Genomic DNA, 72,089 nt, shown 5'->3' on the forward strand with positions numbered 1-72,089 from the left:
ACGCATTAAGTGACTTATTATTAGGTATTTCAAGATTGGTGGTGCGTGACTTGTGTAATTCACGTCTTGTTTTGAGGCTTTTGTTCACTAGTTTTTAGGGTTTGCATGAATGTGTATTAGACATTGCAACACTAAATTTTTGTTAAATTTCAACGGTCGGCCAAATGTGAATTAGGAATTGCGTAAATGGTTTTTTTGCATTGTGGGGCAATTTTTGATAAATTGACTGATTGTGACACTTATTTTGTTAAATTTCAGTGGCCTGCCAAATGTGAATCTTATCATTACATATGGTGGTGATTGGGTCGATGACACTTACAAGAGTGGTGAGACACGAGTGAGGGGTGTTGGGAGAGATTTGTCACTTTCGAGCCTGGTGAAGTTGGTTGAAGAGGTTATTTGGGTCAACTCATGTATTAATGAAATCGAGTTGCATGCATCGGTTAGTCATGCCGTAGGGGTTTCGCGCGCAGTTATTAAGGATGATGAAGATGTAGCAAGTATTCTGCGAGATGAGAGGGTAGTTGTTGTGTTTGTGACAGTTAAGGCATGAAATGTAAACGATATTCCACAGGAACATGGTATCCAACATAGTAATCACCTAGAACAGAATGTTAATTATTCTTACATATCACACCATGCATTTCCTAACAAACAACCATGGCAATCACGTTTAACGTATCCTCATGAGTTTGAGTAGCCTGGCACATACATGAGGTGTCTGCAAATGATGTTTGTACAATTTTAATCGGAATGTGAATCGAACAAAATACTTGGTACATTGCAACCAACACAACTGTCACTCGAAAATGCAGTGGGTCCATTGTCATTCGCAAACGACACTATGATGGTTGTGAATGATGACGATGCATCTAATCAGATTGAAGATGATGTTAAAGAGAGCGACACGGCGGATTGGAACGATGAGTTGCATGATGACTGTGAAGATGATTACATTGGCGGACATGATAACTATTCAGAGGATGACAGGGGTGAGTACACCGACATTTCGGATTGTAATCATGCAGATGGCAGTGCAGGTCATGCCACAATGGTTGTGTAAGAAGAGGTTGAGTTCGATGACCATGCCATAACTGTTGAATTAGAAGATGTTGAGGGTGCCAACCCTATTTACCAGAACACCATCGCACTTGAGAACGACATTCGTTCGCCTGATGATAGTGATCAAGAGAGGGTAAATACAGGGTATCTCATCAATGGATTATTCTCGGGGTAGATATGATATCCTTCTAAACAGTTACGAGTGAGGAATCTAGATCAATAGACAACCACTTATATCATGGAAAAGTGTTTCAATCGAAGGTCGAATTGAAACGAGCTTTGAGCATGTTGGCAATAAAAGAGCATTTTTAGGTTAGAGTTAAAAAGTCATGTTATGCTCATTTTGAGGTTGGTTGTAAAGAGAAGGCATGCAAGTTTGCTTTGCGTGCAACGAAGTTGCTTGAGGGAAAATATTGGCAACTTTAGATGTTCCAGAAGGTACACATGTGTACTGTTGATGGTTTGCAATGTGGGTACCAAACTGCGAGCGTGAAGTTAATTGGCGAGCTTATCTCCACCAAGGTGCAAGGAAATTATGTAACCCCATTGAGACCAAAGGAAATAATGGAAAAGATGAATCGCAAGTGGGGATTGCAATGCCTATATGGTAAGGCCTGGTAAGCGAAGGAGTATACGGAGAGTCTTGTGTTCGATCCCTCGGAAGAGTCATTCCAACTCCTACCCTCGTATTTTTATATGTTGGAACATGAAAATGCCGATACTGTCACGTGTGTCACTACGGATAGGGAACAACGATTCAAATATTATTTCTAGGTGTTCGGGTCATGTATTCAGGGGCTTAGTGCTATAATATGGCATGTAGCTGCTATCGATGCCACACATATGAAAGGCAGATTCAAGGGTATTTTGTTTGTGGCGATATGCGAAGATGCGAATAAGCAGATATATCCAGTTGCATTTGGTATTAGCTACGTGGAAGACGAAGAGTCTTGGTCGTGGTTTCTTAACCAATTGCATCGCACGATTGGTTGTCCTGAAAATGCAATGTTCATTTCTGATCAGCATCTTGGCATTAAGAATGTAGTTGAGAAAATGTACAAGGACGCTTATCATGGTCTATGTAATTACCACTTGTGAAAAATGTTAAAAACAGGTTCAAGTGCGAAGATGTTGCCGTGATTTTCACTTTGGTCGCCAACTGCTATAGGCTCACCGATTTTAACAGACATATGAATCAGCTGAAATAGCTTTGTAAACCTACTTATGACAGCCTTATGAGATTAGGCCTTGAGAAATAGGCACGTGCACGATCACCAGTAAGGCGATACAAGCTAATGACATCCAAAATTGCAGAGTGTATTAACTCTTGCCTAAGGCATGCAAGAAAAATGCCAATAACGGTGTTGATTGAGTGCATTAAAGGCATGTTTCAACGTTGGTTCCATGACCAGCACAATGAGGCATTGAATTTGACCATGCCCCACACCCTTTGGGTTATCGATTTGTTGAACAGATGGTTCAATGAAGCATGTCACTTTTCCATACAACTAATCGATCAAGTGGAGTTTCAAGTTATAGGCGAAACTAAGGACACAGTGGTCAACCTCTCCATGAAGATGTGTTCATGCTGTGAGTTCCAAACCAATCTACTCCCTTGCACGCATGCCATGGCGGCAATAAGGTATGAACAATCATGTTTTGTTATTTTGTGCATGATGAATTGAATTTTTACATTGTTCGCCAACTGTGATTTCATTACCTTGGAAGTAAGTGCAAATGTGCAGCCATTGAATTCTGCTTGGACTATTAAAAGACTCGGTCATGGGTGGAGGGATATGCGGTTTCCATTCGCTTGATTGGGCATCCTAGTGAGTGGGACATCCCCCATGACATTAAACAAATTATCGTTTTGCCACTACTTGGCGAGGTCAAGTGGGAAAACCTAAGAGGAAAAGGATTTCCTTAGTTGGGAAGGCAATGGACGATGTAGATGTTCACAATGCAAGAGCTATGATCATAATAGACAAAATTGTCGTATTTCGTTTGCAGCTCCATCGACAAATGGGGAAACCTCATCTACTCAGCCGACGGCTCGACGACGACGATGACCCAAGGCATGTGCAATTTGCAAACAACTCGGGCACACATGAAATCGTTGTCCAATGTGGACTACAAACTCTGATAACGTTATAGGTGTCGTACCTGAAGAAAATGGCCTTTTAGACGTCAGTTGATAAGGATTGTTTCGAACTGACCATTGATATTTGCATTGAATAATACTATTTGAACTTGACTTTGACAGAGTCTGGAGATGACACTCTGACTTCTGATAACAGCTAGCAATAAGACATATGCCTCGTAAGACGATATTGTCGGATCATCAAATTCATTGTACTCTTTTATAATTTGTTTTTCTTTGTAAATAATTAAATTAAAGCATAAAATATTTAATAATATTTGCCTGATTGATTTTCGCCTCCTACTTTATATTTTTGCCTAGAAAATTATGTATAATAATAACATTATTTAGATAGCTAGAGTAAAAGGGTTTAGGGTTTTTAGTGAAGAAGGTGAAGAAAGGGTTTAGGGAAGATGGATAATTGTGTCTTCCCTGTTGAATTTAAAACAATAGTTTAGGGTGGATAATTGTTTTTTGCCTTATGTAAGATGGTTAATGCCTATCTTAACCATGTTAACACCAATTTAAGCATAAAATTAACTATGTTTAGATTGACTCACTTAAACTAACTAATTTAATAATTAAATAAAATCTACTAATTTCTATGCAGTATTTACAAGAATAAATGTAAATTATTATCAAAATTAAGTCAAAATAACTATATATTAGAGAGTTATCAATACCCTGTCAACAAGTCACGCAATGATTACACCCCATTCATGCAAGCAATCCCCTAATAATGACTCAAAACTAGTCAAAAATTGAATTTAGGCACACAATGCCCATGGACTAGGCACGCAATGCCTTATAAAAATGTTAGACAATACCTTATCAACTAGTATGATGTAAATGATTTAATCAACAAAATTGGATTTGAAGAAGGCAATCATGTGACACACAATTAGTGAGTAACACAATCCCATTTCAGAACTGATGTGATTACATATGAACCAATCCCGCGATTCCATAATAACTAGTCACGGCACTCCATATTTACTACTCACGCGACTCAAGATCAAATAGTCACGCGACTCCATATTTACTACCTCAGTTGACTTATTTACGTGTGGAAAACAATCGATATATATCGTTAACTATCAACAGATAATTCAGTTCTAATTGAAATACTTTAAGATTACATCGATATATTACGTAATCTATCGACAGATGTTAATGGTTTTGAGTTTCAGTCTTAACTCTTTCACCATGTCAATATATCGATAGATGTTGTAATTCTTTTGATGTCTGACTACATCTATCCATAGATGATGAACACTTATTGATAGATTACAACTTCAAATGGATCGGGCTACGCATTGTTGATTATTTTTCAAATGCAGGGGCTTGAAACACTGCCAAAATTTGTACAATACATTTCAGGGGCCTGAACAGAAGTAAATTTCAATCGAGGAAAAAAATCAGTTGATAACATCATAAATCAGTGTCCAACTAAACCATCACATAAAGGGCATTTGATTGGAAGTGAAACTAATCATGCTGTTTCAAGCCTCATTGCATCTTCGCAAGCACTTCAGGGTCGTTTTCCACTAGTGTCATTTACTGGTGAATTAGGGAGTATTAATCACCAAACTTCAGATTCAAGGGGATCCCAAGAAAATGATCCTAGCTTGGGTTCAAACACTTCAAAGACCCTTAAATCCCCCTGGATGCCTTTCCTTTTGTTGTTTGCTGCTATTTGAACTAAAATTCGTCGTGTAGATACAGACCAAGTTACTAATCATTATGAACTATTCAGTGCAATCAAGATAAGTTGTGATGCCTTTGTGAAGAAGTTGAGGTTTTTAGTTGGAGATGATTTGTTGAGGTCAACAATAACATCTTTGCAGTGCAAGATACCATCTATGCAGGAGTTGCAAGTGGCAAAGCAAAACATGAAGGGTCTTGGCAACCTCTGAATTATCATCTTATATGTTTAGGTGTCTATTGCGTTTGTGTCCTTGTGGAGTCCTTCAGTGTGGGGTTATCTGAGGACTGTCGGTTAAAATGCGTCAACATGAAGGTACTATAAGGCTTAGATTTTTGTTATCATTGTGTAATTGTTAGGTAATTTTCTTAAGTATCAAGGAGGATTTCGCTCTGAACTTGTTTTTATGGTACTTGCTTTTATGGTACTTGTTCTTAATGTGGACCGTTGTAATAAAAAAAAACATAAAAGGCATAAGATAAACAAAAGACAATCAATCAAGTGAAACAAACTCACATAAAAGCATGGCAAGCAGCAATAGTTCAATGTACCCGATACATCAAAAATACAAATATTTGTAAATACAACCAAAATCTGATGCACAGGTAGCCATGGAATGGAACAGTCTAAAAACGCAGTATAACAGATGTATGCAGAGAGAATTCAGATGGTGTAGGAAATTGAGAGCAAAATTGACCCTCGAATTCTTTTTGGCTCTACAACATCTCACGATTTTGTGCCTTCAAAAATTCTATACAAGCAGTCAACCTAGAGTCCATTGTTTCCATAAATGAGAGGAGTCTAGTGAAAGCTTGCTCAACATCGAATGTGGTGGAAAAAGGTGCACTAGATTGAGCAGTAGACGGGGCCCCATAGGATAAGCACTCGGCTCTCCCTCATTCCCCTCCTCATCAAATTCCAGGTTATCGGCTAATCCCTTCCTAACCCAACTATTGTTTCTAAACTCAAAACCTAGCTTTTTAATAATATGTTCATCGATAGGATTGAACAAAAGCATGTTTTTGGGTGAATCACAATAGGTGTCAACTTTGAAGTAGTCTATGATCTCACTGATCAGCATGTCGTAAAACAGAGTTTTAATGCCACCTTGAATGGTCCGAAGCATGTCATCTCTAATGAATTTAGCAAGGTCGATACGGTGGTTTAATTTGATGTTAAATAAGAACCAAAGGTCCTTTGTGGTGACAGTTGAATAGTTCGAGCCGTGAGAATGGATAGTGTGAGTGATGATGAGGTGCAAGACTCGATCAAAGAAATATAGCCTTGTGCAACTAGCACTGCCTCTTTCATTTAGTGGAAGGTAGATAAATGCCGACCGAAGGTTCCATTATCAAAGACACACCGAAGATCTTTTTGGAGGGAAGTAAGGTGAAGGACTCGTTCTATCAGCTCACGAGTAACAAGGATCTGTTGTCCCATGACGTGGGTGACAAACATATCGTCATGGTTCATTACCTGACTTATTTTGGACTCCGCATATTTTTGTGTTGCATTGAAGTAAAAAATCTAGACCAAATTCTCATAGTATTTCCTATTCAATTGTAAATAATGTGTCTGCCTAAAATTTTCAAAGTTCGCAAGGTATGGGAAATCTATAGACTTTAAATAATCAAAGTCAATTATACGTATAGGCATTACCTTGCGTTTGGTGAAATTGGCATTGAATCTCTTAGCGTGCAATGGATGAGTGAAACTTTGCAAAAAAGAACTCACTACTAAGGCAAAGGATGTTTCCGCACCAGCAGAGCCGCTTGAACCACTGTTCTGAGTCACCTTTATGCGTTTAGTTCTGTGACTCATTTTTCAAAATTAGGAAATGAGAAATCTGGAGGCTTCTGGTGTTTTGAGCAAAATGATTCGATAGAGATGTCAAAGAGTATCACATTAATGATTTAATCGACAGAATCAGAAAATGAGTTTGGTTAATTTGTGAGTTCGTGGGTGAAACTTTACAAGGAAACCCTTTAAATAGTTTAGGATTTGATAAATTTACAATTAACTTCAGAGGTTTTGAGGGTGAGTAGGTTTTGGAGGCAGCGGCATGGGTAATCTATGAGTGAAATATCTATTGATAGATTTTACATATATCGATAGATACCGTATCATCTTTCAAGCATACGAAATATCTATCAATAGATTTTAAATATATCGATAGATGTCGTTTCATCTTCCAAGCATACGAAATATCTATTGATAGATTTTAAATATATCGATAAGATGCTGTTTCATCTTTCAAGCATACGAAATATCTATCGATAGATTTTAAATATATCGATAGATGTCGTTTCATCTTCCAAGCATACGAAATATCTATTGATAGATTTTAAATATATCGATAGATGCCGTTTCATCTTCCAAGCATGCGAAATATCTATCGATAGATGTTAAATATATTGATAGATGCCCTTTCACCTTCCAAGCATATGAAATATCTATCGATAGATTTTAAATATATCGATAGATGCCCTTTCATCTTCAAGCATACGCCTACAACTATCAATAGATTTTAAATATATTGATAGATGTCGTTTCATCTTTTAGCAAATGCTTACAACTACTGATAGATTTTGTTCCAGATTGTATGCTACAGGCTATAATGTGGAGGTCAAAGAACAATGTTTCGCATCCAACTCATGCAAAACTATCAAAAGTTAGTTTAAGGGTGAAGAGAAGGTCCTACAACATGATTGTTGCATAATATTTTTATATGAGAATATTACTCAGGTCATATTTTTGTTCCAGTATTTTTAATTTCATTCAGTTTACGCAATAATAAGTATTTAAGAATTGCATAAACATTTCAAGAGTTTTAAAAATATTTTTAAATTATAATGTTTTTATTCCAATGTGATCATTTATTATTTTGGAGTATTAATATTGAAAAGTAAGATTTTATATTAAAAATTATAAGTTTATTCAACTTATATGGTTTCTTAAATGTAAGGGTAATTTTGTTAATTTACAAATGATGTTACAAAGTCATATTCCCAAACACTACAATGTAATCTTCTAAGCAATTACATTGACATTCCCTGTAATCATCACTTCCCCTGGTTATACTAAACGTTGCAAAGTGATATTCCCAGAAATCACATTCCTTGCAATAAACCAAACCCTAACCCATAATTAAACGAAAATCTCTTAAACCTATGTCTAGTTGTAAGTTCAACCACTAAAGCTAAACCGTCCTGCACTGTCTTAAGCAATGGTCACATCTTCGAGTAGACCCAATGTCTATGACTATGGTGACCAAATTATGAGTGATGATGAATACTTAAGGCTACGATCAAGGAAGAAATGAAAACTAGCTCTTCAACTACCTGTCGCATCAATTGGTTTTTTAATTGAACTAGGTAATGATCTGTCCTCGTCCTCAGGATTTAGGGACAACTCACATGCTGCGAGGTATAGGGTAATAGAGAATGCCATCATATCGTGTGGGAAAATGGTAGATTGGGAAAGCTTTAAGGAAAACATACACCTTGAGGGTGACTTAAATTTGTTTTTTGACATGGGTAAACTTAAAGGTCTAGGTACTTTTCCATATATTGATTACAGCCTGACTCTTGTTAGGGAATTTTACTCCAGCATTCACCAGAGTGAAAATGAATTTGAAAATCATAGTGATTTTAACCCATTTGTTTTGAACGTGTTTTTGGGAGGAATAGAGTTTACAGTGACTGCCTTTGATATTGGGAAGCTCCTAAAGATGAAGTACACACAAGGATAATACATATTTCCCAAATTTTATAAGCCCTACCCGATGTGGGCCCACTTAACAGGTAAAAAAGAACCATACAACACAAATTCATGTTTTACTCGTCATGTGAATTATACACCCTGGAGGCTAATACATAATTTTCTCTCGTCCACATTACATGGAAGGATCAATCATTTAAGACGTGTTAGCACTGAGGATCTATGGATGATGAAATCAATTGGGACCCGGTTTGGCCTGAATATTACAGAATATATGATCTTCAGAATAAGAAGAAATCCCATACGAGAAGAGACGATCCTTCCATACGAAAACATCATATCTGCTCTAGTTAAAAAGAAAGGTATATGGAGCAATAGGTATCTAGCTGATTGGCCCAGTGGCAGGTCTCGTAATCTCTCAATTGGATGGCTTGCAAAAAGGGGAAATGACTTGAGTGTTGATGAACCATTCAACTCTGTCGAAGGCAGCCCAGTTCATCCTGCCCATGATACTCCATCCAGTGGTCCATCTCAAGTTATTCTAGATCCTGTTTCCAATGACGTGATGTATAATATGCTTGTGAGGATTGATGAGAAACTCAGTAACCAAACTGCTACAATGCAGTCATTGGAATTGAGGATACAAAATGCTGAGAATCTTCTAATGCAAAGAACAGATACAGTTGTTCAGGTAGTAGAAGTTTGGTCGAAAGAAATAGTCATGAGATGAGTTTCTCTCGCATGAACCTCAGAGAAAAAGGAAGTCAGTTATCATTGGTTCTGGCTTAGTCAAGCGGAGCAGATGAAGATTCATATTTTGAGAGTTGTGGGTTAACTGGATTAGGGATGCTGTAATTTGTTTACTAAACAATTTGTGGTATATTGTTTATTTTTATATTCGCTCAACATGTGCTTTAACTTTTAGGTGTTTAGGGTAACTTTTGGTCGAGGGTTTAGGGTATTTAATAGGATATTTTGTTATGATGGTGCTTGGGGTTGGGTTATGGTTTTATATTATCCACCATAATTGGCTTACCCCATTCTTCAAAGAACATGACACATAATAAATGAGTCATGCAATCCCATATCAACTAGTCACGCGATTCCATATCAACTAGTCATTCGATTCCATAACAAGTGGTAACACTAATCCATAGATACTACTCACGCGACTCAATATAAACTAGTAACGCAATTCCGCAAAAACCAGTCACGCGATGCCATGGTTTTTACTCACACGATCTTATAATAAATACTCACGCCATTCCATAATAAATGGTAATGCCACTCCATAGATACTACTCATGCGACTCAATATCAACTAGTAACGCGATTCCATAATAACTAGTCACATGATTCCATAATAACTACTAACACCACTCCATATTTACTACTCATGCAAGTCAATATCAAATAATCACGTGATTCTAAATCTTAACGGTTCACATGATTCCATATTTAATAGTCATGCGATTTCAAATAGATTAGTCACACGATTCCATATTAACAACTGACGTGATTAAAAATTAAGTAGTCGCGTGATTCCATATCAAATACTCGCGCGAATCAATATCAACTGGTGATGCGATTCCATCTCCACCATTCACGCAATTCAATATCAACTGGTTACAACCCTATGTCACACAATGTAATTCAATATGTCATATAGGCTATAAAGTAAGGGGGTTATGGCGTATGCAAACTCATGAACGCTGGCATGTAAATTGCGCAAAATACTAACAGAATTTAAAATATGAATAAGAAAGAAACAATGTTATTCTTATTGGACCCGTATGCTTATCACATCAATGAATACCGAACTGTTCTTATTGCCCTTTTTTTTTTTGTTAAATGATACAAAAATGAAAAAAATGTAAATGATACAACAAAAAATAATATGGACATGATACAAAACAATGTTATTTACATATTGAAAAAGAATAAACAAATTAAAAAATTTCACTACTGATGCTATTTGCAAAAATTTCAAGGATAAACTTTTTTCGAAGTCTGCCTATGGCGTTTACCTTGAGTGTATGATCCTTCGAAAAGATCAACCACTGCAACGAGGTGATAACCCAATCCCCGCAACTATGCAAATCTTTCTGTATTAGGGTCTTTGCATTTAACTTATACCTCATCTGCGTCAAACGTCGCTTCTGATGACGTAAGCTGGCAAAGTACCAGGTTTGGTGGGATATAATGGGAAACAATGTTGTTAATGGACTGATCTGCTGATCACGTAAGTCGGACTTAATTGCTTTTGCCTGACTGTACGATGAGTCCACTAACATCATACTCCAACTCAACAAGTTGATGTGCATTACCACCTAGTGGCTGTCGAAATAACACGGTATGAGAATTAAGTCAACTTCATGCCATGGCCAACCCCACGAAGGACTCCCACCCCTTACATACTTAAGCACATGGTCTAGCATTATCATCTGACTCGCCTTGAATGTCTTATTGGTTGGGGGAGGATTCATTTTTTGGGTCAGCCCCAACAAAATTGGCTGTCAATTATGTTACGCACAATAATTAGATGCAATTAACTAATACACACCCCATACATTTGAATAATTACAACTCATTAACATATAATATACTTACATAGAAGCTGGTGTCAACGATGCATATTCTCTGCTTGTAGAGTTGTCGATGGTGCTCGTGTGCCTGTTTACACAACACACTGATGCATGCGTCAATGTGTTGGCTGTCCAACAACTTAGTTGGCATCTCCAATCGTCGAAAAAAATCAGGGCCTTCTTATCCTTCAATGCCCAGAATGTTAACCCTGCATATTTATAATACCCACGTCAAAAGGTATATGGAATAAATACCATAGAACCGTTAACCCTAATATCGTGTACTATTATCATTTTACCTGGCTTGCTCATTTTTCATGAAGGAGTCATATCTGTCTTTCAAATCATTTTAAGCTTTGTGCTGGACTAATAGCGGGTTAACGTATGGGCTTCGAAGGTATTTGCTGGCTAATCTCACATATGCATCTTCGATCTGAGGTTGAGGTGGAGTCTTAGGAGAAGGTGTGATCTCACCATGCGGGGGGGCCTTTAGTGGAGTTGGGACATGAGCAAGACGTGGGGAAGTTGTTGTTCGACTACTCTCAGGATGAAGTGCCTCTTCGACCTCAGATGAAGGAGGAACCTCATAAGAAGGTGTGCGATGAGAATGTTGGGCTGCCTCTAGTGGAGATAGGATAAGAACAGGATGATGTTCGATCGGGCCAGCAAGAGGTGACCTTCGAGCAAATACAATTGACTAATTTATGCCACCTGCATCGTCAAGATCAACCCCAATACCACTGCCCTATTTGTCATGCGCACCATCCTTTTCACCTATTGATTGACCTTAAACGGTTGAAAAAATCAAACACATTAGAACAGCGTATACATCGTACATGTTATAACTCAAGCAATGAAAAACATAAAAGCTCATACCTCGTAATGGTCAATTAGCCGACCGATAATCTGATCCTTTAGCCCTTGCAGTAAGTGCTGGATATGTTGATGCAGTGACTACATCTGCATCTGCATCGCTCGCTGGATCTCCAACTGCATTACATGCATCTGCATTTGCATATCCGTCTGCAATGACTGTAGGTATTTCTTTTCCACTGTGTCCACATCTGTTGCAACTCTTGCTTAATGCTTGTAGTCATTTGCAGACACAGCGACGAGTTGTGTGCTTAAGGATGAGGAGGAGCAGCATGAGGAGTCACATTAGTAGTAGTAAGAGGAGCAGCATGAGAAACAGCATGAAGAGCCGCATGAGGAGAATCAGGCTCTTCAGCGACATCAAACTGGGAATAAACCTCCTCGTTCGTGGTGTGTCTCTACTTAATGGCTCGTCTTACCTTACTTTTCCTTTTACTGTCCATTATTTTCCTCTTTTGTTAGGGATCGAATTCTGACCGACCCTCCAACTTCCATAATGGAACGTATTAATGCCTTTCAAAGATATTGACGTCAATGTCAGCCCAATATGCGGTCAACATTTCTTCCGCAGTTGGCTCCAACATCCTCATTTGGCACAACTGCACCAAAACATACATTACCATTAGGTATAACCCTTGCTACCCTATGACAATAAAAATAAAATTTAATAAAATAAAAACTTATAGTTTCTTTACTTATCTTGCCCTTTTTCTCCAAACTTGCAATATTAGTGTGGAAGCCTGTAGGCTTCTCGTCACGATGCCATTTCAGCATTCTTGGCTAAAGCTGTCCGAAGTGGCACTGCCTTCCAAACAAGCTTCTGATTTCAAGAATTGTTTCCAACACCCAAAACTGCACATCAATTGTGAAACATTTTTTACTCACCTCATAAATTCTTATGCAAAAAGAATAATGATAATGATAAACATTAGGGTATGGCAGACTACCTGAAATGCCCATATAAATTCGTAGAGGTGGTAGCGTTTCTTCTCTAGTACGCCCACAATAGAAGGTTCGAAACCCTTCATCAAGTAATCAACGGTCAAACTCTAAACATAAGTGCCCCATGGGAATGCATTCCACTCGTCGATGTTCTCGACCAATAACAACAACCATGGAACCACTGATCGTCTGTAGTCTTGATCGAATAAAACATTGGTCTTGATCAAGACGAGGGCCATCTTGGTCGCGTCTCCCTCTTGCTGAAACTGCCTTCCCTTGAATGTGTCTAACAAGTGTTATATATTCACCTCGTTCCTCACTCCCCAATATCGTAGGTGCATTCCTCCAGGGAGGGCCTCGTAGGGATTGACAATAAGGCTCGGTAGGGCACCAAACTTCAGTTTTGTCATAAAATAAAACTCCCTCTTCAAAAATCGAGCCTTTGTTTTCCCTATTACTAACCATAACTCACTCTCGATGGCGTCTGGTTCGTTGATTCTGCGCAGCATTAGGTTGTGCATGAGACTAGCGTAGAATAAACACTTCTCTAAATCGACATCCATCATATGCCAAAAGCATGTTCTCTTAAAATTTTCCAACTCGTTTACTTTACATAGCATCTCACATATCATGTGCAGATACGACCACTTATAGTGGATGTTAATGCCAGCGTTGAACCTGATAATTCTGTTTTATAGAATTATTTTAATCCAATTTTGTTATGAAATATTAGCTAAGTCCTCAGTTTTCAATTCTAATTTAATTATTTTTAGTTGTTTTTATAATTAGGTTACTTTTCAGTTAGTTATTTTAATTTTATGTTATTCCTTTTAATTTAGTTATTATTTATTAGTTTTTATATTTCTTTTGCAAGATTAAAAGTGATTGGGCTTAATTTTGGAAAGTAAGGTGTTGAAAGATCTAGAATCTACTTATATATGCTTTAGTATTTTAGCCATATCTCAAGCTACAGAACTTTAAATGATGCAATTCTTCAACCATTAGAAAGATAAGAGACAGAGCTACAACTTTCATGCAAATCACTTTGCCCAATTCTGCTTCGAAGATAGAGAAAATCAAATTAGAAAATAGCTAAACTTACTGTGCCGGGAATGAAAATTTGTAAAGATTGATAATTGATTTTTGGGCCTCTCATTGCACTTTTAAGCCCAATTAAACCCTAGGTCAACTTAAGGAACTTTAGGTTAAGCTTATTAGTATAAATAGGATATGTTTAACAACATTAGACACAACTTTTAAGAGATTCAAGAAGCTAGAAGTTGAGGCTGAAACTTAGAGATCAAGACAACAATTATTGTTTTGCGTTCTTCCTTGGCTTTTAAACTTCTTGTTACTTTCAATGGTTAAATTTATTATTTGTTTTTGCAACTATGAGTGGCTAATCTTCTTTTTCTAGGATTGCAATTGATCTCACATGTAATCTAAATTTTTAATCTCTTGCTTACTTATCTTTAATGAGATTTGAATTGTTTATTCCAATTTGTTCTTAATGTTTTTAATTGTCTGATCACCAATTAAATTGATTTAGGAACCTAAACAAACTTAGGCAAGGGAGTTTATAGTAGACTAAAATTGGGATAGCATATGATCATATTAATTGATTTGCATATAGGATATGGATATACCTATAGGCCATCTGTAGCCAGATTAGAGCTTGAACTTAATGAGTCTGTTTTAATTTCAAATCACATAGGATATAGTGTTTTAGTTAAAATAGATATTTTTATAAGATGAGTCGGGAGACCCTTATAAATAATTTATGACTCTAGGTTAGCAATTCAACCCATTGAAATAAGTTAAGGAAGAGAGGTAAGATTTAGGTGAAATGTGAGGGATATTGTAATCCTAGACTTGTTTGATTTGATTTTTACCCAATTATATTTTTGCTTTGATTTTTCTTTTTAGTATAAATTTTGGCTAATTAGTTTCAATTAATTAATTTAGTTATTCTAATTTATTGTTTGGATAAGATTAAATTGTTCTAATTTTCGTACTTAGTAAAGTTTTAGATCAATTCCCTGTGGGATCGATACTCTACTTGCTAATATATTATCTATTCAATACGTATACTTGCGTAGTAGGATTTTAATTAACAGAACCCCCACTCATGCCTCGGCGCATAAAGCAAAGACTCCACATTATCTTACTCTGTTCCTCTGCTAGCCATCTGTAACATAAAACAGATAACATTCCCATTTTAGTCATATTAATACCATCATTGTAGATTAAAAAAAAAACAAGAGGAATTTCTAAGAAATAGCCTTCCTCAGAAGCTCACTCAAAAAATAACCCTCACAATAATTTAAACTATTTTTAGACAACCCTGAAACAGAATAATTAATGCAAGTGTCCAGTATGGATTATTAAGTAAATCAACATATACACATTAAAGCATTACAGTTGACCCAAAATAATACAAAATGAACCCAATGTCGGTCATGCAATGCCATACAGATAAATTTCATGCAGTTATGAGACTCGTGCAATTTCATACAAATAGAGTCAAGCAATGCCTTATCAAATAGTCACGCAATTACTAACATTAAATCACACAATGATCTATAAACAAGTTACGTAATGCTAAGAATAACTAATCGAATCATGCACACACTAACTGATGCCATGCCTGCACAATATTCACACAATAACCTATAAACCAGTCACGCAAAGACCTATCAATTAGTCACGTAAAGATCTATCAATCAGTCACACAAAGTTTAACCTTTATGCAATCACGCAAACCCTAAGTGACCCCATGCAAAAATTCAGTCACGCATAAGGTGCCAACCACGTAAGCAAGCCCTCAGTCACACAATATCTAAACCCTCAACCCAATTCCTATCAAAGGTTCATAACGCATACATATCAACCACTCACGCATACCCGCTGACCTTTTCACCCCAACAACACCAACAATACCACCTTCATGTTTATATTCAATAATTTCAAACAACAAGAATATCAATATGAACAAGCAATAAGTATAGTTTTACGCTCAAAAACCTAAACCCTAAAAATGAAAAATAACCATTTCTCCACATGGTTTAAAATAAAAAAAAATTATACCTTTCTCCGCGTAATGTCAACTTCCTTTCACTGCTTAATATGTGAACTACCTTTATGCGAATAATAACCACTCCAAAATGCTCCTACCACTGCGAAAATGCTCGAAAGTTGAACTGACGAGGAATGCTTTTGACAAAATTGCTTCTGAGGATATGTACGATCTGTCGATGGGAATTGACGAGTTGTGGACCATATTAACATACTTGACCCGTTAATAGGTTTCGAGTTGAGGCGCGAAGCCTAATGAATGGGTCGGTTTCATTAAGGACAATTTTATCCAAATTTTATTTCTCTTGGCTAAAAACAGTTAAAATTATGGGAAGGCCTATTCTCAGAAACGCCTTATGCATGGAGCCCATTTAAGAAAAGTACTCAAGTATTTGTGGATCTCAATTAACCCCGGGAAAATCAGCCTTTAATAAACAATCTTTTATCTCGTCAAAATGCCTTATCTCAATGGTAAGGAGAAGGCCTTAGAATGTTGAGGTCCTTAGTTCAAGCCTATCCATGCCAAGATTTAGTTCAATTTTAGATAGAATATTTTTAAAAAATTAAATTATTTAAAAATTTAAATAAGTTTTTACATTTTTATTGCATTCAATCAAACTTTTGTACTTTTATTTTGAGCTAGATAAATTTTTATATTCTTATTTTGAGTCAAATAGGCCTTTATAACTAATAGTTGAATTGACCAAAATATCACTTGTCATTATATGCTAAGTGGCATTGACGTGACACTAATGTGGTATATTGACATATCATAATGAATAATGATGTGACATGTTAATGAGACATAATGATATAATTATATTATATTTTTCACTTTCTACATCAACATCACATGGACATCAAATGACAGTAAATATTTTGATTAATTACAATTAGTCAATCATTAGTCATAAGGACTTATGTAATCCAAAACAAAGTATAAGGACTTAATTAAATGCAATAAGAGAATAAAAAATTATTTGAATTTTCTTAAATTGTTTAAAGACTTTTTTGAGCATTATGTAAAAAATCTATGAACAAGAATCTTAGAGATAATATGTTATATGAAAGAACCTAAAAAAGTATGAAAGAGGGCATGAGGTGGGTACGATGGACACCCATTTTTATAAGAGAAAGAGATTCTCTTGGTGAAGTGCACTAATAGATCCTAGTTGACTATATAGTGGAGGTGCATGTGAGAGAGATTTTTATTAAATGGCGTTTGGTACCTTAAAGTGTAATGTGATTGTAGGAAATGTAAATGTTATTGTTGAGGAATGTGATTATTGGAAAGATAATATTACAACATTTGGTATATATCAAAAAGTGCGAACTAAATTACTAGAAAAACAATATTATAGCGTTTGGTTTACAAGCATTTTACTAAAAATATGATGTTAATGTTTACAATTATCCTTACATATGAAAATGCAAATTTAATATACTTTTATATTTTTTTACTATAAATTTTTATATGATATCATCTTTTCAATAAATCTAGCTATTCTTCCTAAAAACATGTCAATTTCTCCTTGATGCGCGAATATTGATGGTTTCTTATTAATTACCCAAAAATTTATAGGAAGAAATTCTATAGATATTTATACTTATATAATTTTGTGTTTTCGAATGTCTTAATATGTTTAGTATAAAATTACATTGGGTTTTTTCATCTAACTAGGTAGTGAGGCGTTGCAAAAATTATATATATATATATATATATTATTTCTTACTTATTGGATACTTTAAAGTAGCTCACCATTGTTCTTATGTTCACATCTAGTCACAACGCTACACGTAAAACATCTGAGCATTTGGTTCAACCCTTATCAACATATCAAAGACATGTAACTAGGTTAAACTTGTTATGCCTTCATTGACTCATAAGAACCCCACATTATAACTAATAGAAAATAAAACTTTGCTTCAAATTTTGAGAAAAGAAAACAAATAGAAACCCTAGAATTTGAGGGTTTAAAAGAATTTGGAGTTGTTTTAAAAAAAGAAAGGAAGTTGAATAAAAGACAAAGAAGAAAGGAAACAAGAATGTAAGAAGAAGAAGAAAGAAAAACCTCAATTAGAACAAAAATGGTAAATCGATTTTTTTTTTTTACTCTATCAAGCAAGTTGTAAAGTAAGATTATGCTTTTTTTTTTGTTGTAATGTGATTACCTTTACGCGACGTTTGGTATGTTGCATATTATGCATTAGATGTAAAGACATCCCTACGTTCCATTTAAAAAAAAAACTCATGGGAATGTATTCCCATTGGTCACGGAGTGAAAGTAACTTTCCTTTTGCAAAAGGAAAGTTATAACTTCTTTTCCCAAACTATCCTAACCTTAACCCGACCCTTTCTTCTCTTTTAGGTAAAGAAAACAATAATTTATACGCTAGAGATATTAGATTTATACACCTCTATTAGATAACTAGATTACAAGATAAAATCTATTCAAATTTGAAATGCTAATAATTTTATTCAAGTGTAGTTCTATTGGAAATATTTGATTGAGCTTTACTTTTAACAACCTTATTCTTTACATGCCCCCTCAAGCTAGTGATGCCATTTGCAGACACCAAGCTTAGAACATAACAGACAAAAGGAATAATGAGAAAGGTTTAGTTAAAACATTAGCTAATTGATCACGAGTGGAATTGTGTGAAACTTTAAGTTCTCCTTTTACAACTTTATCCCAAAAAAAGTGAAAATCAATTGCAATATGTTTCATTTTTTTAATGGAATATAAGATTCACACAAACATATGTAGTGTAAACATTGTCATAGTACACCATGGGAAAAGATGAAAGCCTTTAGACCCAGTTTTGATAACAAAAAGGTCAGTTAACTTGTTTCAACCATAGCAGAAGCAACAACTTGATATTCTACCTCATTAGAAGAATGAGCAATTGGCTTTTGTTTATGAGAACTCCAAGAGACAAGCAATGAACCAAGATAAATAAGATAGGTTCAAGAAGACTTGTGGTCATTAATATTAAAAGCCCAATTAGCATCTGAAAATCTGTGCTATGAAAAAAATGAGTTGTGAGTAAGATATAGGCCATAGGACATAATACCTTTTAAATAACACAAAGTTGTTTTGCAGCACTCTAATGTTGTTCAGTTGGGGAATGCATGCATTAATTGGGATAGTTTTTCAACATTGAAATCATTATCAGGCTAGGTAAAACATAAAAAGTGGAAAGCACCCAACAATTGTCTATACTTTGTGGTATCAACAGTACTTGTATGATCACGAGAAGACAAAACACACATTCTAGCCATAAGTGTAGAGGCTCTTTTTCATCATTCATAAGTATATCATAGATATATTTCTCCTGAGACAAAAGTAGACAAGTAATTGTAGGTAATACTTCAACTCTAGGAAAGTATTGTAATAACCCAAGATCTTTGACAGAAACTACTGTGAGATAACTTTGACAACTTCATTAGTAAATGAGTTGCTAATGTTGGTTAGAACAATGTCATTAACATACACTAAAAAATAAGCAACGGTGGTACCATCCGAATATATAAATATGGAAGCATTAGATTTGGATCGAATGAAGTGAAACAAGATAAAAAAAAAAAACCCTAGAGCTTTGTGTCATTCTGAAGGTGCCTGCTTTAAGCCATTAAGTGCTTTGTGTAGCTTGCACACATATGCAAGATAAGTGAAGTTGACAAAATGTCACGACCCAATTTCCCGGGCTATGACCGGCGCATGAGCTCAATGAGCATAGCTCACTAAGCCCAAGCAAACCTATCCATTTACCTTTGCTTAACAAATTTATCATATCATGCATACACACACACACCTTTTCTCGGGTGTGAACATAGCCAAAACACAATAGCATTATCGATAACAATATACATGCACTATACCAGTCATGTATTTAGCAATTTACATTGCATACACATATTCACATTGTTAGATTGTATTCACAATACAAAAGGACCCATGACTTCTAGCGGAGACATTTATAAAAAAAAGGATTACTATCGAATGCCAGACACATACCCAGGAGATGCACTACGAGGACTCCTCGATCTAGGGTCCAACAGTCACCTGATTTCAAAACATGAATTTTTATAAAACGTGAGTACAATACTCAGTGAGTGAACAAGAAGGGAACAAGCATACCATAAGGAATGTTTATCAAAATCATGATGCATTCGTTTTCTCAAAACCATGCAATTGTTTTAGCTCCTTTAAACCCCTCATGTAAACCCCACATGAGTAAATCACTTTACAAAAATCCATGCTCAACTATGGTACCAAAGAAATGAGAAATATGCCAAAAACCCACAAGTTAGCAAAATGGACAAAAAGTTTCTCGCTGTAGCGAACTTCATTCTCGCTGCAGCGAGAACTAGAACATCAAGGAAAAAGTCTCCTTTTTCCCTTAAAACAAGTCATCCTGCTAAAATAACAGTAGCAACATGTAACACATGTAAACTTCCAAATTTCAACAAAACAAATGCTTACATATTTGCATTTACAACCATATACCCATCATCAACATGCACACCATCCCATCATCATCATCATGCACACCATCCCATCATCATCATCTCATATGCAACGGCTTATGCGTACTCCCACTCGCATATAGCCGGGTCAGCAACGACTTATGTGCACTCCCACTCGCACATAACCGGGTCAGCAACGGTTTATGTGCACTCCTACTCGCACATAGCCAGGTCAGCAACGGCTTATGTGCACTCCTACTCGCACATAGCCGGGTCAGCAACGGTCCATCCCCGAAGGGCACGGTGGCATAACATGGTACCCATCAGAGCACTCGGTAAAAAGTGCACTTCACTCCGGATCACAAAGCAACGGAGCAGTCCCTTTCCTCCTCTTCCAAGCTCCTGGGCGGAGAGTATACTTCGCCACAGATCATATGCGACATCCCCGAAGGGCACAGTGGCATAACACGGTACCCATCAGAGCACTCCGCAAGAGGTGCACTTCACTCCAGATCACGAAGCAACGGAGCAGTCCCTTCCCTCCTCTTCCAAGCTCTTGGATGGAGAGTCATACTTCGCCACAGATCATATGCTTCGGCTTATGCGTACTCCCACTCGCATATAGCCGGGTCAGCAACGGCTTATGTGCACTCCCACTCGCACATAATCGGGTCAGCAACGGCTTATGTGCACTCTTATTCGCACATAGCAGGGTCAGCAATAGCTTATGTGCACTCCAACTCGCACATAGTCGGGTCAGCAACGACTTATGTGCACTCCTACTCGCACATAGCCGGGTCAGCAACGACTTATGTGCACTCTTACTCGCACATAGCCGGGTCAGCAACGGCTTATGTGCACTTCTACTCGCACATAGTCGGGTCAGCAACGGCTTATGTGCACTCCTACTCGCACATAGCTGGGTCCAAATCAACATGCAAAGAAGCATCCAATGCATATCATGCATTTTATCATATTGTGATAACACATAAACCATCGTATAGCACATTTTTCACAATATAAAATTATTTTACTAAAAGCTTGTTCCCAAGGTATATTTTCTAAGACAAGTTGGATAGAATCTTTCATATTCCCCAAAACAAGTTTGAAATGCAAGTCCACTCACCGGTATTAGGAGTGGAAATACTCCTATTTTCAGTCCGCGGGTACAGTCCTTTACCCGTATCCAATGGCTCACCACTTAGCCATAATCCATGACACATATTCCAATTAAATTGTGCCGAACAGTCATAAGCTATTTCAGGCTCGATATATATATGATATGAAATGAAAAATGCACGAGTAGCCATCTAGACCCGGTATTGGCCTAAGTCGATTTTTCATCCGATAAATTGGCCAATGCGTCCAATTTCACTCCAAATTAATCCATTTCTCCTCTAAATACCTTAATTTATCATTTTCCAAGCCATTTTCCTTGAAATAAAAACAATCTCCCATTGATATTCAGCCTTCATGGTTCGACCAATAAGGAATCCTAGAGAAATTGAATATTTCTTTTGTGTTTTTGTTCATAACCATGCTTAACTATCCCTAAACACTAACATAGTCTAAAATAAAATTATTCCAACAACAATTCCTCTTCCATACCCATTTTTCAGAATTGAATTCATCATGATAACTCAATATTCAACCATGGAAATCAAAAACAAAAGCATGGGTAAGCTAGGTATCAAGGAGAATTAAAGAAATTTGAACTTACCTAACTTGTTTCCTTGAATTCCAACACTTTCTCTTTGATTTTTCCCACCTAGGGCTTGTTCTTCCTTGGTTTCTCTTCTCTTCTGGTTTGGCTGATCAATATGGGAGAAATGGGCTGATTTTTATGCCTTTTATAAAGAAAATAATGAATGGATGAGATTTTGACACATGTCACTATTCTATTGGTCCATGTGTCATACTTAGCCATTAAGCAATCTCTCTCCACCACACATTTCTCATGTTCATCCATTTACAGGATGAATAAAATTCATTGGCCTTGACAAGTGCTGGGGCGAAAAATTTACCGATTTGCCCTCAGGGCGAAAAAATTATGATTTTACCCCTATACTTCGAAATGTACCGGAATCAAATTATTTCTACTTTTCAACCTCAAATAACACTAACATTGATCAATATTAACCAAATGGGGCAAAAAACTCATTTTATAAAAATTTTCGTTTAGTTTTCTAGTGGCAAAATTACCATTTTGCCCTTGTGCTCCAAAAATACTAGAAATCATAATTTTTTCACTGCTAAACATCATTTTATACTCCAATAATCATAATTATATTTCATATAATTACTCTAGGTCAAATGTGATCAAATCTTGGCTAGAAATCTCCATTTAATCATCAAATGGTAAAATGACCGTTTTATCCCTAATGGGTCAATTTTCCTGATGGACTCTAAACTGGACATTGAACCTTGAATCACTATTCTAAGCCATTTTGTGGGTTTCAAAATTTTCAAATTCCTCTTAGAATTTCTATTTGAACTAGTTCAAGGCTCGATTTAACTTAGTTGTACCACTCGGTATAATACCGTCTTTTAATCGAGCTTGACAAGGTCTCACATTCTCCCCCATTAATAAAAATTCGGTCCCCGAATTTAAATTCAATGTAAAGTGGCTTACCTTTACATATCGAAGAGGTGTGGATGCTTTGTCCGCATCTCATCCTTAGCTTCTCACGTCACCTCCTTTAAATCTTGATACCAACATTGTCACTAGGGGTGGCTCCACCCTTCAGGGCAGCCCTTTCTCCCTTCCGCGACGATCAACAAAGGGTAACTATCAGAGCATTTGGCAAGCAGTATCACTCAGCCTCGTTGCCAAGCTCCTGAATGTACCACATAGGTTGCCATATGCGCCTCCTCCAATATCTCTCTCCTCAATTCATCATTATCCGACACATAAAGTCTATTTTCATACCTCAATATTTCATCTGTGCCTTTGGTAAACATCTTTTCTTTCTTTCCATAAGGATCCTCCAACTGATCCTTAAGCTCTTTAAGGTGTCTAACACCACTAAATTCACTAAGGTATTTTTATCCCTGATTCGAGCTACGCAGGATTTATTTTCTTATTCAGTCACAAACACCTCCTTTAAAAGAGTGGATACCACCAAGTATTCTTCTCTCCTATTCACAGGCGTACTCGCTCTCACCGGCCTAGCGACCCTGCCACGTCTACCTCGCCCCCTACGGGTGGGTGCCCGTGGCCTATTGGTCATCTCAGTAGGGGCATCTTACTCCCTCACTTGTCTTAAGGTGACCCGTGTCTTAGGTGGCATTCTTACCTAGACAAGAGCAAACACGTCATTAACCACAGTTAAAGAGATAAGGTAGTTTCTAAGATTGAAAATTTATGCGGTTCTTCGATTATGAAATGTGTCGTGGCTCACAGTTCATAATTAAAAACCACACATAAAAATCCAACTCTCCGCTGGACCTAACCATAACACCTTAGGACCTAAACAAACCTAGAGCTTTGATACTACTATTGTCATGACCCAATTTCTCGGGCTATGACCGGGGCATGAGCTCAATGAGCATAGCTCACTAAGCCCAAGCAAGCCTATCCATTTACCTTTACTTAACAAATTTATCATATCATGCATACACACACATACCTTTTTTCGGGTGTGAACATAGCCAAAACATAATGTCATTATCGATAACAATATACATGCACTATACCAGTCATGTATTTAGCAATTTACATTGCATACACATATTCACATTGTTAGATTGTGTTCACAATACAAAAGGACCCATGACTTCCAGCGAAGACATTTATAATAAAAAGGATTACTATCGAATGCCAGACACATACCCAGGAGATGCACTACGAGGACTCCTCGATCTAGGGTCCAACAATCACCTGATCTGAAAACATGAATTTTTATAAAACGTGAATTTTTATAAAACGTGAGTATAATACTCAGTGAGTGAACAAGAAGGGAACAAGCATACCATAAGGAATGTTTATCAAAATCATGATGCATTCGTTTTCTCAAAACCATGTAATTGTTTTAGCTCCTTTAAACCCCTCATGTAAACCCCACATGAGTAAATCACTTTACAAAAATCCATGCTCAACTATGGTACCAAAGAAATGAGAAATATGCCAAAAACCCACAAGTTAGCAAAATGGACAAAAAGTTTCTCGCTGTAGCGAACTTCATTCTCGCTGCAGCGAGAACTAGAACATCAAGGAAAAAGTCTCTTTTTTCCCTTAAAACAAGTCATCCTGCTAAAATAACAGTAGAAACATGTAACACATGTAAACTTCCAAATTTCAACAAAACAAATGCTTACATATTTGCATTTACAACCATATACCCATCATCAACATGCACACCATCCCATCATCATCATCATCTCATATGCAACGGCTTATGCGTACTCCCACTCGCACATAGTCGGGTCAGCAACGGCTTATGTGTACTCATACTCGTACATAGCCGGGTCCGCAACGGCTTATGTGCACTCCCACTCGCACATAGTCTGGTCAGCAACAGCTTATGTACACTCCTACTCGCACATAGCTGGGTCAGCAACGGCTTATGTGCACTCCTACTCGCACATAGTCGATTTAGCAACGGCTTATGTGCACTCCTACTCGCACATAGCCAGGTCAGCAACGGTCCATCCCCGAAGGGCACGGTGGCATAACATGGTACCCATCAAAGCACTCGGCAAGAGGTGCACTTCACTCCGGATCACGAAGCAACGGAGCAGTCCCTTCCTTCCTCTTCCAAGCTCTTGGGCGGAGAGTCATACTTAGCCACAGATCATATGCGACATCCTCAAAGGGCACGGTGGCATAACATGGTACCCATCAGAACACTCGGCAAGAGGTGCATTTCACTCCAGATCACGAAACAACGGAGCAGTCCCTTCCCTCCTCTTCCAAGCTCTTGGACGGAGAGTCATACTTCGCCACAGATCATATGCGACGGCTTATGCGTACTCCCACTCTCATATAGCCGGGTCAGCAACGGCTTATGTGCACTCCCACTCGCACATAGCCGGGTCAGCAACGACTTATGTGCACTCCTATTCGCACATAGCTGGGTCAGCAACGGCTTATGTGCACTCCTACTCGCACATAGTCGGGTCCAAATCAACATGCAAAGAAGCATCTAATGCATATCATGCATTTTATCTTATTGTGATAACACATAAACCATTGTATAGCACATTTTCACAATATAAAATCATTTTACTAAAAGCTTGTTCCCAAGGTATATTTTCTAAGACAAGTTGGATAGAATCTTTCATATTCCCCAAAACAAGTTTGAAATGCAAGTCCACTCACCGGTATTAGGAGTGGAAATACTCTTATTTTCAGTCCGCGGGTACAGTCCTTTACCCGGTATCCAATGGCTCACCACCTAGCCATAATCCATGACACATATTCCAATTAAATTGTGTCGAACAGTCATAAGCTATTTCAGGCTCTATATATATATGATATGAAATGAAAAATGCACGGGTAGCCATCTAGACCCGGTATTGGTCTAAGTCAATTTTTCATCCGATAAATTGGCTAATGCGTCCAATTTCACTCCAAATAAATCCATTTCTCCTCTAATACCTTAATTTATCATTTTTCAAGCCATTTTCCTTGAAATAAAAACAATCCCCCATTGATATTCAGCCCACATGGTTCGACCAACAAGGAACCCTAGAGAAATTGAATATTTCTTTTGTGTTTTTGTTCATAACCATGCTTAACTATCCCTAAACACTAACATAGTCTAAAATCAAATTATTTCAACAATAATTCCTCTTCCATACCCATTTTTCAGAATTGAATTCATCATGATAACTCAATATTCAACCATGGAAATCAAAAACAAAAGCATGGGTAAGCTAGGTATCAAGGAGAATTAAAGAAATTTGAACTTACCTAACTTGTTTCCTTGAATTCCAACACTTTCTCTTTGATTTTTCCCACCTAGGGCTTGTTCTTCCTTGGTTTCTCTTCTCTTCTGGTTTGGCTGATCAATATGGGAGAAATGGACTGATTTTTATGCCTTTTATAAAGAAAATAATGAATTGATGAGATTTTGACACATGTCACCATTCCATTGGTCCATGTGTCATACTTAGCCATTAAGCAATCTCTCTCCACCACACATTTCTCATGTTCATCCATTTATAGGATGAATAAAATCCCTTGGCCTTGACAAGTGCTGGGGCGAAAAATTTACCGATTTGCCATCGGGGCGAAAAAATTACGATTTTGCCCCTATACTCCGAAATGTATCGGAATCAAATTATTTCTACTTTTCAACCTCAAATAACACTAACATTGATCAATATTAACCAAATGGGACAAAAAACTCATTTTATAAAAATTTTCGTTTAGTCATCTAGTGGCAAAATTACCATTTTGCCCTTGTGCTCCAAAAATACCAGGAATCATAATTTTTTCACTGCTAAACATCATTTTATACTCCAATAATCATAATTATATTTCATATAATTACTCTGGGTCAAATGTGATCAAATCTTGGCTAGAAATCTCCATTTAATCATCAAATAGTAAAATGACCGTTTTATCCCTAATCGGTCAATTTTCCTGATGGACTCTAAACTGAACCTTGAACTCCGAATCACTATTCTAAGTCATTTTGTGGGTTTCAAAATTTTCAAATTCCTCTTAGAATTTCTATTTGAACTAGTTTAAGGCTCGATTTAACTTAGTTATACCACTTGGTACAATATCGTCTTTTAATCGAGCTTGACAGAGTCTCACACAAAACTAGGACGTTGGGTCATGAAAACATCCTCAAATAATGTCACATGCCAAAAAAGCGTTATTTACATCTATTTATCGAAGTTGCCATCCTTGAGATAAAGCAATAGTAAAGATGATTCGAATTGTTGCAAGCTTAACAAATAAAAATGAAAGTCTTAATGAAGGCCACACTAGATCCTTGGTAAAACCCTTGAGCAACTAAGCAAGCTTTATACCGTTCAATACTACCATCAGGGTGCTTTTTGGTGCAAAACACCCATTCGCAACCAATACTGTTTTGGTTGGAATGACAAGATACTAATTCCCAAGTGCCATTCCAAATGAGAGCATTAAACTTGTTAGACATTGCTTTGCACTAGTTAGGATCTTGCAGAGCCTGAGACATGGAAGATGGTTCAAGTAATAGTGAAATTGGATGCTTAGTGGTAAGGCTAGCATATTTTGGATTTGATTTAAAATTATTATTTTGGGATCTTGTTGTCATAGGATGACTTCGAGTAAGAGTGGCAGTGGAAGTAGGCTACAAAGGTGAAAAAGTAGACGCATGTGATATTTCAGGTGGAATAAAAGAGAAAAGATAAGATCTAATGAAGAAGTAGAGATCGCAAGAGGAGTTGCACCTATCAAGGCAGAAACATTTGAAATCAAAGCAAAAAAAAAAAATCAATGGATGGCATGCATACTTGGTCTTGTGCAAAACTTAAAGAAAGATTAGGGGCTTGAACTTGTAAATGGCATAGAAAATTTGGGAGGATACATGGTAATAGATACCTATGAACTAGTAATGGATGGCTAAAAACGTGAAAAAGTATTATTCAAGTGCTTGTAAGGAAACCTGTTTTCATAAAAAAAAAAAACAACATGTCGAGATACATAAGTCTTATAAAAAACATGATCATAACAAAGATAAGCACTTTGATGTAAGGAATACCCAACAAAGGCACTCTGTTGACTTTGATTGCATTTTGTTTGTATTATAAAGACATATCCGAGGATAACATGAGCAACCAAAGGTGTGAAGCTTATTGTCGTTAAGTGATTTACCAAATAAAGCTTGCAAAAGAGAAACTAAATTCAAAACTGGAGTAAGAATGCGATTAATTAAGTGCATGATAGTTTTAAAGGCAAATGTCCAAAATGATAAAGGCATTGAAGCATGGTGAAGAAGTGTAAGCCATGTTTCAACAATGTGATAATGTTTTCTCTCAACCATTCCATTATGTTGGGGGGTGTGAGAAAAAGTTTAAAGATGTGAGATACCAAAAGTGTGGAAAATCGGAAGTAATTTTGTATATTCACTTTCCTCATCTGTATAAATAGATACAATTGAAGTGTTACAAAACTTTTCAACAACACTTTTGAAATTTGGGAACACAGTAAATGGATGAGACTTGCATTGCATAGGAAATAATCATGTATAATAAGTGAAATGATTGGCAAAAATTAAAAAATATTAGAAACCATCGGATGAAAGCATTATAGTTGATCCTCAAACATCAGAATAAATTAATTCAAGAGGTCATTTACTAGTTAGAAACAAATCATTGAAAAGGAGCCTATGGCTTTTATTACAAGCACAAGAATGATAGATAAAGGATTTAGGTTAGTTGATGTCAAAAGGTGAAGAACATGATTTAAGTAAAGAATCAAAGATATGAGAAGATAGATGTTCTAAGTGATTGTGCTAATTTACTTGAGAAGTTTTAACACCAATCTGAACCATGGGTTGCAACATAAACGTAGAGATTACAGTTGATTGTGGCCATTCATACACCCTTTGCTTGTTGAAGCTTTTGACAAGTAATGCTCTTGTGCGTAAATCCTTTACAAGAAACAATGAGGAAAAAAAATTCAATAAAGGTGCTATTTGTTTTACAAAATTGACAATGTAGATTTTTATGAATTGAAGGAACACATAAAATATTAGAAAAAGAAAAATTTCTCAATGAAGTATGTAAAGTGGTGATTCCTATATAGGTAATTGCCAAACCTAAACCATCTCCAATAATAATTTCATTAGTACCATTATAGTCTGACTAAATTTAAAGATTATTCAAGTCACTCATAACATGATGGGATGCACTTGTGTCAACTAACCACTTAGATGACTGAGTTTGAAGAGCAGTAGTAAAATTTTACACTATAGGATCCTTTGAGTGCAAGGCTTAAAATCAAGAATACTTTTTAGCAACATGCCCAGATTGATTACATAATTATTGACCGAAGAACTTGAAGGGCTGTGATTGTTGCTGCAATGAGCAAAACAATTGTTGCTACTAAGAATTGTTATTGCTATTGCCCTTGTAATAGTTTGAATAGTTACCTATCTGATGATATTAAGGTTGAGTTTGAAATAGAGCTTTGATGTTACCTTTGTTGTAATTATTTTGCCCTTGTTGATAGCAATTTTTAAAGCTAGAACGTCCTCCTTGATTTGAATTATAAGAATAAGATCCAACATTTGCAGTAATGAATGCAAAACAATTTTCCTCTTGTTTAAGATAATCTTTATATTCTATAAGCTTATCAAAAAGCTCTTTAATGGAGATAATGGTTTCATGAGCCCCGAACAATAGTAAAGATTTCACAATGCTTTGAACCTACACCATTCAGCACATGAAGAACAGATCATCATTAGATATCAACAACCCAATTAACGCAAGTTCGTTTGTAATAGTTTCGAGATTTTGCATATATTCTGTAACAAATTTGTTGTCCTTTGGAGCATGAAGCTTATCCTTCAACGTCATTACTTTGGATTGAGAGCAATTAGAATAAAGTCGTCAAAGTTTTTGCCATGCCTCAAAAGAAGTTTTGGATGAGACGATAAAGGGATTAAGAGCTCTGAAACTGAAGTAACAATGGCATGAAGCAGTAATTGATCTTATCGTAACTAGTAAAGAAAGACAAAGTTTGACTCCTCCTTGTTACCTTTTGTGATTGTTGATGGCGGACTAGATTTGAGTCATTAAGAAACCCCATGAGATCTTAAATATTTTTTTTTGAGCCATCAACAAAAAAAATCTCACGCCTATCTCATGAGATAGGCCAAAATTTTCATTTTTAACTTGACAAAATAAAAATCTTAAAATAATTTCTTATAAAAAAATCTTTAAACCATTAAAATATTTTCCTAATTCCATACTTAAAATCTTAAAATTTTGTTCAGCTCATATATTTTTATTTAAATAATATATTTTTCATTACCAACAAAAGAATTATTGCCTCGTTATAACTCATTTTCAAGTTTAATAGTTATGATTACAAATGAATAAAACTTTGTAACATTAATTTCATGTAATAGAGGATGGAGTGTTGATTTTCATTTTGAGTGAAGTTCCAGAGTTTATTCGAATACTATGTCTTATCTAATAAAAATTCTTTTATTTTTTACAATTGGGAAGCATTCTTTTTTTTTTTTTGTATTTATTTGCACCCCATTACATAAAAAACATATTAAATGTTCACAATAGCTTAAAAATTTAAAGTTTGAATCTTTTTCCTCACCTAAAATTATAAAGAAAAGTAATTCTAGGTAAACAAAATTGTAACTAATATTTGAATTATTTTTTCTTTTCAATAAAAATACTACAATCTTTTTAAAAAATTTATAAACCAATGACAGCATGCTTGGTTCATTGAATGGAATAAAATGGGAATAGAATAGTCATTCTAAGAGAATAGAATACGAGAAAAATAACTATTATATAAATTAGTTCATGAGAATGGAATGAAATAGAAATTACTATTATTACTTATTCCATTGTTTGGTTGGTAGAAATAATTTTAAGAATAGTTAAAAAATAATAAAAAAAATGATAAAAATACATTTTATTAAAATTTAAAGATTTTTTAATTAAAAACAAAAATACTATGATGAGAAAAAAATACTCTTTATTAAAATTAAAGAATCTATTTTGTTAAAAGATAAAAACATTCTAAGTAATAAAATCAAAATAACTTTTACTATAATTAAATAATATTTTCATCAAAATACAAATATTTTTTTATTATAATTTAATAATATTTTGTATTAGAAGATAATTAAACTTTTTATTATAATTAAATAATATTTAATATTTAAAGACAAAATATTCTTCATTAAATTTAAATAATACTAAATAATATTCTTTATTACATTTATTATAGTCAACTAATAATATTAAATAATTTTCTTTAAAATATTTATTATAGTTAAATAATATTAATATATTAAATAATATTTAAATATTTTTATTTCTTTTTTTTAAAGATGAAGTAAAAATTTGTGTCTTTTGTGCTTTAGAGAGAGAAGGAGTGAGGAAGAGAGAGAAAAAATAAGTTTAGTATTTTTTATAAAATAATTTTTAAAATTATAAAAGAGTATATTTGTCTAATAATTTTTTTTTTAATTTTCAACAATTTGAAATAGCCATTACGAAGGAGGACTTTTCTTGAAATGGTTATTTCAAAAAATAGCTATTCTATTGAACCAATGTGACGTTTAGTACTTTACAATGTAATGTGATTACGGATAATGTGATTACAAGTAATGTGATTGCAAACAATGCGATTGTAGGGAAAATAACATTATAATGTTTGGTACACAAATAAAATAATGATTAAAATGCAGGAAAGATAATATTATAGCGTTTAGCTTACAAATATTTTGTTGAGAATATAATGTTAATTTTTAAAATTACTCCTATTTATTAAAATACAAGTTTAATATACTTGTATTTTTATTGTTAATTTTTATATAATATCATCTCTTAAATATATTTTTAATGTCATATATTTTATTTTTATTTTTTATTATAATATTATATATTTTATTTTCATTTCTTTAATATAATTTTTATATTATATATTTATTTTAATTTCTTTTACCTATATTATATAAATTTTAATTTTTTATATTTTGTTTTATTTTAATTTCTAATTCTTATATTTTATATTTTATTTTAATATTTTTTATTTAATTATAATATTACAAAATATTTTTAACAAAGTAATAAAGTTGAAAGGTAAAAATATTTTTAATAACATTGCATTGATTTTGGACTGCAATCACATTACATCCTTTGGCTGTAATGTGATTACATTGCAATCTTACATTGCAGTAATTTGTTATAAAATAAACACTATAATATAATTTAATTAGACACATTACAATAAATGTGCCCTCACTTATCTCATATCAAAACGTAAATATAACTTTATCTCAAAAATAAAAATAGAAGAGAAATTCTATTCTCCCAAACAAACATGCCCTTACTTTGAAATGCTTACTGAGTTTCTTATTTTGGTGTAGTACGCCTACCAGCAAGTAAAATGTTGTCCGGTTAGAATTCACAATTGCACGCCCGGGGTCGAGGGATGCTGCCTTAGTGCCAAGTGCTGAGCCTAAGCCTTGTACGAAACCAATTCATTATCCAACGGTACACATTCCTCCAAACACGTCATTTCGCCCATCAACTAAAAACAAAAAACCAGTGCGGAGCGTCAAGTGGTGTGATCTCTCTCTCTCCTTTCCGCTCCATTTTCTTCAGTCAGCCCGTAAGGCAGCCTACTCTCAGACCACACTCGATCTTCCCCCTCCAATTCCGGCGAAAATGATGCCGCCGGAGCTCCAACCCCGCTCCTTCCGACCCTACATCTCATCGTCGATAAGCGCCCCTTCTTTCTCTTCCTTCAACAATGCTTCTTCCCCTTCCTCCTCCTCACCCGACCCCAACCCTAACTCCAATTTCAGCTCCAACTTATCCTCTCCTTCTTCTTCCTCTCGATCTCTCAAGAACTCCCGATTCTCCCCTTCCTCTTTCGCCCACAACGCCCGTCTAGCCATTACTCTCGTCCCATGCGCCGCCTTCCTCCTCGACCTCGGCGGAACCCCCGTCGTAGCAACCCTAACCCTAGGACTCATGATCGCTTACATCATCGATTCGCTCAACTTCAAATCCGGCGCTTTCTTCGGTGTTTGGTTTTCTCTCCTCGCCGCTCAGATTGCTTTCTTCTTCAGCGCTTCTCTTTACTACTCTTTCAATTCCGCTCCTCTCTCTATTCTCGCCGCTTTTCTTTGCGCCCAAACCAACTTCCTCATTGGCATCTGGGCTTCGCTTCAGTTCAAGTGGATTCAAATCGAAAACCCTTCGATTGTTCTCGCTTTGGAGCGGCTCCTCTTTGCCTGCGTTCCTTTCGCCGCTTCCTCAATCTTCACTTGGGCTACAATCTCCGCCGTAGGTATGAACAATGCCTCTTACTATCTAATGGCTTTCAATTGCGTTTTCTATTGGGTTTTCACGATTCCTAGGGTGTCTTCTTTCAAAACGAAACAAGAAGTTAAGTACCACGGTGGAGAAGTTCCTGATGATAATTTGATTCTTGGTCCACTCGAGAGTTGTCTCCATACTTTGAATTTACTGTTTTTTCCTCTCATTTTTCATATCGCTTCCCATTACTCGGTGATGTTCTCCTCGGCTGCTTCTGTCAGTGATTTGTTTCTTCTTTTCTTTATTCCTTTCTTATTTCAATTATATGCTTCAACAAGAGGGGCATTGTGGTGGCTCACCAAAAATGCCCACCAGCTGCGTAGCATACAGTTGGTCAATGGTGCAATTGCATTGGTTGTTGTTGTGATTTGCCTTGAGATTAGAGTTGTGTTTCATTCGTTTGGGAGGTACATTCAGGTACCACCACCAATAAATTATCTTCTTGTGACCACTACCATGCTTGGAGGGGCTGCTGGAGCTGGTGCTTATGCGCTGGGAATGATTTCCGATGCATTTAGCTCTTTGGCCTTCACTTCTTTGGCTGTTGTTGTCAGTGCTGCAGGGGCGATTGTGGTTGGATTTCCAGTGCTGGTATGTTTGTTTCCTTCTTTACCTATTTGAAATGAATATACTTGATGACTGTTCTCTACCCAATCATGAGATATGGTAATTATTTTGTGTTTTTATTTCAGTGGCCACTTTGTCATTGCTAGGTTATCTTTCTTGCTTTGTTTTTCCCACTGGCCCATGTTTCCTTCTGTATGTCTCCTAAAATGTACTTAGACTAGCTAACGAAGCTGAAAAATTACATAGTTTTTGGAAATTTAAGCTAGTACACTGAGTTTACACTTGCTTGTAGAAGTTAAGGAACTGTGTTGTAGAACTTTATCTCTGCATGAGAAGATAATATAGTTAAAACTCAGTAAATTCATTCTACCGGAATTTGGCTAAATGCTTATATTAGGATTTAATGTTTGCCAAATTTTTTGTTTCAGGATTCAACCTATTATTTCGTTCAAGTTAGTGTTCAACCTTTTCAATTTTATCCATTAATGAAAATTGATGATAAGAGATACAATCAATAGAATTAAGGGATTCAAAGTTGCATTTGATAAAGATGACCCTCATCTAGTAACTGCTAGTTTTATTAATTGTATTTGCTAACTTTTGTCATCGATTTTCCTTAAATGGATAAAATTTAAAGGTTATATCTTAATCTGAACAAAATAATAGGTTGAATCTTAAAATGAAAAATTTGACAATGTTGGATCCCAAAATGAGCCATGTGGGCCTGGATTTTTTTAGGAATTTTGTATAGTGCATAATTACTTTTTAAAATATATATCCTGTGCATATACTTGTGTTTGTTTTTCCTGTGAAAGCACATGTAAATTAATACTATTGGTCAAATTTAGAAAGAACCTACTAAATTGGGACTAGCCATCAGTATCAACAGTGAATGTCAATCTATGGTAGTGATTTTACCCATTTGGTTAGCTACAGAGCAAAATTAGCTACTATCCTTGTTGCTAGCTGGTAAAAGGCAGGATTCCACAGACCTATGGTGCGAAGTTTGTGTAACATCGTTGCTAACTAAGCCATATAGAATGAAAAGGAGCTAATTACCACATTTGATTTCATATTGTATAATATCCACACCTAGAATTAGCAGTATAAGTGTTTTTCATGCCTAGGGCTGTCAGGTGGTTGAGTAAGCTATTCATTGTAGATCATGCCTATGCTTCTTTTGACAATGTTCTCAACTGGCTTGCCTGTTAAATTTCTGGGAGACACAGCAAATGTAGCTAAAGCCTAAAGAGGACTCTCAAGGGTTGTTGGCAACAGCATGTAATTGAGGGAAGAAGATTGTTGACTTCCTAGGACATCTTTGGTCTATGGAATGTACCTGGTATCATTCATCTAGTATCTGTGGGGCCTTTTTTTTGAACCATAGGTTCATCTAGCATGTTTAGTGATGTGAAACCAAGAGCAAGCAAATTTTTTATTGTTTTATTTGTGTTTTCTGGTAAATGAGGTTCAATGTGCCATATAATGTTGCATGTTTAGTTTTATTTAAATATTTGGAAGTTTTAGTGGTATTTGTACATTATTTTGCAGTTCATTCCATTCCCTTCAGTTGCTGGCTTTTATTTGGCTCGTTTCTTTACAAAGAAGAGCCTTCCATCATATTTTGCCTTTGTTGTGCTTGGGAGCTTGTTGGTCATGTGGTTTGTGCTGCATAATTTCTGGGATCTAAATATATGGTTGGCAGGCATGTCTCTGAAATCCTTTTGTAAACTTATTGTTGCGGATGTTGTCCTAGCCATGGCTGTTCCAGGTTTAGCCCTCCTTCCGTCAAAACTTCAATTTTTGACTGAAGTTGGTTTGATTGGCCATGCATTGCTGCTATGCTATATTGAGAATCGGTTTTTCAGTTACTCGAGCATATACTATTATGGATTGGATGATGATGTAATGTATCCAAGCTACATGGTCATCCTGACAACATTGGTTGGCTTTGCACTTGTGCGAAGACTATCCGTGGATAACCGAATTGGACCCAAGGCAGTTTGGATTTTGACTTGTCTGTATTCCTCAAAGCTGGCTATGTTGTTTATTACATCAAAGTCTGTTGTGTGGGTGTCAGCTGTCCTTTTATTGGCTATTTCACCTCCATTGCTTCTTTACAGGTAGACACTTAATCTCTCTCTCTCTCTCTCTCTCTCTCTCAGTGTGTGTAAAATTCAGATGACAGCAATGTTGTTTTTTGTTCATTTTTTAAACTTTGAAGGGATAAGTCACGAACTGCATCAAAGATGAAAGTCTGGCAAGGCTATGCACATGGTGCTGTGGTTGCGTTATCAGTTTGGTTTTGCCGTGAAACAATTTTTGAAGCATTACAATGGTGGAATGGTAGACCTCCATCCGATGGTTTACTTCTGGGCTTTTGCATTCTTTTGACAGGATTGGCTTGTTTACCTATAGTTGCTCTGCACTTCTCTCATGTCATGGTATGGATACTTTTTCTGTTTCTTTCCCATCTATTGTTTTAAGTTATTGTTTGTGATGAAATATCCTTTTAAGTAATTGTCCATCAAAACAATCATGTTTCATTTTAATCGGAAAAGGAGTTGTTTAACAACTCGGTAATGCTTCCAATACTTCTCCTCCTCAAGCTCTAAAAGAACAAGCTTCTAATTAATAACTGAGCAGGGAAATCAAGCTATTTGATGCATGCTTGTTGAGCTGGATAACATGGTTGCTGTTGAGCTTAGCGGATTCATGAAAATAAATTTGAAATGATGGTTGATTTGTGCTTCAAATGTATGGAAATAATGTTTCACCCTTTTTTCATGTAAAATGTTAGCTTATTGATTATACCCTTTCCTTCTCTTGCTTATGCAGTCTGCAAAGAGATGCCTTGTACTCATGGTGGCAACAGGTCTCCTGTTTATCCTAATGCAGCCACCAATTCCATTATCATGGACTTACCGATCTGACCTAATCAAAGCTGCACGCCAATCTGCTGATGATATTTCCATATATGGCTTCATGGCATCAAAACCTACTTGGCCCTCTTGGCTACTTATAGCAGCAATTCTTCTCACTTTAGCTGCTGTGACATCCATCATACCCATTAAGTACATTGTAGAGTTGAGAGCATTTTACTCTATTGCGATGGGTATAGCTCTTGGTGTTTACATATCTGCTGAATTTTTCCTTCAGGCTGCTGTCCTTCATGCCCTCATCATTGTAACAATGGTTTGTGCATCTGTTTTTGTGATATTCACCCATTTTCCATCTGCCTCCAGCACAAAGCTCCTACCATGGGTGTTTGCCCTTCTTGTGGCTCTATTTCCAGTGACTTACCTATTAGAAGGTCAAGTGAGAATTAAAAGCTTCCTTGGAGATAATGAATTTGGGGAAATAGGAGAGGAAGACAGAAAGCTTACAACTCTACTGGCTGTTGAGGGGGCAAGGACATCTCTTCTTGGTCTGTATGCTGCAATCTTTATGCTTATAGCTCTGGAAATAAAATACGAACTTGCTTCTCTTATACGGGAAAAGACTCTTGAGCGGGGTTCGGTTAGACATAATCAATCTGGTCAAAGCAATTCTGTGGGTTTCCCTCCACGAATGAGGTTCATGCAACAACGCCGTGCGACTGCTGTGCCAACCTTCACAATTAAAAAGATGGCTGCTGAAGGGGCATGGATGCCTGCAGTTGGTAATGTTGCTACAGTGATGTGCTTTGCTATATGCCTGATCCTAAATGTTAATCTCACCGGTGGATCAAATCAGGCAATATTCTTCTTGGCTCCTATTTTACTGCTTCTCAACCAGGACTCGGATTTTGTTGCTGGGTTTGGGGACAAGCAGAGGTATTTCCCTGTTACAGTAGCCATATCAGTCTATTTGGTCTTGACCACACTATATAGCATATGGGAAGATGTCTGGCATGGAAATGCAGGGTGGGGCATCGAAATTGGGGGTCCTGGTTGGTTCTTTGCAGTCAAGAATCTAGCCCTCCTGATCTTTACATTCCCCAGCCACATCCTGTTCAACCGGTTTGTGTGGAGTTACACAAAGCAGACAGACTCAGCACCGCTGCTAACATTGCCCCTCAATCTGCCTTCCATCATTATAACGGATTTGATTAAGATAAGGGTTTTGGGGTTGTTAGGAATTATTTATTCCCTGGCCCAGTATATAATATCTAGACAGCAATATATCTCTGGATTGAAATATATTTAGACAAATAGATGTTGTGTACAATATGTTTTGGCAATTTTCAAGTGAGATGTTAAAGTTCAGGTTGGCTTTCACTCAGGTGGTCTTTGCTTTTTCTATGCTCCTGAATTCCAGAATTATTCGGGTGACATTTAAGTTTTTGCGGAAAATAATCGACTCATTAAAGTAACTTGATTTAACCTTGTAACAAAAATATTATATTACTGCCTCCTTTCTTTCTTTGTGTGAAGCAGAGTTGAAGACTTGAAGATGGTCTCTTTTATTTTCCTGCATAGGCTTTCAGCATCCCAACTACTAATGAGTTCTTGTGACCTCTGTTTGGTTGCCATAAGCATGATTAGCTAATCAGCTGTAATTCACAGAATTTTTGTGCAATCAAAGGACAAGGGCTACAGAAAATAGAACGTGTACAACACCTCAGTGGTCCGTCACGCCTCAAAAGAACCGTCACTTGCCTTTGCGCCGAAGACTGATGATTTTAGTATTACCAATCGCCACGCATACCACGCGTCCTTCTGAGAAGCAAAAGCAACAAAGATGGCCTCTCTAGCCAAACCCACACCCAGGATTACCCTCTTCCTCTTCCTCATCTTCACTTGTTCACGATTCTGCAAATCCACACCGGACCAAGACCCAACCCCAACCCCATGGCCCCACCAATTCCACTCCATCCTGGTCATGAACTACAGCGGCATTCTACAGGTGATCGACCTCTGGTACGACTGGCCCAACGGAAGAAACTTCAATATCATTCAGCACCAGCTTGGTAATGTCCTCTATGACCTTGAATGGAACAACGGCACTTCTTTTTTTTACACCCTTGATTCCTCCAAAAAGTGCAGCAGTGCCCAGCTTGAGGTTGGGATCCTACGGCCCAACTGGCTAGATGGAGCTAAGTATCTGGGTCAGCAGCACGTGGATGGATTCCTGTGCAATGTGTGGGAGAAGGTGGACTTTATCTGGTACTATGAGGATGTTGTCACCAAGAGGCCTGTTCACTGGGTCTTCTACACCGGTAACTACTACCGACTAGTTTTATGATCGATTTCATTCTGCAATTAAATTAACTGTTTCACCTGTTGTTAATAATTTGTTCCTCATAATCTATCCATCAAATTGGGTTGATAAATGTAACAAAATTACTCATACCGTAGGGAGGGAGGCGCATGTGATGACATTTGAAGTAGGAGCAGCTCTTGAGGACGCTAAGTGGCAAGCCCCCGTTTACTGCTTTGACAAGAACGATTCTCTCACCAGTATTCCCGTGGAAACAATGGTGGATGGAGTTCTCAAAGGTTCTGCTGTGCTCTGAATTTTCATGAAGATTTTTGTGATAATAAAGTTCGGAACTCCTATTATGTTTTTATTGCTGCCTAATGGTCTGAAAGTATCATTCCACGCTTCTCTCTAATTGTTTCCTGTAAATGCATCTTAACATCCGGTTTGAGTCAGACTCTTGAGTGATGAGCAATCCCTCTTCCTTCTATTGGCATGTCATCACTGAATACTGTTACTGTCTTGACGTTTTTCTTTCTGATTTTCCTTTTACCAAGTCTTTTGGTTTTTTCCCTATGGCAAGACCGTGAGAGGCAAATTAAGACTCAGTGCAAGCGAGTCACCTTAACAAATAGAAATGGCGAAAGGAATCCATCCGTTGAAAGTTGAACAATATCCGTTTAGGCCCACACGGAATGAATTGAGATTGTCCACGTAACACAAAAGAGGGATGACACACAAGTCACCTATATAGCTAGCTCACCCGAAATAATGTACAAAGAGTTTAATGTATCACTTGTGTCAATATGAAAAAGGAAAAAGATTTACGAGTTTCTGACGACCAAATGGGCAAGTTATTGATAGCACAAGTGGGCAAAGAGAGTGTGTGACATTAATTTGTAAAATTAGCCAGCAGAAGTTAGGATATTCAAAAACAAAACCCCAACAGCCCAAATAATTTAACGTCCTCTTGTTTATGAACCCCGTTTTATACCTTTTTTTTTAAAATAAAAAATTATTTAAGCTTTTGTACCTACAGCATGACCCACTCCACTGAAGCATAAAATTCAAGGGGTCTTTGGCCCCCCCTCCTAATTTTATTAATTTTGGGGGCTATTTTACTCAAGATTAATTTAATTCATTTAAAAACAACAAGGCACTTGCTGTCGGCAATTAACCCAAATCCAAGAATTAATCATGATTCACAGGAAAAAAAACTCACTAATAATAGACTTACTAGACAGGTTTAACATTATTATCCCATCCCAACAATGATGAGCCTTCACTCACCAAATCCGTTTCATTGCATTTGCCCCATCCGTCAACTCTGCAATTAAAAGCTCCGCTTTCCTTCTCCGCGGTTTTCGCCCAACAAAGGAAAATCCTTTTTATCTTCGTCTTCCGCCCGAGGCGCACGTAGCTTCTCCAAGGATCTATTAAAAACACAAACTTCCCCTATTCTCTCTCTCTCTTTGTTTCGTCTTACAGGAACCCTAGATTTCCGGCTGCGATCGTGAAAATGTTGGTCTTATAGTGGATGATGAGTAAGTTCTATTTTGTTACATTCTGTATTTCCTTTTTTTTTTTTAAATGTTTCTGTTGAAAATGGTCACTGAATTAGCTTTACTTTGCTGCTTATTAGTTTAGAAAATAAGCTTGTGAATTGCCTCTGTTTTTGGCTTGCTGTTTAGTTTAGTTGTTGACTCTGAACTTGCAAATTTCTTGAAAGGTTCAAGGAATGAGTAAATTTTATCGCAGGAGATTGTAATTACTTTGTGGCATTTTATTTCTATAATAAAAAAGGATCAATGCTGATTATTTGAGCTGTTTTATCAGCATTTTTATGCAAAAATTTTCCACTGTCCGTACTGTTGGTCATTTCAAGAAAAAAAAGGAAATCTTTGCTGTGAACTTTTGCTTCTTTCTTTTGTTTTTTATTTTTAATTTTTTTAATTTGCATTTGAAGGAAAAGCAATGTCCAATGTGTCTGCTTTAACTTGTAAAATTATATATTGTGAGGCAACTCATTGTTGAAGAGAAACTTCTACAGTTATGGCAAAAGAAATTGGAGCATTTTTAGGATTCCTTTATTATGAATAAACCCATTTGCAGTGCATCCATCGAGCTCCTAGTGAAGGAGGGATCTTCTCTTTTTCCTGCTGCCTAACGTTAGCCTCCTTTTTATTTTTATTTTTTTGTCATTATCATGAATCAGGTTTCTTTTTCTCAGAAAATTTGAACTTCGGGATTCAGTCAAAACACCAAAGAACTGAGCGGCCTTGGTGACAAAAGAATTAACCAGGTCCTTATTTCTTCCATTTATGTGGTCAAATTTGCTCTGCTATCTCTACATTGCTGTAAAAAAATTTTCTGACTCATGTTCATGATTGTCTTTGTTCTCAATTCCATTGGTTTTGTCTTGCATTTGGAAGCTTAACATTGTATATATATGTATAAAAATTTTCCCAGCAAGCTTTAAGAGCTCTTCCAGATTTGAGTACTGAGAAATACATACATTGCAAGCATAAATGGGTGCTTTTTGCTGCTGTCCATGTGGTGATGAGCATGAAGAATATGCTTATCCTAGCAATTCAATATATAGGCACTGCATCTGCCTAAGATTCTTCTTCTACCAGCTATTCACTGGGGTATGTCTCTCTTATCTTGTGGTTATCTGCAGAAACGGAATTATTCTTATCAGTTTACTTTCATTTTTATGCTGCCGATTTATTCTGTAATTTTGTAAACTCTGAAGGCAAGGCATGGAACATATATCTGTGCTTCTTTTGCCAGTTGCTCTGAGCCTCAATTTGCACAAAATTAAAGTCGTTAAGAAAGAAAAAATTATTATGCTATATACCGCCGGTGAAGTTTTAAACTCCACAAGCAGGGTTAGAGGGTTGCTACATACCCCATTAAGGTATATTTAAAAAATAATAATTTTATATGATAAATGAAAAGACATGTCATAATATTCTAAACCCCCTTGTAGAGTTTTAAAACTCCACTGGCGGTGTGTAGAATAATAGTCCAAGAAAGAAATTTATAAATTTTATGCATACTCTAGTCAGAATTTCTCTGAAAGTCAGAACTTCTTTAGATGCCAAATTAGTGATAGAAAGATTGCATATGTACTTTGTTTTTCTTTAAAGGCAAATGCATTCATTATGTTGCTTTCACAATGTCATATAACCGAAGGTCTACATGAGTTTTGGTTTGACAAAATAACTTCTTAACTTGCCGTTTCTTCTTGCATTTGCAGTATGGTGCAATGTTTCATAGATTGGAAGGGCGGCCTGTATCATCCCAGATCCAAGGAGCTTCTTTGTCATCAACAGCAATTGCTACTGCAGTGCCAGATAATTCAATCAATGAAACTCATGTTACAATGTCTAGACCAGTCCCTTATGATTCTGAGCAGAGGTACTCTCGTTTACAGCGTGATGGCTTGGTCTCTAGGCGTGATAAGTCTGTGACTCATTTTCAAGAAGAAACACAACCACTGAGAAGAAATATGAGCAGTTCTGGTGTAGAATCATTGGGTATTGGGAAGAAGCGAAATGGAGTTGATTCAGAAGAAGACTCTAAGATTGGCCATCCTGAGTCATCAGAGAGGACTTTGGCTACAAAAGTTGCATATGGACCTACTTACATGCAGTCTTCATCTGAAGATGAAGATGTCTGCCCCACTTGTCTTGATGGTAAGCATATTCATCCTTATAAAGAAGAAAGAACTGTGTTTTGTAGTTGTAGTGGTATGCTTGTTTTTTATCAGTGTATGGTAAGAATTTACTAAGCAGCAGTGGTATTGAAAAATGAAATTTTTTAGTAATTTTAAGTTATACTTACATTCACATGAGTATTAATATCTTGCAGAATATACCCCTGAAAATCCTAAAATCACTACGCGGTGCTCACACCATTTTCATCTTGGTTGTATTTATGAATGGTTGGAAAGGAGTGAAAGTTGTCCGATATGTGGCAAGGTATGTTCCAAATGACTCAATCTAAAATGCAGATATTCTGCAGTCTCTGTAGTTCAGCCCATTGGGTGTTAAGGGTAAATTTTGTAATCTTGTGATCCAGAATAACTACTAAGATTTTTGATTGGTTTTGCCTATTGACATGAGAAATAGGAAACATAAGTTATTTAAACATACCAGTGTTATGTTGACTACCTACTTTCCAAGCACTTTGTTTAGCCACTTCCTCTCCTTGGATCGATAATTTATGACCAGATATTATTTTTCCAGATTTTTTTGGGTGCATGTGATCTTAAGTTTCATTTCTTTTGTGGTTCAGGAGATGGAGTTCTGTGAAAGTCCTTAAGTCTATTACATCTGATTTCAATGCAATGGAGCAAATACATATAGAGCTGCTGGTAATATCAGTATATATAAAGCTTTCTGATATTTTATTAAAGAGGCATGACATGTATAGAAGCTGTTGTTCTTTATGTCACTAGTTGTACTACTTGGTTATTTCTTCGTACTCATACTTAAATGTTCATGATGTTACTTTTTATGTAAAAAAACTAATAATTTGTGTGAAGTTATGTTAACTGCTTGTAAACATAATTGTCATGGAATCAACTCAATGACATGTAACAATCAATACCAGCTGCAATTTGTTCCTCAGTTGATGAAATTACCTAAGCTAAATATGCTGATGGTACAAGAAGGATGAGGATTAGTTATGGAATAAAATAAAGAAATTAAACCTGCGCATGTTCTTCCCATGGCAATCATTTATGTTCACTTTCACATGAAGAGTATGGATGATTTTTGCAAGTCCAGGCCATGTCAAAATATAGTTCATAAGCACTATATATTTTTTGGTCACAGGATAGGATGTAAGACGTAACTATTTCTTCTATGTCTAAGCACTATGCTACAAGATTACTAATTCCGTGGTTGTAAATCATTATTGTTGCAAGTTTTAAATTTGAATACCTGTCTCAGATAGGATTATGTTCATACAACTTCATTGTTCCAAGAATTTCCCTTCCCTTCCCTTCCATGCCAGAATATCCAGTTGCTAAGTGGATGTTTACAGACCAGATCAATGGTATGGGCTCCGTGTTTTCTTTACTGTTAAACCGATTGAATTACAAGGATAGTTTGAAGACTTTGTAGCATTCTACATGTGTTCTTTCCAGAGGTTTGGTGCATATAAATCAATGTGTTAAATTAGATATGTGCTGGTTGAGTTGTTATCTATCAGGTCGGGTGGTTCGTTTAACATAATATCAGATTAGGAGATCCAAAATTCATATTTTCAGTGGTCTTTTCGAATTACCTCCTATACTTGTGCAGCCCATTTCATCTGGAATCTGAGGGAGCTGTTATTTCCATGATGAGTATCTCAGTGGTCTACCCATTAAATATATGCATAATACGACCTACTATAGCGGTCGCTTTTTCACCCACTTGTGCCCAAGTTTGGATTACTCAATCCAAGGCATTTGTGAGAGTATAGGACTTCAATTTAGCATATTTAGTAGCAACTTGGAAGGCAAATATGACCTCCAACCACCTTGATAATAATCCAAGGCATTTGTGATAGTATAGGACTTCAATTTAGCGTATTTAGTAGCAACTTGGAAGGAAAATATGACCTCCAACCACCTCGATAACATCTTTCAATGCTGTGTCTTTATAACATAGGACTGAGATATTGGACAAGACTTTTGACTTTGTCCAACTGCCGTGGCGGGGTGGGTCGTAAGGCACCATCATTTAAGAGTTGGAGAAGCTGGGTACGGTACAGCGGGGAGCATGAGCCATCAGCCAGCAGCCTGCACAGCTGGCGCCGGGCTGACACCCCGGAAAGGCCCATGCATCCAACCAACCTTGGTTACAGATAAGCAAATGGTGCCATCAGTTCCGACGTGGTATTTAATTCTGAGACTTTTCATTGCGTATCAGATCAGGAATTCGAGTATATATTTTCCTTTATCATTAAGACATTATAATTTTTGAAGAAATAGCTTAAGTACCAGATCATTCATGCTGTATCATATATAATTGATAAGGATCAGAAACTTGAAGCAGAATAGAACTGTGGAACTTGTGTTTTTAGAGCATTTGCTCCATTGCAAAAACGACCCCGTCATCGAACTAGAAAACATTACAGAGGAGGATTATCAAATAAAGGGAAATTATCATGTGTGCAGCCAATGACTTGACCTCTGTTTAGCTATCCTCAGCTGGGATGTTCTGTTTGGTTTCCCTGACCTCCAAAGCCTGCTCTGTCCTGTACTTGTACCTATTCGCTGAGTACAGGAATATGCAGAAATTAATTACACAAAGAACTGTAAGCAGCCAGTAAAAGTAATCGAATTTTCCGGTGTTTATATTCTGAGATAGCCACGACTGCTGCCTATTCTCTGGGTTCCTTGTTACAGATTTGATGATACTGTTTATTATACTGGCAACGAAACAACCCAAGCCACCTGCTAGAGCAGCATATGCAGAGCCTATACTCTTCATTGCATCTGGAGCTTCCTCATAAAGGAATTCCAGTAGGCCTACTATGGAAAATACTTCAGCTATACCAATCAGGCAGTATTGGATCAGCAACCAGTACGCACTTAGATCCGGCATAGGAGTTAGGAAACTAACTTCGTACCCATGACTTATGGCGTAGGCTCTTCGAAACCTCTCAAAACCCCCAGCCCACGCCACAGATAAGATCGAAATGAACAGGCCTATGCCTACTCTCTGAAGCTGAGAGGCACCATGAGGATGACCAGTGATACGTCGGGATATAGGAACAAATACAGAATAATAGAGACACAGTATAAGAAATATGCTGAGGCCAGGGAATACAGGCATGCATGTTACTGGGAGTTTCAGTTTACCGATGTGGGTATTCAAAGTATAAGCCTGCTGTATCGAGAGAGTTAAAAATTCTGTCAATACAGCACTGAGCATTATCGTGCAAGCTGGTACAGGTATTAGTTTTATCAGTATCTTCACTTCCTCTACTTGAGTCACTGTGCAAAGCCTCCAGGGACTTGGATTGCTTCCATCTTCCTTCAGTTGGAGAGCTGCCTTGTCCAAGCCCCTGCAACACCACAAAACTTGGTAATCAGAGTCACGAATCAAGCTGCTTACTGAGTAGTAGTGATTGATTGTGAGGAACATAAATCAATTTGATCTGAAATTTATCTACCTAACTGAGAAATGGCAATAGAATGAATAAGAGCCCCCTATACCTGAAATCATCAGTGTGAGGTATCTTTCCACTACCCTTTATAGCAGAGTGTCTGCCAGGGAGCTCATAAAGGCCTACGAACTCGCTTCTAGTAAAAGGAACATTTCGCTTCTTGAATGCAGCAACCAGGACCTGAGCAACTCGCGTCAGGGGGCTGCCTCCCGGCAACCTATGCCTGTATAAAGGAGTACCAGCAAAGAATAACATGTTGGATATGCCCATAGCTATGGCTAATGAACCAAAGGCAGCTCCCCATCCACGCTCTATCTGAATGTAGACTACCAAAGTGAATGCCACAATTGCCCCAGTAGTAACAGAGAGGTAAAAGAAGTTGAAAAATCTATCCAGGAGGGTCTTGTAATCTTTACTTCTTTCATCAAACTGATCAGCCCCAAAAGAAGAGACGCAGGGCCTTATACCTGCGGCTCCAAAAGCAGTTATATAAAGGACGGTATAGAGATAAAGCATCTGCCATGGTTTTGCAGGCTCACAGCTACCTAAAACCAGGGACAGCTGATCGCACTGATCTTGATTTGGCACAAACATTTTCATAGTTGCACATAAAGTTATCCCTGTCAAACCCTGTAGGAAACAAGATTCCAAAGAGTGATGAAAAGAAGAAGGAATTTGTTAATTAATTAACAATGGGTTGCATAACAATATCTCACCGCAAGGTAGATTGTGGTGAAAATCGCTATTGTCCAATATCGACCAAGATAAGCGTCGGCTAGAAAACCACCAAGGACAGAGGACGCTTGAGATATTCCAAGGAAATTGTTAACTGCATTTGAAGAACTTGAAAAGGGTCTATGCATAACATAGAACATAAAGGCCACCATGTTAACTGAGAGGCCAAAATAAGCCATTCGTTCTGCCATCTCATTTCCTGGATGGATAAAGAGTCAGGTTCACCATGAGATTCTCATGTCCAAAAAGCTTTAATTTTGCCAAAACCCGTGCAACACTTCACGGATACAACAGTATAACACTCAACTCTACAACTTAGCAAACCATAACACTATATGCCATATGAAGAGAAACTTCAATTACCAAAAATAAAGAAGGCGGCAATCCATCCACCCGTCTTTGAGAGATCAGCAATAGGCTTCCAATGGATGTTAACAGGCGTTGTTCCCCCAGTATAACCACGCCCAAAAGCCGTCCGCCTATTGTCAGACTCAATAAAAAACACTCCCAGTTTCTTTCTGTGAACAGACTCTGAAATTCCATCCAAAATAGCTGGTGTCTCACGCAGATCTTCAGGCGACTTGATTTCTGCGGTACCCATATATCTTAACGCCCTGAAAAAATTGAACTGTCATGGCCTATGCATCCCTCAAAGAAGAAAATTTAATTTGCTTGGAAACCATTTCCATCTAAATTCGTGTGCTTCAAACTTTCTACTTCCATACAATTTCTGATTAAAAACAAAAAAGCTAGGGAAGAAGCTGAGCTTCTATTGGTTTAGGAAATTCGTAACATTTTGTTAAACCATTTGAGTTAGAAAAATCTGACGGTTACCGTCTACCAAGCATCCCATGTTCAAAATATAAACGAATGTGAAACGCATGATCTCAAAATTCTAGCGATCAGTTCAATAAATGACCGAAAAGGGAAACAAGAACAGGTTGCAATACATACCTCTACTTCCAATTCAGTGTTTCAAGACCAACTTTTTCACCTACTTCACTCTCACATCACCCAAGAGCAAGTAGTAGTATGAGCTAAGGGAGCTTAAAAGCGAGAGAGAAGAGAATTCATGTTCTCGGGACAGTTAGTGAGTGCAATCAACTCAAATACTCATTAAATGAAAGGAAAAATATAAAACACAATAATAAGGGAGATCCAACCAACTATGATGACCCATCAGAAAATGGCCGAAATGTAATAAATGGGAATGAGAAAAGCAGAAGCCAATTAGATAGTGTTAGCGGCGAGGCGGCATTAATGGCTGCCAATGAAAGATTTGTACTTGACGTCGGCTCGGCTCCACGTTATTAAATAGTTTTGCCTTCATTCATATGGTCAAGGCCTGAGACCATCCGTCTCTTGCAACTAGTTTTGGTGCCAACGGGAAATGGTGGCTTTAAGTTTGTTTGACAGAAAGTGCGAAATATAGGTGCAAATCAATGACGATGTTTTTCATGGCTTTTAACGTTTTCAAGATTTGAAACCTCTTTTGCTCCCTTTTTTTGGGGTTCTTGTCAATGTCATGGCAGCATCACTTCAGAGCTTCTACACTTTGTGCTCTTTGCTAGTCTTTCCATTATTCACCACTCACTCTGTTTTTATAAAAGGTAAGAGCAAACACTTGGTGATGAAACGTGGAAGAGAGGTATGCATACCGCCTGCCCCATCCCTCTTCTTTTTATAATATTATTATGCCATATGTACAATAAACAAAAGTTTATTAATTAAAATTTGTTTCCCTTGCCTCCTTACTCTCCCGCTTTTGGAACCGTCGAGCTAGCTATCTTTGGCTTCCTTGGGATTATTCTTAGCTTTACTCTTCTCCATGAATAAGTCGTCGTCGGTTAAAAACTCAAGTGGAAGAGGTTAAAGATGATCTTCTTTGTGGTTTTCTGTTTGGCTATAACTCAAAATGGACTCAATTGGAGAACTTAGATCCGGAGAGAACCCAAAAAACCTAAACCCCGTAACAAAATGTAAAGGGGAGGTGATCGATGATGGTGAAATTAGAGGAAAGGATTGATTTTAAGCTTCACTAATACTTGATAATTAAATTAAGGTTTCAAAAAGACAAAAATTGATTCTCTTAAACTAAAAGTAGTAATTGTCCATTTTATTCTTAAAAGGCGAATATAATCAACTTGAGGTTTAGTGAAAATTGGATTTGTTGATGGTAAAAGGTTAAGGATGAGGTTGTTTAGGTGTATGCTACCATATTGGAAAAGCATCTATAAGATATTAACTTCGTTGCCTTTACCCATATTAACAATCCATGTGATATTTATACATCAACCTTTTGCTCCTATTCATTCTCCTTGTTCATATTCTAACTTGTTTTGTTCGAACATGTAGAAAAGTTGAGAAAAGTCGAGAGGAAAACCAAAAGAAGGAAGAGAAATTGTAATTCTCATTAACTAGATTAGTTATTACAATGGCATTTATATACACTTGACTGACTAATAGGAAATCAATTAACTAACAACTAAGCAAACCAACTAACTAACTAAGCAAGTGTTAAAGGTATCTTAACCAACTAACCACAGTAAATGAAAACTATACAATTAATATAAATAACCTATGCAGTAGCTTTTACTTTATGATTTAATACTCCCCCTTAAGATGAATTGTGGATATCATGCACATTCATCTTGTTGAGAAGACTAAGAAACAAACGAGGAGAAGACTAAGAAACAGATGAGGTTGCAATGCCTTAGAAAACAGATATGCAAGCTGAGTAATAGAAGAAACGTGAATGGGATCATCAAACCAAAGTTGCCTTTTTCCCTAATGAAATGACAATCGATCTCAATATGTTTGGTGCGCTCATAAAGTACAGGATTTTACAAATATAGATAGCTGATTGACTATCATTGAAATGCTTCACAGAAGTAGGATGAGAAAGTCCAAAATCAGATAACAAAGATAGTAACCATAAGACTTCACAGCAGGTAGAAGCCATTGCTCGGTACTCTAGTTCAACAGAATTCCTAGCAACCACTAGTTGTTTCTTTGACTTCTAACTAATCAAAGATGTACTAAGAAAAATGCAAAACCCTGTGACTAACCTACAAGTGTTGGGGCAACCAGCCCAATCACTGTCAGAGAATGCATAAAGCTTTAAATCTGATTTTGACTATAGTAAAATACCTTGACCTGGAGCATTTTTCAAATATTTCAAAACACGATATGCTGCCAAAAGTTGAATATATCCTGGTTTATCCATAAATTGAGCAAGTGTTTGAACAGCATATGATATATCAAGTCTAATAAAAGTCAAATATAAAAGTTTGCCAATGAGTTCTCTATAAACTGTAGCATCAGGAATCAATTCTTCATCCGGCATTTTACTAAGCTTATGATTATAATCAATGGGTGTTGTGATTGGTTTTGCACCAAGCAAACCATGGTCTTGAAGTAAATCCAAAGTATACTTCCGTTGACAAATGGAAATACCTTTAGAAAATCAAGCAACCCTAAGGTCTTTCACCTTAAAATGAAAACTCAAATAGTCCCTAGCTATAGCAATTAATTGATTGGAGTTAACAGCAATGATAATATCATCTACATAGACAAGTAAAGCAATAAAACCTGCATTTCCCTTGTTCAATGTGAATAGAGAATAGTCTAAAAGAGATTGTGTAAAACTATATTGAAGCAAAACAACAGTAAACTTAGCATTCCATTGTCAAGAAACCTGCTTCAAACTGTATAATGATCTATGCAACTTACAAACAAGCCTCACATCAGATGAATGCTCTTCCTTAATCTTATAACGAGGAAGTAAACTCATGTAAAATTCCTCATCTAAATCACCATTGAGAAATGCATTGTTGATGTCTAATTGTGATAAACACCAACCCTTTGTTGTTGCCAATAACAACAAGACTCTTACTACTATTTGTTTAGCTATGGGGCTAAACATTTCTTGATAATCAAACCCTTCAACTTGATTATATCCTTTGGCAACCAAACAAGCTTTGTATCTTTCAACACTACGATCAATCCTTTTTTTAACTTTGTACACCCATTTACAATAAATTGCATGAGAATTAGAAGGTAAAAGAACTATACTCCATATTCCATTATCCTCTAAAGCATTTAATTCAGCAGTCATTGCCTCTTTCCAATAGTCATGTTTGATAGCTTGATGATAGTTTGAAGGTCCATAAACATTTGACAAAGAAACTATGAAGGCTTTATGTGTAGGGGATAACTGATGAGAGGACAAATAATTGGTAATAGGATAAGAAATGTGTTAGGTTGATTAGCTCAATATGATTAGGTCCAAGAAGGGGGTGAATTGGACTATTTTCAAAATTAAAAAAAAAATATTTTCCTTTTTGAGCAAAATCTTTTCTTTTAATTCAAAAGCTGAGTTTAAAAAGAAAACGAACTAATTGGCCTTTAGATTAATGAAAGAGAATTAAATTTTCATGTAAAATGAATAGTAAAGAAATTAACACAGGTGTTTTATAAAGGTTCGGCCTCCTTGCGTACGTCTTCTCTCTTAGATTCACTAAGGAGTTTAAAATCCACTATTCATTCAAACAGCTCAATACAATACCTTTTATGGATCAAGCATAACCATATAATACAATGCCTTTTTATGGTTAAAGCACAACCACTCTACCTTTTCTATTGGTTAAAGTATAACCACTTGAGCAGATACAATGAAAGAAATATAGGTACAGCAAAAGTGCCTCTTAAAGGCTGAGTGAAGAATTTGGTATAGTATTTGAAGAAAAGAATGGAAGCCTAATAAATGCTTGACTAGAAGACTTTTTGTATTTAAAAATAGTACAATAGGTTTTGAATGTATCTTGGCTGATTCTCCTTTCTTGACTTGTGTTTTCAAGTCTTCTAACTTTCATAAATGTTGATGAAGTTTGTATTTATAGCTGTTGAAGCTTCAAGGGTAGTTAGGAAAGCATTTAATGTGAAAATAGTCGTTTTTCTCTTTATCCAATGCTCCAACAGTCATTTTGTATCGATACATATGTGAATGTATCGATTCATTGACTTTTGTTTTGAATTCTAGCCGAGTTGTATCGATACATTTATTCATGTATCGATATATTTGAACTTACTTGCAGGGATCTTTGTAATCTGCTTAAATATGTATCGACACATGACACTATGTATCGATACTTTTAGGTCAGTGACCATTTTGTTAAAAATATATTGATACATTTAAGAAATGTATCGATACTTTTAGGTCAGTCCCCATTATGTTTCAATTCTATCGATATAAGTGAAAATGTATCGATAGATTAAGTTTGACTTTTGAATTTTAACTTTTGCCAAAAAAACTTGTATCGATAGATGTTGTGATCTATCGATACTTATCCAAATGTATAGATACATGAAGAACATGTATCGATAGATTTGGACCAGAATGCATTTTCAGAGCTTGTTTTCACATGTTTGAGAACATGAGATCTCTAATCCTTTGTGAGTTAAGTGAAATTTTGATCATTTCTTTTTGTCATTTTAAAATATAAAAGATAATTAGGTTAACAAAGTGAAAAAATTAGAATGAGTTGGTAAATCAACTTGGTAAGCATCTAAATATTTAAATAAATGTCTAGGTCCGTTACTTTTCCTAGTTGGAACATGAGGATCAATAGTAGTAGTGATTTTAAGGTTTATAGGAAGTACATGAACATAAGATTCAATTGAATTTTGTGAAGAAGATGAAGATGAAGATGAAGGATCTAAATTTAAAGAAATGGGAGTAATTAAACATGGTGGTGAGGAATTTAATGAAGTATTAGATATATCAGAATCAAAAGAATGTGTATTAGTAGGTATAACAACAGGAAAATAAGGAAAAGAACCATGCATATAAGGTGCTTGACAAAAGTTATGTGTTTGTGAATTCTGTTGTGATGATTAGAAAATAAAGATATTTTCATGAAAAATCACATTTTTGGACATAAGAACTTTAATAGTTTTAAGATCAAAAACCTTATATCCTTTATCACCATTAGGATAACCTAAGAAAATGCATTTATGTGCTTTTGAATCAAATTTCTTTCTGTTCTGACATAATGTGGAAACAAAACACAGACTACCAAAGACTCGAAAATATCTATATGAAGGCATTTTATTGTACAACAACTGAAAAGGAGTCTTGTTAACAAGAATCTTACTGGGCATTTTGTTGATTATGTGAACTGCAGCTAACACTGTATAACCCCAAAATTGAAGTGGAACTTTGGATTGAAGCAGCAATGCCCTAGCCACAACAAGAATATGTTGATGCTTTAATGGTAGTACCAAATTGATTTTTAACATAGTTGTGAAAATTTGTGATAATTTTGAGCACATCAAATTTACATTTCAGAAGAAAAAGCCATGCACATTTACTAAAATCATCCACTACAGTTAAGAAATATCTATAATTAGACATTGTAGAAACCTCATATGATCCCCATATGTCCACATGAACAATTTCAAAAGGAGAAATAGTAGATTGTATATGAATTGGGAAAGGTAACTTCTTTTGTTTAGCCATGGGACACATTTTGCAAACCAAATTATTGGAACATTGAATATCTAAACAAGTCCTATATATCACATTTATTCTTTCTAAAAGAGCATGAACTAGCCTAAAATGCCAAAGGTCAAAATTATGTGGTGCAGAAACAGACTTAAGACCAATAGATTGATTTACAGGTTTATTAAAAACAGTGGACTTATTTACAAACTTAACAAATTGATCAAAACTATACTTTGACAGGTTCTGTTCATTTTGTCCTCCTTGCAGAAGATACAATCCAAAAGAAACTTTAGCTACCCCAATCACCTTTCATGAAGGTAGGTTCTGAATAATACAAGCTTGATCAGTAAACCAAACACACTTAATTTTTGACTTGGTAAAATGACTTACTAAAAACAAATTGAATTTGAAGCTAGGAACACATATAACATGTAACACCCGACCCTAAATTATCTGTGATATATCATTCACATGCTATGGATAGCATGTTTGTATATTGAATTGCCCTGAAAAATAAGTTAAATGACTGTATTGCCCCTAATGGTACGGTTCAGTCAAATAAGTCTTGAACTAGTTTAAACAGAGAATCGATGATGAATTTGAGAAAACTAAAACTCATGGGTTGATTTAAAATGAGGATTCAGAGTTTGAGGTCCGATATGGAGTTAATCCGGACTTTAAGTATTATATGGGCAAAATGGTAATTTGCCACCTGAGGACGAATATGAAAATTTTTAATCTCGTTTGCTTAAGATTGATTATATTAAACTTATTGGAGTTTAATTTGAGGGTTTGGCAGTGAAAAAGTTTAATTTTGGTGATTTCTGGAGTGTAGGGGCAAAATCGTAATTTTTCCATCTACAGATAAAATTTGAGATTTTGAGAGAATTTAGATCAAATTTGGCAAATTGGAGAATGGTATGAGTATAAGGGATGAAAAATATGTCCATGGGCAATTTTTCAGTTTTAGGGGCAAAAATATAATTTTTGACTTTTACGGGGATAAAAGTGTAAATTTTAAAAATTACTCCACCAAGACTTTGGATAAGTCTGAGAATTTTATCTAAGCTATGGATATGTGGGACAAGTGTATGGTGAAAATTTGGAAACAAATGGATGGCTAGAATTTAGGAAATTAATAAAACAAAAAAAATGAATAAAATAATATTATATTATTTTAGCCTTTAAAAAGGTCAAAATTTCCAGAATTCTCATCTTCTTCAAGCTGTCCAAACCAGGAGAAAAAACGGGAAAAAGAAATAAGAACCCTAGCTGAAAAATTTGGGAAAAATCAAGAGAAATCAAGAAATCAAGCATTAAAAAGGTAAATTTCATTGATTTTCCTTGTGATTTTCACTACCCATACATTTTTTTCTCATTTTCATGCAAAATTAGAAAGTGGGTATGGACACCCATGCTGGCCAAACCTCCATGGATGAGTTTTGAACTTGAGTTTTGGTTGATTTTAATTGAATTAAGTGATTTTAGTTAGGTTATATTGAAATATAGCAAAAATAAGCTAGAGAAATAATGTTCTCCCATTGAAACCCATTATGCTGAATTTTTTAGGGGAATATTGCCTGCTGATCTTGATGTTTATTTGAGGAATTATGATGAATAATGATGAATTATGAGCCTAGAAAAATAATGGAAATTTTCGGAGCAAAAATACGAATTTTTACCCAATAGGGGTATTTTTGTAATTTGCTATCGGTACTAATAATTTGCACCATACTGAGGAACATTAAGTCAATTTGGGTGCAATTGAGGTATAAAAAAAATTAATTTGGAGTTTAAACGGACGCGTATATCTATTTATCGGATAAAAGACTAAAATATGCTAACATCTCATTTAGACAAAATTTAGACATTTTGCACTTCATATCATGCATTAGTAGTATAAATTAGTTTATTTTAATTTAGTACCAAAGTAGTAAACCTCTTAATTGTATAATTTGTCAAGGTGGCGAATCCTCTGGCAAGGGCAAAGAAATCGCACTCGATGAGTAATAGTTAGAGTACCTGAATTTAGTTTTCAGAAACTGTGAGTAAACTTATCATCGTCTTAATTATCTAAAGTAGTTTTATACAATTGTGTGATTTTATGAAAAATGGATTTAAATGGTAAATTGCTATGTTTTAAGAGAAATTGTGATTTTATAAAATGATTTTATAAATTTTCTGGAAAATCGAATGCTGGTTTTGAAAATAGAGTAATTGGAGACTGTCTGCTTGTGTTGTAAATTTATGGTTTTAAATTGAATGGCTTATGACAATAAATGAGCATGAATGGCTAAACTGATTTTGGTGTTAGAATTATTTGTACTGTGTATTTAGCCTTGAGAGGCTAGGTTGCGATAAATTGCCATGTCATGCAGAAAAAGATTTATAAATCAGGTGGTAGATAAAAGATTAGCTACTGCAGTAGTGGGGGGTTCCGTGGGCCAGCCTATTAGAGGGGCATGATAAACTTCTTTATATTCTCACCTCGGTCGTAGAGGCGTGTAGGGTATCTCCTGAGGTGGGCTTTTTTAGTGCACTTCACGTGGACCACCGCGTGAGAGTGAGACTCAACCAACGCCAGGGAACGGCTATGTTTCAAAATAAAAATATGATTTATGCGAAATATGAATTTTTAACAGCCTTGGCGGGCTCGGTTGGATACCCTTGGTCTAGGTGTCACCGAGTACAGGATTTGGCATGAGCCAAGTTTTGAGTAATTCACGAGCCATATTGATTATTTAGTTGAAATGAATATTCGTGATGTGAAAAATTTGCTGAAGTTAATTAATTTTTTAATTGTCTCCATTTACTTGCCCTTAGATAGTTTAGATGGTGTCTGTTTACTCACTGGGATTTTATAATCTCACCACCCTCAATTCCCCACATTCAGGTTCGGGATAGCCGGTAGATAGCCGATTGCATCAAGGACTTCAGTTAGCCTTGCATTGTCAAAATTATAGATTCACAGACTCGCATCTTATTGGTTAGTTGGGGGCCCACGTGTCATTGTAAAAGTAATTTTATACTTTAGTTATCTGATTTAAAATATGTATGAACATATTTAGCTTTTACACCATGTTTTTGGCAAGTTTTGGTATTATCGAAGAAAAATGATGAAAATGCCCTTGTGAGCCAGAAAATAATATTTTATTATTTTGATTTGGAAACGACTTATGATTTCTTGAAATGCAAGATGTAATAATTGTCGCTCACCGGGGAGATGTAGAAGCTGATGCTAAGCCTTGCAGGGTTTCGATCGGTATTCGGGGTAATAAGTGTCTATCGGGATGTCGCGATGGTTGTCATGGGCCCGATGGGAGTTCCGAGTCGTGACATAACATTTGTCAATGTAAGCAATGGGGTAAGTTTTATGGTTCCCATATGAGTACTTACAACCCTAGCTTTATTTGGGAGTTATACATAAGAATTGGAAACTAGTTTTGCAGAGATAAAATTGTCAATAGTATAAGAAATGTGATTTGTAGCCCTTGTATCTACAATCCAGAATTTGTGATCTACCATTAAATTTCTCAAATACCTAAACTTGTATGGAAGGTTATTGGCAGTATGAAAACAAGTATGACTAGATACAATAGTTGCAAAAGCAGAATTCACCAAAGAATGTTTGTTTTGTTGACTGGTATTAAGAATGTCTTTACCATCATCAATGCTAATGCCATTCTCATTTAGAAGAGTCATCAACTTACTGATTTGCTACTTAATGAGTGACATCTAGGATATGGTGTTAGATCTAGTCATCTCTTCTTCTTGCTTAGGTTGTATGTCTTTTATGGTAGTAACATTATTGACTGATTTTCCTCTCTTAAAAGTATTTTTTCCTTTGTTAAACTTGAAATCCTCAGGAAAGCCTATCAACCTATAGCATTTCTCCTTGAGATGCCCATTTTTATTACAATGAGAACAAATCATGTCTTTTTAAAACTTTTTCTTCTCTTCAATTACTATATTCATAACAGATGAATCCAACAAAAGTTGAGATTGCACTAGCATGTTCGTCTGTGCTTCTTCCATCAATACTAAACTATAGACTTTATCCAAAGAAGGAATAGGATCTAGCAGTATAATTTGTAACCTTATTGCAGAATATGATTCATTTAAATCATTCAAAAATCGAAATACTATATCCTTATGATATTGAGTAGTATACTTCTTAAAACATTCAGGATTGCATTTATCACATTTACACTATGGCAGAAGTCAATAATTCCTCATTTCTTCCCATATTCCCTTTAGTTCTATGAAGTATAAATCTACTGACTTATTACCTTGAGTAACATTACTAAGAGAATACTACAAATTATAGACTTTTGTGCTATTAGGCTATGAAAAATTCTACCTTAAAGTGTTCCATAACTCTATTGCAGATTCCATGTAGAAAATGGTTAAAGCCACTGGTGGAGCAATTGATTCTAACAATCATGCAACAATCAGATTGTTACATCTAGTCAATGATGCAAACAGAGAATCCGTTGAAGTTAGTTTGGTAATGGTTCTATTTAGAATATCTTATTTCTAATTGAAATAGCTAAAAAAAAAGATTTGCTCCAAGGTACATAATTGGTTCTACTGAGCTTAAAAGTAATCACTACTGATCTTGGATGATCAGAGTGATGAAAAAAATAAGAAGACTAAGGATTTTCAACAGGTGATAAGATTGACTTAAAAACTGTTGATTCCACCATTGATTCAATAGATTTTGCACAATTATAAATTATTTTTCCACTACTAACAAGTTTCAAGCTATCAACAAAAGAACACATAATAAATCTTAAGATTAATCAAAACATTCAAGAACCCTAACCTTGAGTTGCTTTGATACCATGTTCAAACATGTAGAAAAGTTGAGAAAAGTTGAGAGGAAAACCAAAGGAAGGAAGAGAAATTGTAATTCTCATTAACTAGATTAGTTTTTGTAATAGTATCTATATTCACTTGATTGACCAATAGAAAAGCAGCTAACTAACAGCTAAACTAACCAATTAACTAAGTAAGTGGTAAAAGTACCTTAACCAACTAACCACAGTAAATGAAAACTATACAATTAATATAAATAACCTATATAGCAACTTCTACTTTATGATTAATATGTTTAAAAACAAATCTCTCTCTCTCTCTCACACACACACACATATATTTCAATTGTGCTAAAAAAATAAAAATTTTAACTTAACTTCAAAAAGGAAAAGAAATTACATTTCGATATAAAAAAAATTCAAGTTCATTTATGTCCTTAAGCCCATTAAATTAGACCCAACTAACCTTAACCATCTGATAATAAGAAAAAAATTGAGTCGCCAGATTTTAAAGGTTAGAAAATCACCTATTTTTCGATGGTTTTTTTTCACACTCCCATCTCTTGTCGCACTCCGACTTCTCTAAAATCTCACTCTCTCCTTCCCACCTCCATCTAACCATAACTCGTGACTCACCTGGGTGTGGTTTTGTATATTACTAGATTGGTGCCCTATTATACTTGGTTTCTCTTTTTTTCAAATATTTATGATAAAATAATTTTAAATTAAAATATTAAAAATAATGATAAAAATAATAAAAAATAATAAATTTAAATTTAAAGTAATATAAATAATAATAGTAGTAATAAGTTAAAAAATAATTATTTAATTTTATCCAAAACTTCCACTAGACATGAACTTCATTCAACTTCTTTTGATGTTTCAACTTGTCTTGATGCTTAAGGATTAGATTTTGGAGTTCAAGAAAACTCTTTGCTTGCTTTTCCAGAAAGTGTCCGTGCCTGTTATAAAGAAGCTCTTGGTTAATTAAGATTGTCTCCTTTAGTTTTAAACTTTTTTCGTCAATTTCTTTTGTTCTATATCTTTATAATTATTTAGAATTAATACATCCTGTGAAAATAATATTGGGATCCCAAAACTTTTGGTGAGTGCTTATTAAAATTTTCAATTATTTATGTTATTTTCATTCTTACCCTTTAAAATAATTTCATAAACTAATTCATGCATAAGAAATAGATTTAAATAGATAAAATAAAAAAATGAAGATAAAAACAATGGGCTTGAAAACACCTCCATTATTAATAAGTTTAACCCAAATCTGCAAGGCCGAAAGCTTATCAGTGTTTGGGCTTAGGTGGACCCGACCCACATCTTCTTTTCCCATTTTTGGTTTATCATTAACTAAAACGACATAGCTTTGGTCTTCTTCTAAAATCTAAAGCCTAATCCTAACTAGAAACTTTTTTTTTTTTTGCTTCATCTTCTTCTCCCTCTAACCCTAATTGTTAATGCCTTTGCTCTTTGTGTGAGGGTGAGGCATTTGTGCATTCACGAGAGGTAATATGGATTCGGTTGAAATAAGCAGTTATATTCCTCCGCCAGAATTCGTGGAAGATTCGTCGGAGCAACTTGTCGATCTTACTTTGTCGGAGTCTACAGAGCTTTTCCTCATTCAATGGCCTCTTCATCAAGTACCATTCCTTTTTCACTTCCCATATGCTCTTTTCTTTCTTTTTCTTTTATTGTTGTTGATCAATTTGAACTCAATTTAGGGACTTCAATACTTTTGCGTTGTTTTGTTGTGGCTGTTGCAGCATCCTGAAATTAATGGCAAAGAATTTACTCTTCAGCTCGGTCCTGATGGAAAGTTGGGCAGTCTTATAGATTCTGCTGGTAATTATTTATATTTTTTTGGTGCAATTTTGTTCGGGCTGAACTAGATTTTTCTATATTTTGTGTTGAAGCAATACTATGATTTATTTACAGTCACTTAAATATGGCAGGAAAAGCATATGATTTTGTTAGCAGTGCATCTCAAGAGCCGGATGCAACAGTTATCTTATCCTCTGCATCAGAGTCCAAAATCGGTATTACATTTTGTAAATTCGTTTTGCTTACATTCAAACTATATGATGCCTATATACTGCCATCAACACTAAACAGATTCTTATAAAAATTGAAAAAGAAAAAGTATGAAAGTTGACTTGGACCTCCCAAACAAACAATGTCATGATTATATGCTTGATATAGGCAGGTTACTTTTTGGTATCTCATGTTTCAGTTTCATACGGACAATTAATTGCCTTGTCCTTTGAATTAGACACTTGGAGCTTAAATTCTGATGGAAACCAGTCACGTTTGTCTGTTTCGACTGACCAAATTTGTCTTCCTATTATAAGCTATCAAACTGGTGTTTTAATGTACTCAGACCTTGTTACTCATCCAGGTGGTTGAATTCGATCTATTTTACAAGGCTGTTAATATTTTGAAATGGTTTTATGTAACTAGAGGCTTCATTTTGGGAATGGTTGATATTATTATTTCATGCATAGATCTTGCATGTGTTTGTAATGCATTTGTTCTTTAGGCTGATTGTTACTCAGTTAATTAATGATCTTAGTATAAGTTATCGCTATTCATCTCTATTTTTTTTTTGCTGAGAGTCACAAAATAAACCTCTACCTCATTGATCTAGTGTTCATTTTGTCTGCTTTTTGTTTTCTATTAGATTATTTGAGGAATATGGTTGAGCACAATTTGATAATAATAATTACTGTTGTCTGTGTTTTGGCCATATTGTGGCATGGTTGTGATAGTGATGATTAAACTATTTCGAATTTTGTTCTGTATTCCAAATAAAGTTTATGCATTTCCCTGATATATATTTCTCTCTTTAATAGTTGGGAAGATTTCACGGCGTGTTTCTCTTGTCCATTACATGGAGCCTGAAGAATATGAAAAACTCAGTTCTGACAAGAGACTGATGTATCAGAAATCATCTGGATCCTTAACGGCTAATTCTTCCAATCCTTTTGTAACTCCTATGCCTATCAAAGGACGGAAAAACTCACAGTCTTGGGGGCGTACTGTCAGCACACATAGTAGTAGACATAAAAGTACTATCTCTGGAATCAATGAACTATCCAAGCCTTCAAAAAGAAAACAGGATCGTGAATCTACTGGATCCTTGAACCAGTCAGCACAGAGTCATGGGACAACTCCATTTTCAGGGTCATCAGAGCATAGAATTGCCCTTGACCGAACATCTATTTTTTCAGGGCGCTCAGAGCCTTCTCACAAAGGTAAATCAAAAAAGAAAGCAAAAAATGAGTAGTAATGTCCCTGACATTCTCCCACTCGTCTCATCTATCTACATATTTTTTCCTTCTTCTTATTTTTACTTTATATATGCCTATTTCTTGACATTGAGTTTATCAAAGTTACTCTATTTTTCCTTATGCTTGCAATAGAAAATATCATCGGCACTTTAGGCTTCTTGATCGTAGAGATTTTCTCTTCAATTTCAACTGTCAAGACAAGTGAAGAGGCTTCTTTGAATCCTTTTTGTAATGCAATATTACATACATAATCTAATGTTCATTTTGGTGTAGTTCAGGTCTTTTTATCTGTTTGGAATTTTCAACTTAATGCTTGGTTTTGTGGCAGCTTGCTGGTGTTTCCAACTCTTAAGACCCCATTTGGTATGAGGAATGTGACTCACATTCCTGGGATTGTTATTGGGAAAATAATATTACCATGTTTGGTCTGACTTAAACCCTCTGGGAATGTGATTGCCACAGGGAGAGTTGGCAAAGTTACTTTCCCATTGCTTGGACCACCTTCTCTCTTTCCTTTATTTTCCCTCTTCTCTTTCTATCACTAACTTACAGCTGCTCAGCCCCTTTTCTCTCTCTAGATGCAGATTCCGGTGATCTGCCATCATCCATCACCATTGCCAGTGTTCCAAAAAAGAAAGCACTTTTTCCTCTCTCTCTCTTGTCTACCTTTTAATCAGTTTAGTTTTCCATAAAATCCTCTCTTTTTCCTACTTTTTTTTTTCATTAAAAAAAAACCATAAATCTAACTGTCGGCTGGCCCCAATTTCTTCTTCCTCTCCCTTGACTCTTTGTTTTTCTGGCAGCAATTACTTTCTCCCCTGCCATCACTGAGTATTTGTTCTATAATATGGTTATGGTTATGGCCTTATGTAGTCATTTGTCTGTACAAGAACTCTTTTCACGAATCAAAATAGAGCAACTAAAGTGAAAGGAACTTTTGCTTACCTGCTAAAGTGTGACAGAGTGCCTAATTGTTGTAAAAATTCAAATATCTACCTTTGATTTCAGACCCAAATCTTTTGAGGATTTCAGGCTTCCTTTTCTTGCAACTTTTCTCTTGATCCTATACCATCAACTCAAGGTTTACTTTCGAATTTGTTTACAAGACCATTTCTTCAGACTGCAAGTAATTTATATACTAGGTAGAATTAGCTTCTTCTAAGTATGAACATATGCTATAAATTATCCCGTTGCTATTGACTCAATAAAAAAATTTGCTTTCATGTTAAAAAGATCATAAATATGCACGGACAGTAGGATCAAGAAGGGTTTAAATACGCAAAGGGGGAGCTAGCCATTGAGCACAGTGACTTGCTTCTTTGCATTTGTGAATCTTTACGAGCATTAACTTTAGGAGGTGATCATTGAGAAAATAACATTATAGTATTTTGTATACTGATTATCAAACATTATCTGAAGGTACTCTCTTCCTTTTGCTTGCCTTGTTTTTCTTGAAAAACCTTAATATAAGAAAGCAGTTTCTCATCTTACCTGAACTAAGATTATTGTTTGGCTCAATTTTTGGTTCATCTCTGAAATTACTTAAGGGGATTATGATTTTTCGAGTCTAGATAAGTGGGGAAAAAGGGGAGTTAAGTAAGGAGAGAAAATGATCGAGATCTGTGATATTCTACCCACCTCATCTTTTACTGATTTGGGATCTATGATATTTTACTTCACTTAATTGTGCAACATCTTCATTGCATTAGCTTTTTACCCGTAGAGAAGAGGGATTCTTATATTAGTTCAAGTCTATCTCGATCCTTGTATCTCTCATGTGATTCTACATCAATGAAGATCTAAGTCTGTTCTGATATCACTTGTCACTAATCATGTTTCCAACTCAAAAGACATAACTGATAAGTGATGGAAAGCTCATATATATATATAATCAAGACTTACATGTGAGATTTATAGGGTTGTCAACGGATAAAATATCTAGTAATCTTGAGGTGCCTTAATCTGAACTCAATTAATAAGTAGGGTACACAAACTTTACAACTATCCAATTATTTTTAGAATTTCCTATCCAAATTCAAATTACCTTACTCACTACTTGTTAACTACTTGAACTTGTTTAAATACCCTATTGTATAAAAAAATTTATTAATCTCTTTAAGGGTACCCAACTACTCGAACTTGTATAAGATAATAATTATATTTCATATTTCACATCCATACAATTCATTAATAATTACATTTATAAAAGTAAACAAACATTAAAATTAAAATTGAAACAATTAATTATTTTCAAAATATTTCAAATAAAAATTTTAATAAAAATAAATAAATAAATCTACATAATCGGATTCGAATATCAAATATCGAGTATTCAATTGGTGATAATTGTACTCTACCTGAATCCGAAAAGAGTAATACAACTGATAGCTATAGGTTTTTGTTTTTTTTTTTTAAATAAGAAAAGTCAAGTCGTCAAATTAATTGATTTTAACTACTTTGCTGTTATGGACCATAGCATCTAATGTGTTTTAGTAAATGAAATAAAGATGATAAGGTCAATGCATGAGTTGAGTTGGATGATCTTAATTACAGTTGGGTTCATCTTCATCCACCTGATTTACACTTAAAATGTCAAAATTGGAACTCCATTCTAAAATTTTGAATTCCAAATTTAATGATTTGATTGCCAACCCAAAGGAATTACTAGCAAAATTGTACCAATTTATCTTTAAAAAAAGACAGATTTGTTTTAAAACATTTATTCTGATTTAATTCTTGTCATTTATTTTTTTTCATTTTTTAATTTTTATATGTAAATAATTGACTTTTTAAAGATTTTAATTAAGAAAATTGAGATTAAAGTCAAATTTCTCACTATATTTTAAACCAATATTGAATTTTTATCATTACTTTAATTTCAATAAAGTTTATTACTCTACTTTTAATTTTATTGAATTTTTAATATAAAACAACGAAATTAATGATTTATCAATTTTATTAAAAAAATATTTATAAAATACTCAAATTTTTTATTTTTTAAAAGAAATCACCGGAATTAAAAATAAAATAACACAATTCAACCAAATGAAACCATAGTAATGATAAATTTCACCTTAATCTCAAAAAATTTGCATATCAATTGAAAGAAAAAAAAAATAGGCTTGTTGATTTGAGTTGTAAGTTATATAATATGGAGGAACGCCAACGCGTGTAAATGTGTAATAAATACGAGCCTAGCTTTAGAGGGTGGCGCTTGGGAGTTAGCCGTCAAACAATAACATCCATTTAAGATTTGGGACGAGTTTTTAATAATATCTGAAGCAACTCTGACGTGTAGGCATAATTTTGCAAATGTCTTACCGTGTCAATTTGTGTTACTGATTTTACGGGTAATATGAATATTTTGCAATTGTTTGATCAACATACAACATACTTATCTCATGTCATAACTATTTAGGCGAAACCTAATCCTCCTTCAGCAATATAAGATTGGCTTAAATCGGTCGGTCATTCATCCGTTTCAATGTCTATCATTTTCACTTTGACATTTCTATTAATAATCTTTTATTGTTAACCAATGACCGAACAGGCTATCGATCTAATTGTCTACTCCAATTATATATATATATATAATTATATATATATATAATTATCCAATCATGTAATTGATAATCCATGCTTCACTCGTTTACTAAATAAAAAAGCATAATAAGAATAACGTCACATCAATTTGGTCATATAATATAGAAAAAGTATATTATCCATAAGTATTTAAAAAAATTTAAATAAATTTTTATTTTTTTATTTTAAATCAAATAAGTTTTTATAACTAATTATTATCTTAATCAATAAATCATTTGTAATTTTTTGTCTTATGAAATTGATGTGACATGTTAAAATATTATAATTAATGATGATATAAAATATTAAAATATCATAATTGATGAAAATCTGAAATGTTAATTTGATATGATAATATTATTATATGACATTTTTTACCTTTAACGTTAATGTCATGTCACTTTCATATGAATATAAAATGATAAATAGTATTTAAATTAATATCAATTAATAAATCATTAGTGATAAGGATTTATTTGATCTGAAATAAAAATATAAGACTTGATTGAATGTAATAGAAGAATAAGAATTTATTTAAATTTTTTTGAATAGTTTATGTGCTTATTTGAGTATTATGCTTGTAGAAAAATATCTAATGTATTGTATTAAAAGAAATTAAATGTGATACCTAAACTTTTATTCTATCTATAAATATGCTTCTATGTCTAGCATCTTTAAAAAAATCTAGAGACTAGTTAATAGAACAATTAAAACCCTTCATAAATCCAAATAAATGTTAAATCTCTTTGGATTGATGAATGCGATGGACACTTGGCAAACAATTTTAAAATGTTAAAAATTTTAAATTTTTCCTTTTGTAAAATAAAAGCACAAAATTTTAAAAATTAATTTTCAAAAAATTTTCTTTTCTTCTTTTTCCTTTACTTTCTTTCCTTCTCTCTCCTCTCCTCCCTCTTCTCCCTTCATGTTAGGTCGGATCTGACCAATACCAACTACAACTAGCCAGAAGAGGCCCGATCTGACGTCGGAATGACCAATATGACCTTCAACAGGGCGAAATTGAGCTCAAGTAATTGGATCTATGTTGAACCAAGCCGATTTTGGCCATAGCGGTGCAGATCTAGCCTTAGCTGGTTAGATCCAATCGAATAATGGCTAGATGCAGCCAGCGCAACTTGACATGAGGGATATCGAGTGAGAAATGGGAAAAAAGGCAATTTTTTAGAACCTTTTTTACTTGCTTTTCAAAAAATAAAATTTACATTTTAATTTTTAAAAAATGAAAATATTTACTTATTTATTTTTGTTAAACTATGCAATTAATCTGTATATTTTATGAAAAATATAAATTTACTCCATATACAATAATTCATGTAAATTAAGTTTTTATATATTTTCATTTATTAATTTCAATCCAAAATTAACATAATTGAATATGCTGATGTAGTATTTTAATCAAATTTATTGATTATGTGCTGATAAGACATGATCATGATGATGTGGTACTGATCCGAAATGACAACAAGTTTATGCTAACATGACGAAAATGTTGAAATGGATAAAAACTCTCCAAATTTTAACTCAAAACACTTTAACCCTAAATTAAATGAAATTAAACAAAGAAAAAATTAAGGAAAAAGGTAAAAAAAAAAAGAAAAGAAAAGAAGAAGCTAACAACCGAACAAAAATTGAGTAACTTGACTCATCTCATAATAGTAGAATTTGATGTTTCAATGTCTTTTTAAAATTGTAACAATACCTCATTGACAAAATCATTTAATAAAGAAGATGGAGCATTACTTGAGATTGGGTAAAGAAGTAAAGATAAATATAACGCATTGTCTCTGCATTATTCTAACCTCTTCATAGCTGATGTTTGTTGGCTTTTGATGATTCGTGATATTCTGGTTGTTTGGATTTCTTTCCTTCTGCTTGTGCACTAGCCATTTTGGAATCATGGCTATTGTTGTGACAGTTGCAAGGCTGGCATTTTTTTTCTTTTCTTTTTCATTGTGCTTGGGGCCTTTGGGTGTCTTTTACAGGTTTCCCGGTTGTGTTTATGGTCTTCCTCTTGTTCTTGTTTTTTGTTCTTTCTCTCTTAATTCTTTTGATAATTTCATTTAAAATTTTGAAAAAAGAAAATTTTTTAAAATATATATTATAAAATTTTTAATTTTAAAAATATTTTTTTAAAAAAATTTTCATTAATGAAAGTATGCCACTTATATACCATGTGACTATCCAAATTTTGTTAGAACACCTACTTATTTAGATCCTAGAAACTTGAGATTTAACCTAAATTTTTTTTTATATGAAAGGGAATATAAAAATTCAATTACACCAATATGGGCCAAGCAATGTGCAATGAGTCAGAAAATGGAATTGAATTGATACTAGATGGTGGATGATCATAAATATGTAATCCTACAAGTGGGTTGTCATGGCTGGTGGCTAGTTAATCGGCGCATTGATTCGCTTCACGATGAACGTGAGATATGGTGCAGTTCCAAAAGTGATGTAACAACTTCTTAATTTTTTTGATGATGTTGCCATTTAGATCAAGCTAAGAATGGGTTGATAAGTTCTGGATAGCCAAGAGAAAGTCAGATTCCACGTGGACTTTTCTATAACCTTTGTCCCAACAATATTGCAGTCCCTAATATAGATCCCATAGCTCTATTGTTAAGGCAAAGGAAATGCCTAACTTTTATGTAAATCTTGAAATCCAATTCTTTGCCTCATCTCGAATTAGTCTTCCCGAGGTTGTCATTCTCGGCTAACCTCTAGCGTTACCATCCACACTCAGTTTCACAAAACCTGAGATGGGGGGTTTCCAGGCAACGAGTATTTCAGTTGACTTGGGCCTTTGATACCTTCTCAAATTGTCCCAACATTCCTTGGATTTGATCCATACTTGTTGTCGAATATTCTGAGGCCACTCGAAGAATTTATCGAAAATTGAGAGATTTCGCCAATGTCATAACTGCTAAGAAACGTGAGCAAAAATGATTCTCGATGGTATTTCTTCCACCAATGACCTACATGACAAATTCTGCAAAATCCAATATGATGATCAAGAATGAAAAAATTATTATTTAGTAGGCTTGGATTAATCTACAGCCATGATGATCTGCTAACCACACATTCTCTGTTGGTGCAAATGGTGTTTAGATGAAATTTAAAGAATCGGTAAAATTGACTTTAAGGCGAACTTTTCAATAGACGTTATCTTTAAGACTTATTTCGCTTCCACCACTCGGTATGCAAAAGGGAATAATACGAATAGCCTTAGGGATACAATGAAGCCAACATCTAACTTCGTCTTGTACTTTACGAGAGTAGACTACTAGATACACTCAAGAGTTTGCAAAGTTGTTCGACTTTAGAGTCTACTTTCTACAGTAAGTAGATTATAAGGAATTTGGACATTTTTGTAGTTGATGGGAACTTAAGTGTTTATGTTAATAGAACAAAACACTTTTCTTACTCTTGATTTTTCTGCTCTTGTTTTGTTTTTGATTTGATGTATCAAAATGATTGACAACAAGCCCTTTATATAGGCTTGCAAGTGTCTCTTCTTGAAGGACACAATCCTTTCATTAAGGTACCATTTTGTCTAAAAGACATCTTTATATTTTGCCAGACACAATTTTTAGATAAAAGTGTTGTTTCAATAATCATCGTATGAAAGGACAACTATTCATTCCATAAAGCATACTCTTTGAGTTATAATTTGAAACAATGACTTTTCATATTTAAACTTTTGAGCTTTAGTGTTTTTTTTAATTTGTTTTATAATTTTTGGATGTTATTTTACCAAAAGACATAACCATGCACATGAAAACCTGTCTACAATCCAATAGTCACACTATATCACCTTATGTGACATAACTTTTGAGCTAAGATAGCTTTTTATTATGTGACATAACTCTGGATTTTGAAAATGAACCAACATTCTCGAATAGAATGCAGAAGATTTCTATTCAGTTGAACCTCATAAGCTGATTTGATTGTGAAGTCTCCATTACTAGTCAAGGTCCAAAAAGATTTGTCTTCTTCATTACTCAAAGGGTCCACCATCACTATCATGATTCTCAGATAAATGTGTATAGGGAGGATTTGCTGCAAGTGATTTATGTCCTAATTACCATACTCATCGTGATAGCTTATTACCGGTAGCTTTGATTCAAGCTCAGATAAATCCTTGGTCTTATAGTTTATAAGGTCCGCAGCTTAACCAAGCATCTGTCCAAAAACTAGTTTTGTGGCCATTGATAACAATCTTTCCCAAACCTTTCAACAATACAGGTATACTTTTTAATAGACTTATCCAGATATGAAAGTCTGTTGCTTTCGTTGAAACTAACAAGAAATCAAATCTATGCAAGTATTTGTTAGTTAGAACCTCCACCCACAAATTATCTTTATTCTGCCTCCCAAGCTTCGCCAATAAAGCTAGATTGAATTTTTCGGTATCTCATAATTGTAGTCCCCTTTCCTCTTTTGTTGCGCAGAGCTTATCCCAACTGGTGGCATGGATTTTCCTTGAGTTTCTAAAGTGTCCCCAGATGAAGTTTCTGTTAAGTTTGTCTATTTCCTGGACTATGATTGTTGGCAACAAGGTAGTTTGCATGATGTAAGATGCCATGGAGCTTATAACTGATTGAACTAGTGCAATTCTACCTACCATTGAGAGATTTTTGTTGCTCTATTTATCCAATCGTTGTTTGATTTTAAGGGTCAGCTCAGAATATGTCTCGTATTTGATCATCGCATGAATCATTGGTGTGCTTAGATATTTTTTGAAGTCCTTTGTTAAAGGCATCTTGGCAACTTTACTAAAAATACTTGCTTTGGAATTTATAATATTTGAAGACACCAGCATCCTTGATTCACTAACCTTTTGGCTTGAAGCCTTACAAAAACTCTCAAGAATCTACGTCATGGTCCTTATTTCTTTTAGTGTAGCAATCCTGAAAAGCATTAAGTCATCTACAAAGCTAAAATGGGGTAGGAAAGGACCTTTTCTGGTCAAGCATAATGGTTTCCAGTCTCCTTGCCTCACAGCACTATCGATTAGATGAAAGAGTTTTTCCAAGCATAGTACAAATAGGTAAGGAGAGAGTGGGTCACCTTGACAAATTCCATGTGAAGGAGTAAATGACTCAGAAGCTTTCCCATTCCATATTTAAAAAAAAAGGTGGGAGTTTTGACAATGAACATGATAAGCTTTATTAAAGCTGTTGATAAATTTATTTCCTCCATGACTGTGTGAATAAAGTTCGACTTCAATCTATCATAGGCTCTTTCCAAATCAATCTTTATGGCCAATGCACCTTCATTTCGTTTCATCAATCTCATCATAAGCAGGGCTTCTTGTACGACAGTGATGTTGTCTGTAGCATGTTGTCTTGGAATAAAATTGCTTTGTTTCCTCCCAATAATAGTATTAAGTAACGATTTCAATCTTTCAACTGTTACTTTACTGATGGTTTTCAATATGACTAAGCATAATCCTATTGAATGAAACTAAGTGATTTTTTTTGGCACTTCAACCTTGGGGATAAGTGTTATCAGGGTATGATTTAATTCAATAGGGAAGGTTCTAATGTCATAAGCATTCTGTACCATCCTAATTATATCAACACCAATAATGTCCCAGTTTCTATGTAAGAATGCTACTGGGTAGCCATCAAACCTTGGACTCTTGTGGGGATTTATATCAAATACTGCTCTCCTCACCTCTTCAAGACTTATTAGTTTAGATAGTTCTAAAATTTCAGTGGCCTTTAACTTCCAGTGTATGCTAGTTGGAAGAACCGTATTAACACCATCATCCATATACAAATTACGGTAAAATTACATGCTAGGTTTTCCACTTCATTTGCATCACAGATCCATGAATCGTCATCCTTCTTTAAAGCTAATATGTTTTTCCTTCTTTGCCTACCTTTCACCATGTTGTGGTAAAATTTTGTATTGGCGTATCCATATTTCAGTCACTTCAATTTTGCCTTCTGCTGCCACCAAGGACGGTCCAATAAGTTCAAAGTCTTAAAACGAAATATTCAAATGAGGCTTTTTCTATTAAAATTTTAAAAAATTATTAAAATTTTATTATTCTAGCTTTTTGAGATATAAAATTTTTAATTAAACTTTTATAATCAAGTTCTTCTATTATTTCTTTTTTAATTGATAATATAACCAATTCATTTAATCTTTCTTGAGATATTGTTGATTTTAAATAAGATTTTATTAATTTTAATTTTGAAAAACTTCTTTATCCTAAAGCAACACTTACTAGAATTGTTAACATTATTCTAAAAGCAATATATGCATTTGGAAAAGAATTGAGTCTTCTTATATGATTAAGTATGTCAATTGGACTGTTTTCTTTCTGTATAATTTTTTTTAATTTTTAAGTTTGAAAATAAATCTAAACCATCAATATCAGAATAGTTGTTATTTTAAAGAACATTCATCATTAAGGCAATATTCTTTCAAATGAAGCTCACAACTTTATGAAGATAATAAAAAAACAGACTTGTATATTCTTTGGAGAAAAATTGAAGTTAAAGGAAGAAAGAGCAAATGAGAAATGAAAAATTCAAAAGCAGATATTATATATTGAAAAAATAATAATTAGTTTTATATATAGGAAAAAAAATAGTTGTTGGAA

At 35.1% G+C, this 72,089-nt stretch overlaps 5 protein-coding genes across 6 annotated transcripts; 4 read left to right on the forward strand and 1 right to left on the reverse strand.

Annotated features, from left to right (window-relative positions):
• Positions 1–32,706: 32,706 nt before the first annotated feature.
• Positions 32,707–38,407, forward strand: NEF1 (no exine formation 1). Its single transcript, XM_018115868.2, has 4 exons — positions 32,707–34,184; positions 35,712–36,283; positions 36,385–36,604; positions 36,999–38,407. The coding sequence occupies exons 1-4, from the start codon at positions 32,937–32,939 to the stop codon at positions 38,346–38,348; spliced, it is 3,390 nt and encodes a 1,129-aa protein (XP_017971357.1). The 5' UTR covers positions 32,707–32,936; the 3' UTR covers positions 38,349–38,407.
• Positions 38,408–38,681: 274 nt separating this feature from the next.
• LOC18608819 (uncharacterized protein At4g14100-like) lies at positions 38,682–39,842 on the forward strand. Its single transcript, XM_007043696.3, has 2 exons — positions 38,682–39,360; positions 39,500–39,842. The coding sequence occupies exons 1-2, from the start codon at positions 38,883–38,885 to the stop codon at positions 39,655–39,657; spliced, it is 636 nt and encodes a 211-aa protein (XP_007043758.1). The 5' UTR covers positions 38,682–38,882; the 3' UTR covers positions 39,658–39,842.
• Positions 39,843–40,521: 679 nt separating this feature from the next.
• LOC18608820 (E3 ubiquitin-protein ligase At3g02290-like) lies at positions 40,522–43,892 on the forward strand. 2 transcript variants are annotated; one of them, XM_018115980.2, is made up of 6 exons: positions 40,522–40,885; positions 41,572–41,643; positions 41,811–41,989; positions 42,604–43,042; positions 43,218–43,327; positions 43,644–43,892. In XM_018115980.2, the coding sequence occupies exons 3-6, from the start codon at positions 41,870–41,872 to the stop codon at positions 43,668–43,670; spliced, it is 696 nt and encodes a 231-aa protein (XP_017971469.1). In that variant the 5' UTR covers positions 40,522–40,885; positions 41,572–41,643; positions 41,811–41,869; the 3' UTR covers positions 43,671–43,892. The 2 variants fall into 2 exon arrangements, with proteins under 2 accessions (XP_017971469.1, XP_017971470.1); XM_018115981.2 differs by having other exon boundaries at positions 40,592–40,885; positions 41,557–41,643.
• Positions 43,893–45,385: 1,493 nt separating this feature from the next.
• On the reverse strand, positions 45,386–48,395 carry LOC18608821 (Major facilitator superfamily protein). The gene is made up of 5 exons (XM_007043700.3): positions 48,201–48,395; positions 47,610–47,860; positions 47,228–47,445; positions 46,561–47,141; positions 45,386–46,409 (listed from the first exon to the last, which is right to left on the reverse strand). The coding sequence occupies exons 2-5, from the start codon at positions 47,845–47,847 to the stop codon at positions 45,536–45,538; spliced, it is 1,911 nt and encodes a 636-aa protein (XP_007043762.2). The 5' UTR covers positions 47,848–47,860; positions 48,201–48,395; the 3' UTR covers positions 45,386–45,535.
• An 11,592-nt stretch (positions 48,396–59,987) lies between these two features.
• On the forward strand, positions 59,988–62,139 carry LOC18608822 (mediator-associated protein). Its single transcript, XM_007043703.3, has 4 exons — positions 59,988–60,220; positions 60,344–60,422; positions 60,533–60,616; positions 61,430–62,139. The coding sequence occupies exons 1-4, from the start codon at positions 60,092–60,094 to the stop codon at positions 61,861–61,863; spliced, it is 726 nt and encodes a 241-aa protein (XP_007043765.2). The 5' UTR covers positions 59,988–60,091; the 3' UTR covers positions 61,864–62,139.
• Positions 62,140–72,089: the final 9,950 nt, after the last annotated feature.

Source organism: Theobroma cacao, chromosome 2 (genome assembly GCF_053813885.1).
Source record: "Theobroma cacao isolate CCN51 chromosome 2, ASM5381388v1, whole genome shotgun sequence".
Classification (NCBI taxonomy): domain Eukaryota; kingdom Viridiplantae; phylum Streptophyta; class Magnoliopsida; order Malvales; family Malvaceae; genus Theobroma; species Theobroma cacao.

Bases quoted from the DNA above. Each gene is read 5' to 3' on its own strand.
- NEF1 (XM_018115868.2), top strand. From the start codon at position 32,937: ATGATGCCGCCGGAGCTCCAACCCCGCTCCTTCCGACCCTACATCTCA. The intron at 34,185-35,711 runs GTATGTTTGTTT...ATTATTTTGCAG, and splicing joins TGGTTGGATTTCCAGTGCTG to TTCATTCCATTCCCTTCAGT. The intron at 36,605-36,998 runs GTATGGATACTT...TTGCTTATGCAG, and splicing joins TGCACTTCTCTCATGTCATG to TCTGCAAAGAGATGCCTTGT.
- LOC18608819 (XM_007043696.3), top strand. From the start codon at position 38,883: ATGGCCTCTCTAGCCAAACCCACACCCAGGATTACCCTCTTCCTCTTC. The intron at 39,361-39,499 runs GTAACTACTACC...CTCATACCGTAG, and splicing joins TCACTGGGTCTTCTACACCG to GGAGGGAGGCGCATGTGATG.
- LOC18608820 (XM_018115980.2), top strand. From the start codon at position 41,870: ATGGGTGCTTTTTGCTGCTGTCCATGTGGTGATGAGCATGAAGAATAT. The intron at 41,990-42,603 runs GTATGTCTCTCT...TTGCATTTGCAG, and splicing joins TCTACCAGCTATTCACTGGG to TATGGTGCAATGTTTCATAG. The intron at 43,043-43,217 runs GTAAGCATATTC...AATATCTTGCAG, and splicing joins CTGCCCCACTTGTCTTGATG to AATATACCCCTGAAAATCCT.
- LOC18608821 (XM_007043700.3), bottom strand. From the start codon at position 47,847: ATGGGTACCGCAGAAATCAAGTCGCCTGAAGATCTGCGTGAGACACCA. The intron at 47,142-47,227 runs GTGAGATATTGT...TGTTTCCTACAG, and splicing joins TCACCACAATCTACCTTGCG to GGTTTGACAGGGATAACTTT. The intron at 46,410-46,560 runs GTATAGGGGGCT...GTGGTGTTGCAG, and splicing joins CCTCACACTGATGATTTCAG to GGGCTTGGACAAGGCAGCTC.
- LOC18608822 (XM_007043703.3), top strand. From the start codon at position 60,092: ATGGATTCGGTTGAAATAAGCAGTTATATTCCTCCGCCAGAATTCGTG. The intron at 60,221-60,343 runs GTACCATTCCTT...TGGCTGTTGCAG, and splicing joins TTCAATGGCCTCTTCATCAA to CATCCTGAAATTAATGGCAA. The intron at 60,423-60,532 runs GTAATTATTTAT...TAAATATGGCAG, and splicing joins CAGTCTTATAGATTCTGCTG to GAAAAGCATATGATTTTGTT.